The sequence below is a fragment of the Pseudorasbora parva genome, chromosome 13 (genome assembly GCF_024679245.1).
Source record: "Pseudorasbora parva isolate DD20220531a chromosome 13, ASM2467924v1, whole genome shotgun sequence".
In the NCBI taxonomy this organism is placed as follows: domain Eukaryota; kingdom Metazoa; phylum Chordata; class Actinopteri; order Cypriniformes; family Gobionidae; genus Pseudorasbora; species Pseudorasbora parva.
In genome coordinates, this window is record NC_090184.1 from 9,857,436 (window position 1) to 9,917,194 (window position 59,759).

A 59,759-nucleotide genomic window follows, 5' to 3' on the forward strand; every position below is an offset into this window, starting at 1 on the left:
TTTTATGTCTGATTGGTATACACTTTCTATTCTATTCCACATTATGTGGTTGATTAAAAGTTTACAATTAATTCAAAGTGTTGAGGATTCTCAAATGTTTTGTCGACTTCTGCAATGCCTTTTTAATTTAAAAGTAATGTTTCTAATATTTTGTTTATCTGGTCTAACAGTGTTGACAGATTTATGTAACAGTCGATGTCTGGCAAATATAATAATTGCTAAGAAATTGAAGAGTGCACCACAGCGTGGTGATAATTGTACTGTTACAGTAAACATCACTTCAAACCAGTACGAGACACTGTCTTTTGTAAGTATCAGGGTTTTTAACACTTTATTATTTCTGTCTTTTTTATGTTCGACACAAACTCCGTTGTTAACAATATCACTTTATTTCAATGGTCTACAGGTCCTTCTCAAAAAATTATATTTTAGATTCATTGCACACCAACTGAAATATTTCAGGTCTTTTATTGTTTTAATACTGATGATTTTGGCATACAGCTCATAAAAACCCCAAATTCCTATCTAAAAAAAATTAACATATTTCATCAAATTTTTTTGTTGTGCTGTGGATGTTATTGAGCTTGTAGAAGTTTAGCTCTTGTATTCTTCTGAACATCTCACGCTGCCATTGCCCGATGTCATTTCTGATATAACTCCATAATCTGTCCATGTTTTAAATGCCTTTTCCCCCGAATGAATGGCTACAATGACTGGCTGTTTTAAAATATAACTAGGCTAATATCATAAAATAACCCAGGCAGTCTCATCTACGAGATGTAGCCTAGGCCTCCAGCTGGGCTCATAGCTTGCCAAATATTGTTACCAGGCGCTATAACAATATTTAACTATGTATATATATTTTTCATGTGATTGGTTCAACCGCCACCCGCCCGAATTTAATTAAAAAATAATATTCCGTCACGTCATCGGCCTGATCCACGGCTCTCTATGAGGCGGTTCAGCCGTGGCATGCATACAAGCCTGCAGTTATCCGGCCGGCCTGCTTGAGTCGGCCTGCTTTTCATGAGCTGTATGCCAAAATCATCAGTATTAAAACAATAAAAGACCTGAAATATTTCAGTTGGAGTGCAATGAATCTAAAATATATGAAAGTTTAATTTTTATCATTACATTATGGAAAAGAATGAACTTTATCACAATATGCTAATTTTTTGAGAAGGACCTGTATTGTCACTTTCATAGTTATATAACTTTATTTTTATACTTTCATTTGAAAGCCACATTTCTAGCATCTGTAAAACGGCATTCTTCCATCTTAAAAATATAACTAAATTATGGCACATGCTTTCAATGCAAAATGTTAAGTAGTTAGTACATGTGTTCATGAGCTCAAGGATAGATTATTGTAATGCTCTGCTGGGTGGTTGCCCTGCTCGCTTAATAAACAAACTCCAAATGGTCCAAAACGCAGCAGCTCGAGTTCTTACTAGAACCAGGAAGTATGATCATATTAGTCCAGTTCTGGACTATGTTTTATATAGTTTTAGAAACCATATAGTCATATAATAAGGAGCAAGGTTTTTACAGTCTATGTTTTTTACCCTGTGACTACCATGATCTTGCATTTAAATGAAACTGGCCTACAGTTAAACTATAGTCTATAAAACAGCTTTAAAGTCTGGATCCCATGAATTAAAGACAAAGCTTTTTTTTCTCTTTTAAATAGATTTAATGAAATTTAATAGCCTCATGAAAGATAGGTATCAGTGTCTTACTTAAATGTGTTAACTCTTGAAAATATGATTGTTCAACCCAAAAATGTGACATTTACTCACCCTAAGGTCATTCCAAACAATGAATTTATTTCTGTGTAGCATAAAATAAAATAATTTGAGTTGTTTTTTTTAATTCATACAATATTCAAAGGGTAGCCTAACCAAAATGGCTTGGTTGCCAACATTCTTCAAAACCTCTTATTTTGTGTTTCACAGAAGTCATACAGGTTTGGAAGGACACGAGAGTGAGTAAATGATGACAGCATTTAAAAGTAGTAAATTTACTTTACCGCATCTTAGCTCAAAATCATCAGTGCTTTACTGCCAAGGGCATTTCTGTGTGACAAAAAAGCAATATTAAGTTTATCTGCATCTATTATTATTTGTCCTTGTCCTAGTTTTATTTATATACTCCAATTTAAGGCCCCAACCCCAGCAAAAACATTTTCGGGGAACTCATGGGCCGGATGTGCTGGGTATGCCAGAGCCGAATTTTAGCCCCAGTCCAGCCCTGTCTGTGCCCAAGTCGAAACACACTAAGTACCACTCCAAAGTCCGTAGTTCCTGGTCGTCCTCGTCTATCATGATCATTCGCTTCACCGGCCTCGTTCAGCTCCCACCGCACTCGGCCCTGCTCTGCTTCATACTAAAGTAACATTAATAAGCTCATCCATGAACATGATTTCTGCCTGAGTCCTGTCACAATTCTTTTCCAGTGGCTGTGAGGTGAAGACGACAGCTCCCAAGATTCCGTGTTCAATCTCGGCATCATCAAGTTACGTCTTTGTTTTGAATAGGTGACCTCTGGCAGCAAAAAAAAAAAAATGACAGTGTGCCTTTAACCCAAAATAATGGAAGTGAAATGTGATGGGGCATGTTTTAACATGTGAGGGGCACATTGCAACATGACCATGTTATCTGATGCAATCAAACATATATCCAAGACAAGCAAAAATATTTTGGCAATAAAATACAATGATCAACTTTTTCATATAAAATAATGGCATTTTTATAGAAGAAGAAAAAAAAGATATTAAACACTGCAAAGCACAGCTATACAGCAGTTAGTGCAGTCTGCTGTGGTCTGCACTGGATAGTTTCCATCTGTGAACACTCTGCTTGTAAACAGACAGAACTGGTTAGGGCTCAAATGATCCATGGGCTCGCTGCCACCACATATGTAACACCTGCCAATTAAAACACAACAGAAAAAAAAAAAAAAATCATTATTATCAATCTGCACACAGATGTTGGTATGGGTTAATCTTAGGGAATGGTGTAATTTGTGTGCAATGTGTTCCCTTCACTGATATACTTAACAGAATACTGAACTTCATCACATTATTATGTACAGTCATCCTTACCTGTTAGTTTTTTTATCACCCAATTTGCAGGCCTCCATTCATCTGATTATATTTTAATGGCTTAAATAGCTTAAATACATTTCATTTTACATACATAAGTTGCTGTAGTTAAAATATCATACTTTTACTATGTATATTTAGCATGTTTTTATCCAGAGAAAGTACTTTAAAAGACACACACACATGTTGGTCTATGTGGTTTACAGGGACTCTCCATAGGCGTAATGGTTTTTATACTGTACAAACCGTATTTTCTATCCCCTTACACTGCCCCTGCCCCTAAACCTACCCATCACAGGAAACATTCTGCATTTTTACTTTCTCAAAAAAACATCATTTAGTATGTTTTTAAGGCCATTTGAATTATGAGGACATTTGATATGTCCTCATAAACTACATTTATAGTGTAATACCAGTGTAATACCCATGTAGTTATACAAATTTGTGTCCTCATAAACCACATAAACAGGCTCACACACACACACACACACACACACACACACACACACACACACACACACACACACACACACACACACACACACACACACACACACACACAGTCTCGCTGTAACTTGTCACTTATCAATGCTATAGTACTTTAATATATCTTATTTAAGAATCTTATATCACGTTTTAACAATGTGTTACAATGTAACAATATTTTAGATTTTAGATGGAGATTTTAACTATATTTACAATTCAGCACACTTTTTCACAAGGGAGTCTTACATGATAAGCTAAAATATTGCTCCACATTGAACAGTGATAAGACAGTGTGAACGATAAGGATGAAAGTCAATATTTATGAGTTTATTCATAAGCACACTGGGTTGATTCAGCACAGACCACATTATAGTGACCTAATAGCTATTAGAGATACTAAGTGCATGGTGACCCTGTTTATCTTGTGCAAATATGGTGAGATTTTTGTCAGAGTTGTGGACTGTGTCTGCTTTACCCATGTCAAAAGCATGCTGTTAAAGTTGGATGAGTAATCAGCAGATATTCTGTTCCTGATGTGTCTTTTTCTCCAGGTAAGCCAGGTTCTTTGCAGCACAGAACGCTCATACTGTACCAGAAAGATAAGGATAAGGTTTAAGAATTCTGTCATTGTAATGTTCTCAAATTATATTAAAAACAAAGAGATTCTTGTTGATAGTGGCTTGTGTTATTACTAGTCTTGTGGACCCTAGGCAAGAAAATGGGCCCGAACAATACTGACAGTATTAGAACTACAGAATATACAATATACAAAATATACAGAATATACAAACATGAAAATTACAATGAAAAATACATTTCTAAAACTAAGCACACCACACATTGTTTGTTGACAAATAGCATTTGTTTAACATTAAGTTCAACTTTAAAATGCAGCAGGGAGGACATTTTTTAGGCCAAATCCTTGCAAATGAGTTAGCAGTTTAGCCCTTCCGAATTCTGACAGTTTAGCATTTTTTTATGGTTAAATGTTTTTTTTTTAATGGTTTTTGGTTAAATGCCTAAAATACTGTAAGGTCTTTGGTTAACAGAAGCTCATTATATATTCACATTTATTCAGGTTTTACTTCGTTTGAAAAGGGTGCTTGCTAAAAAATGTCTAAATGGGAATACAGAGGTTGTCAGGGAGTACGGCTGTAACCATGTCTTAAACATTGGGGGGTAACCAAAGTTTAATAATTAAACTCTTAGTAAATAATATTTTATTAAAAAATATACACACATTAACTCTTGATTTTATGTCTAATATGTCAAAAATGAAAATATACAGTATATATGTCAGGGTTCTGCCCTGGCAGCTCTGTCTGTTTTGTCTTTGTTTAATGTCTCTATGTTTGTGTTGTGTCTTAGTACTTGGATCTGTCTCTCTCTGTGTTTGTCATGTGTTCCTCTTGTCCTGCCTCCTTGTTTGCTGTTAGCACGCCCCCTTGTTTAGTCTGGTCTAGTCCTCGTTTCACTAATTGTGCTCACCTGTTCCTCATGTGCTCTGGTCCCTTTATATTGTGCTACCTTCCCTCATGTCTTTGCTGGTTCGTTGTGTATGTTTGTGAGCGTTTGCTTGTGCGTACATGTCTCTAGCGCCTTGTCTAGCCTAATCTAGCCTTTTCTAGTTTTAGTGTCTCCTGTTTTTCTAGCTTTGAATTTATTTTCAGTTTTTTCTTTGTTCCTGAGTTTTTGAGTCTAGTGAAGTTTCTGTCTTTATTTTGCTTGCTTTCTCCAGGTTTTATTTTGGTATTTTTCTTCTAGCCTTATTGTTTAGTTATCTGGGTTTTGATAGCTTACCTCTTTTATTTTTCCTGTTTTTCACTTATTTTTTAGTTCAGTCTTTTTATAGAGATTGATTTGTTTTATTTATTTTTTCATGTTTTCTAGCTCCAGTTATTATTTTAAGTTTTTGTTTAATTTAGTCATAGTTCTTAGTTTGTCTGTTTCTTGTTGTCTTGTCTAGAGTCTTGTCGTGTGTGTGTGTGTGTGTGTGTGTGTGTGTGTGTGTGTGTCCTTTGTTGTTTTCTGTCCAGTGTTTTTCCCTGGCTGCTGTCTCCACTGCCTGTCAGCCAAGACTCCTGCTTCTGTGAGAACATCAAGCCTCAGGTTCCTGCCTGGATTGGTCCACCATCGCCCAGCCTGGTGTTGCCTCACAAGCTGTCGTCTAGTTCATTGGCTCCCTGGACTGGTCTCAGTGGTCATCCTCCCCTACCTGTCGTCGTGGTGTCTGTCCCCTGCCCTGGTGTTTGGACTGTCACTCATCCACTACCCTCTTGTGTCTTGTTGTTCTGTCTTTTTAATAAACTGTCCTTGTTGATTCACTCTGCATCTGGGTCCTCCACTTCCTGATCCTTGACTATATATATATATATATATATATATATATATATATATATAAAGCATTTTCTTGCTTTATCACATTCAGTTATGAATTACAATTTAAATTACAGCATATTTTCAATTTAAAAAAGTTGCATCACTATGTTACTGTGGTTAAATACATCCATCATAAACAGTTGTTGAACTTCAATTGTTTAGATACTTATATTTTAGCCACGCATGCACTCTTTCACTGTAAAAAATAAAAGAATTGTGTAATGATCTTCAGGGACCATTAAGCACCACCTTCTTGGATCTGACTGGCCATCAGTTTGACACTGATGAGCACTGTTAGACCGCTGAGGCAGACCAGACTAAAAGTGTAACTTTTAAACTGCCTGTCATCCTAACAACAAACAGAGCGATGCGTAATGGAGAGCAGCATGAAGAAATATCATATATTGGGGTGGACAAGTGGGCTATTTCCAATTATTGGGGGGGTCCCTATTTTTTTTTTTTTTTATTTAAAAACAATAATGTTAAAATTATGTAAAATGTTAAAATATGATACATCAGACTTTTTAGGAATGTTTGTTTCTATATCTTTCAATCATCATTACATTTCATTGCATTGTATGATTTGTCCCCTACAATTAAAACTACAGAGCTTTAATTATAAAACTAAACATTTAATTATATTATATCTTACTAATGTAGCTGTAAGCTGTAGCTTAAAGGGTTAGTTCACCCAAAAATGATGTCATTAATTACTCACTCATCATGTTGTTCGACACCCGTAAGACCTCCGTTCATCTTCGGAACACACATGAAGATATTTTAGTTAAAATCCGATGGCTCAGAAAGGCCTTTATTGACACCAATGACATTTCCTCTCTCAAGACCCATAAAAGGCACTAAAGACATCATTAAAAGTCCATGTCACTACATTGGTTCTACAATAATTTTATGAAGCGACAAGAAAAGTTTTTGTGTGCAAAAAAATAAAAAAATAAAAATAAAGACATATAAAGTGATGGCCGATTTCTAGACAAAGCTTCGAACCATTATGTATCAGTGTATTGATTCATGTTTCAGATCTTCAAAGTCACATGTGATTTCAGCAGTTTGGCGTTTTGACACGCGATCCAAAACATGAATCGATACACTGATTCATAACGGTTCGAAGCTTTGCTTAAGCCAAAGTCGGAAATAAGTCATTATTTAGTTGTTGTTTTTTAGTTGTTTTTTTGCACGTTTGTTTTCAAACCTCAAATAAAGATTCAAACGGTCATGAGTCAGCGGATTGATTCATGATTTGGATTGTGTGTCAAACTGCCAAATTGCTGAAATCACGTGACATTGGCGATCCGAATCATGAATCAATAAGCTGATTCATAACCATTTAAATTTTTATTTTTATAAACGCGGAAGAGAAGACAATGCTGAATAAAGTCGTAGTTTTTGATATTTTTGGACCAAAATGTATTTTCGATGCTTCTAGCTTCTAACTGATCTAACTAACTGATGTCACATATGGACTACTTTGATGATGCTTTTATTCCCTTTCTGGACATGGACAGTATAGTGTGCATACACTTAGATACGTTCTCTGACTAAATATAAAATATCTTAAACTGTGTTCCGAAGATGAACGGAGGTCTTGCGGGTGTGGAACAACATTAGGGTGAGCCATTAATGACAAATTTAAATTTTTGGGTGAACTAACTCTATAATCCAAAGACGATACATGACAGAAGGAATGGGTAAGACGTGGGAGGAGCCAGAGCGGAGTTGCCTGGGAAAGACTACGGCAGAACTAATGGAGGGAGAAGACAGGCTGAAGTCAGGAGCCCAGTGAGGTGGAGACGTGACCAGAGGAGACCCAGCCGTAGCAGAGACATCTGTGATGTGGAAGGCCATGGACGAGCTGCAGGTGGGCATGATCAAGGTGGGGCGTGGGCTTGGCAGACCAGGGTGGAGATGGTTGGAGTGAGGACAATTATGGAACCGGAGGGAAGGAGGAACATGCAGGAGCCAGGAGGGTGCAGGGGCAAAGCACAGCAGATGAGTTGGAAGTCAGAGGCAAAGCTAGAGCAACGATGGACCAAGAGGGAGCTAGAGGGACAAGGCATGCCTTGAACTGCTCATTGAGGCAAGTATGGACAAATACGATGAGCAAGCTGCCTGAGAAGTGGGTAAGACATGCCAGATATAGAAAGTCCCTCATGTTGTCCACTAGGGAGCGATCTCCTTGCTCCAGCACGAGTAGATAGACAGAAAATAACACAACTACCATACTTTAACAAGAATCAATGAACAGAAGGCTTAAATACAGAAGGAAATGGAACAGGGAACAGGTGTAAACTAATTAGGAACCATGACAACTAATGAAAGAATGAATTTCTTTCTTCTGCAGAACACAAAAGAAGATATTTTGAAGAATATGGGTAACCAAAGAATTGACGTCAACACCCCATTGACTTAAATATGGGGGAGGGGGATACTATTAAAGTCAGTGGGGGCAATCAACAATGTTTGGTTACCAGCAATCTTCAAAATGTCTTCTTTTGTCTTCAGCAGGAGAAAGAAACTCATACAGGTTTGGAACAACTTGAGGGGTGATTAAGTGATGACAGACTTTCCATTTTTAGGTTAACTATCCCTTTAAGATCGATTTACATTACAAGCTGTACAACTGATTTACATTTAGAATTTCATCTCACTTTTTGGCATATAAATAACATCAATGGCATCAAATTCTCTTGTTTGAGCAGTATATTGTTTATAGCATACGATATGAGTCATAAAAGTAAAAAAATAAATATATATTTATATTTTGTCTAAAGGTTTAGTAAATGTTGAGGTAAGCTGGGCGAGGCAGAGAGTCGTGGGAACGGAGCGAGAGTGGCGTGAGTGTGAATGAGCGTCACCTGTCAATCCTTTTTGTGACCTATTATCTATATATGCGACCACTTGAGCACTTTTGACAAAGGTTTGGAAACTGTGGATAATAATACAGTATCCGATATACCAGACATCCTACGCAACATGAATAAATGATGCAGATTACCTCTATATTTTGTTTTGTTTATTTATACTGTATTGAAAGTCACTTTACACTGTACACTTTACAGTCACATTAGAGCTATTTGTCAGTTATTTGTCATTTGGTGATTAAAAGTTGTGGCCCCCGGTGGCCACCTGTGTCGCCTGCAGGACGGGCTGGCCCTGGTTGCTCGGCCATTGATAGACAGATTTTGTAAAGCCTTCATAATAATAAATGTTCATTGATGTGGATTACTTACTTGTTGTGTATACAGCAATGATGCTTCAGTTTGGTTTTTCCAGCAGGTCCAGTACAGATGTGTCAGTCTTTGCACTCTTCTCTCCACAGCTCTGATACGGCTCATGGAAATATCACTAATTATTAATCAATATTAGCCAGCTAATATTGTCAACAGCTCATTTCTCAAAACTACAAACATAAAACACTTTGTGTTGAACATTTTTCAAAATCTGGCTCTAAATGTATTATAACTGTGGCAATATTCTTGAGTTTTAAAGCTACACTGTGTGATATTTTCCCCCATCTAGCAGTGTAAAGGTATATGACCATCCAGTGAATATTAGTTTCTGTTCCTCTCAATTCTGATTTAGTTTTAACTCCTACGGTGGCTGATTTAGTCCAAGATTAACATGGCAATCCCCCTCTTCACATTCGGCACGGTGCCATTGATTGTTAAAACGTGAAAGGCGAAGCTTTAATTTAAGGGTATGTCCCTCTTTGGCTAATGTACTTTCAAGATGGAGGGGCAACATGGCGACCGGCATTCGAACCCCTCAGCCGTATGTATTTCAATGGCATATTATAAACTTACGAGAATACTTTATTACTTGAAAGAAGTAAATATACATTAATGAGCACATATATTTTTGAAAGAACTAAGTGTTTTTAGCTAAGAATAAACTAAAAAAAGTTACACAGTGTAGCTTTAAGGATTTTGTGTAGCCTATGTAAACTTGTTATTGTTGTGTGCTGGTATATTTTACTTAAAACCAATATAATTTTACCTGTGTGAAAGCTGTGTCTGCCTGTGTTGGGAAGATTTCTGGCCTTTTTGGTACACTCTGACCCAATGATGGAAAGTTCTAGATACTCCTCTGCCCTCCAGCCAGAGACTCACAGCCTCCCCCATCTGCCTCAGGGCTTTATGTTCTAGTGGAGAATAAAAGCATTTGGACACTGAAACCACACTTAAAATGTGTACATTTTATTGAATTAAATACACAATATCAAACAAGAGCTGCAGGACATTTTTTACAATAACTTCACTGTTGCTTTGGTGATTTTACTGGCTATATGAAGTCATTTTCCCTGGAGTTCACACAAGTGTCCTAACAGAGAAACCACAGGTGAAGTTCATCACATCAACTACACTGTAAAAAGAAATACAAAAAAGGCTCCAATTGAAATTTTTCTAGTGACTGATCACATCTAAATTTTTCAGTTTGCCAAATTGGAATTCTAAAAATTGATGCAATTTAATTCACAGAAATTCAATTTGGCCAACTGAAAAATGTAGATGTTATCAGTCACTTGAAAATGTTCAATTGGAGACCTGAATTTTTTTAATAGTGTATAAACAATATTTTTGATCAGTTCATCTTTTGTTTAATTATTTCAAATACAACAAATGTCTTTTTTGTGAATGCTTGCAAAGTGTGTTTTCTTCTTGTAAACAAATGTCACTTGGCTTGATATTGTGGTCTAATGCAATGACATTTGGACATATTTAATGTCACTTAAATGTCCAAAAACAAGTCAATTGTAGTTCATAATGTATTTGCATGAGGTGACGACCCAAACAGCTGATTCAATCACCTGTATCACTTCATCATTTCTATATTATTTAACCGCTTACACTCTGTGGACCCTATACAGGGTTGGAAATGACATCGTCATGTATATATTTTCAATTTTAAATGTCATATGTGGAGCTATGGATGTCGATGTCGTATGTGGTACCATTTGAAAGCTTTGAGTCTCTACTTTCTGGAGATATGCATCACTTTGGCATTTGTTTTACAAAAAGTAATGTATTTACACTAAATTACTCTGGTACCATTTCCGCCTGGATTTGGCCTACCCAAATTGAAAAGCTTCTCATACACACATACAGTGGTCTAGGTTCAAAATGTTGGTGTCACTTTACAGGAAACCCTTTAAAGTTACATAAAACACTGCAAAAAGTGATAAACATGTAAGTATATGTTGTCTAAGCTGTAATAACCCCCCCCCAAAAAAAGAGTAGGCGCTTTTTTTTTTTTTTTAATATAAATTCATTTTTGAAAGTGTGTAACTCAGGCCCTGTGTTCTCTATGACCCTGTAGACAGTTTGGCTGTTTCCAGCATATATAATTCATTTAATGACACTGGGATATTGCATTTATATATCAAAAAGGGGGGTCATCCCTTCAGACCCATTTGAATAAATATCTGGCATACAACATGACACAGACAAACTTCTTTTTTTCCACTATTTTCTAGAATTTAGTGGAAACAGCCAAAATCTGTCTGCGGGGTCCTAGAGCACACAGGGCCAGAGTTACACACTTTCAAAAATGAATGTATAAAAATTAAAATATAAAAGCGCCTACTTTTTTTGGAGGTTATTACAGCTTAGACAACATATACTTACATGTTTATGACTTTTAGAAGTGTTTTATGTAACTTCAAAGTGTTTCCTGTAAAATGACACCAACATTTTGAACTTAGACCACTGTATGTGTGTATGGGAGGCTTTTCAATTGGGGTAGGCCAAATCCAGGCGGAAATCCGAAGAAATGGTCTTGGAGTTTAAGTAGAATTCGCAAGGCAAAGGCGTAGAAATTCCAGAGTTTACCTTTGGCCCACAGTGACCACGTCCTTAGAGCTAACCGGGCTTCGCTTCTTTCCTTCTTAACACAAAACAGATCTGCTACTTTCAACAAATCCTTGCTGTGTGTCCAACGCTTGAACAACTGTAAAGAGAAGTAAATACTCATAGGTAAATCAGATTACATTAGAAATTAGATTAAATGAAAGCACATATATTTCAGCAATATCATTCAGTTCAGGACAACAACTGTGACCTCACAGTTTTCTGCAGAGATTCTTTATAGCTGAATTGAACTCATTCCATAATTTATTAACTTTACACAGATATTAAGCCAAACCGAATCAACACTGGACTGATTTTAACAGAAAAAAGTATGCTATTTTCATTTGTAGAGCTGCTCCACAGCATAACTGAACTGTTTATTTCACTGTTCTAATGAACGTGTTATCAGTGTAAAGCTGCTGAAACAATCTGTATTGTATAAAGCACTATATACACCGATTAGGCATAATATTCTTAATTGTGTCGGCCCCCCTTTTTTGTTGGACCTGTCGAGTCATGGACTCCACTAGACCCCTGAAGGTGTGCTGTGGTATGTGGCACCAAGATGTTAGCTGCAGTTCCTTTAAGTCCTGTAAGTTGTGAGGTGGGGCCTCCATGGTTTGGACTTGTTTGTTCAGCACATCCCACAGATGCTCGATTGGATTGAGATCTGTGGAATTTGAAGGCCAAGTCAACACCTCAAACCATTCCCGAAGCATATGCTTTGTGGCAGGGCACATTATCCTGCTAAAAGAGGCCACAGCCACCAGGGAATACTGCTTCCATGAAAGGGTGTACATGGTCTGCAACAATGCTTAGGTAGGTGGTGTCAAAGTAACATCCACATGGATGACAGGACCCAAGGTTTCCCAGCAGGACATTGCTCAAAGCATCACACTGCCTCTGTCCGCCTTGCCTTCTGTCCATAGTGCATCCTGGTGCCATGTGTTCCCCAGGTAAACATCACATCCTTGCGTTGGCCCATTTTTCCTGCTTCTAACACATCAATTATGAGGACAAAATGTTCACTTGTTGCCTAATATATCCCACCCACTAACAGGTGCCGTGATGAAGAGATAATCAGTGTTATTCACTTCACCTGTCACTGGTCATAATGTTATGCCTTATCGGTGTAAATAAAGGTGTCTAGACTTGACTTTTATTTAAACAATAATAATACATTAATTGTAACTTCATTTAATTATTTTAATAAATATGTATAATATAATTTATAATAAACTTTTTAATCAGACACCCTCTTTTATGTATTAAAAAATAATTGACCAGTGTTAATTGATATACTATTATATAGTTTTAATTATTTTTTATTTTTGTTAAAGTTTTTAGTTATACTTATTTTAGTACTTTAACTTAAACTAAATGAAAATAAGAAATGTTTCCTTGGTAACTAGCTAAAATATATATATATTTAATATATTCAAAACATTTTCAGTTAATATTAGCTTTATTTTTAAATTTCTTTTAAATAGGTCAGTTCACTGCAATCTATATCTAGACCTCATTTTTATATTACATGATATCAACATATAGAAAATGAATTAAAGAACTGAATCAAACCTTGTGAAGTAGCCTGTTGTTAAATGTTTTATTCGCTCTAGATTCTGTGGCAGCAGTTCTCCAGAGATGAAAAGCTCGACCACTAACTCTGCTCTGATAGATGATGAGCTGGCTCTCCATTGCACACTTCCTCTGCTGACCCTGGATCAGAGCTCTTCTCCACTGCATGAATACAGCAGCCAGCAGTCTCATCTCACTGCTGTACTGGAACCAGGCCTCTCTGTACCTCCGTCTTTGCGCTGATACTGTTTGTCTGTACCATGCCAGCAGAACCCTACATGGAGAATAAGTTATATTAAAGCCAAAAGCTTGGCAGGCAAATGCAATGCAAATGACAGCACAAAATACTATTAATTATTATAGTTATTATTACTATTATATATTAATATTCATTATTTTTATTATTATTATTTTAGAGACTTTAGAGATTATTATTTTTTTGCCTGTTTGTTGTGATTGAGGTCAGTATTACATGCAGTGTTAGCTAGCAGGCAAAAGCCATTTAATTAAATACATTTTATGTAACAGGGGTATGTCAATATTCAAAAAGGACGAAAATGCATCACAAAACAACCATAAAAATGCCAAAGGTCATTATCTCTTGTGTGTCTCATAAATGAATGATTCATTTTGGACAATTCATAACACAAATCGATCATATGGATCTAGAAGTTTGGAATATAGTACACAAGTCATATTGATTGCATAGTTTTTACTATCAGTAAACCAGCAGCTTTGTCATTTTGCTAAATATGTCTTTTTGTGTAAATAAGAGTAAATTATGGCAGAATATATATAAGGGATGCAACAATACAGTTAGTCCACAGTTCAGTACATACCACAAAAAAACCTTACTAAAACTTGTACACATTCCTGTTGCATTGTATAATATTATATATAATAAATATATATATATATATATATATATATATATATATAAATATATTTTTTATATATATATATATTTACAGATTTACAGTGGCAGCTCAGAGATGTACAGTAGCATTTAAGTATGAAATTGAATAAATTTAGGCTTAAATTAAAACTACACAGTATTCAATATACAATATACATTTATTGAAAGCTACTGTATATACATTATTCAAGAGCATCAAGTGATTTTTAGGGGCCAAGCCCCAAAGGGGCTGTAGCCCCTCTTGAAATTGTTGGTTTACTTTATTATTATTATTATTATTATTATTTTTCCCGAATGGGAGTCAATGGCAGCCCTATGAACCGTATATAGGAAAATGATGAAATTTGGCACACTTGTAGATATCTTCATCAATAATGCATATACCAAATTTGGAGTCTCTAAGACCAACTCCATAGCGCCACCACCAGTCCAAAAATTCAACATTTAAACTATTATAACTTTTGAACCATTTGGAATAGAGAAATAAAACTTAGTACATCTGATTCCTCTCCTCACCCTCATCATTTTCAATATCTTACATTAATGCTCCGCCCCTTACAGTAACAGCCATTTTGAAAAGTACAGTATTCAGTTTTTTTGCTACTCCTCCTTCAAATTTTGTCCAATTTTGTCGAAACTTGGCAGAGAGAATCTTTGGACTAAGCCGCATAGAAATGACTGAACAGAATTTTGATACTCATCTCTGTTCAAAAGTTATGATGTCATGAACTTAACAAGCTCGACCCAAAATTGGTTCTGAGGCTGTATCTCGGCCAAACTTTGATCAATCGAAACGAAAATTGGTACGCTTCTTCAGACCCATGATCTGAGGGTCCATGCCAAAGTTGGGAACAGCGCCACCTAGGGGTCATGAGATATGAAAAAAGGCTATTTTTGCTAATAACTTCTGAACGCTTTGTCAGAAAATCATAATTTTGGTGTCTATGGATTCCCCGCGTCATGCCGAATCTGTGGATACCGGATATGTTAGGATCGAATGAACCACGTGACCGCCATTTTGAATTTTGTCATAAATTGCTATATCTTTTGAAATATTTGATATATCTGCACAAAATTTGGTATGCCTGACCGTCAGCATGTCCCGAACGTACCTGAGAAGTTTCAGAATAGCGCCACCTAGTGTTCCCGAGATATGGGAATTTTTGCTAAAACATTTATAACTTTTGAACGCTTTGTCTAAATTTGATATAATTTATTTCATTTTGTTCCCTGGCTTATGCAGAATCCGACGATATATCATTTGTCATATTCCAAACATGTTACTGTCCGCCATATTGAAACAAGTGAAAAACAGTTTTTTCGCTACTCCTCCTACAAATTTTGTCCAATTTTGTCCAAATTTGTCTCAGATGATCTTCGGACTGAGCCGCACAGAAATGACTGAACAGATTTTTGATATTCGCTACCATTCCTGAGATATTTGTCACTGAAGTTGACCCTTCCTGTGTTTGTGTTTTTATGCTAGTTAGCTTAGCATGCCAATTGGTTATTTGCAAAATGTGCTTCTGTTCCAGACGTTGAGTCATTCTGAGATTGATCTAAACAGAACTTTTTAAACATTAAATGCTGTGCATTTATTTGAAAAAAATCTTCTTTTTGATTCGACTCTCATTAGAACTATGGAACTTCAGCAGGTGTTTGAACACAAGCCCGGCCGGTGGCGCAGCGAGATGAGCGATGGACCCAGCGCCCGGAGGTTATGGGTTCGAGTCCCGTGGGGGGCGGCCTTTTAAAGGTCGCTCTGCGTTCGGCGAAAGCCCCTTCTGGGGCTTGGCCCCGTACAACTGCTTGCAGTTCTTGTTCTCTTTGTTTTTAGTTGTTTTATTAAACATAATTTAATGAACTGATGAACTGTTCCTTTAAGGACAAGTGTTCCCAATCACTTGGCTGCGCTGCTAAGATCTGTTCGCATAGAAATCTAATCTCCACTTAAGTAGAACTTACACCAACCTTTAACTTTACTCTTTCACAAGACTGGTGTTCCAGCATATGGCATAGGACGCTGGAGTTAGAATATAGTTCTCGGGAGAGCCAAGTTTTGTTTTGCTCTATCCTCTTCGCTTCTGCGTTTCTCACTTACGCTACACCACGGCATTCGCTGGAATGCCCGTATCTCGTGAACGCACGTGCGACAGTTAGCAGAAGTTTGTAAAGTTTTAAATATGGATATTTTTCTTGTAAAAACTAATTGCTTCGCTTCAGAAGGCCATTATTAACCCCAGAGATGTGTGGAGTACTTTTATGATGAATAGATGCACTTGTATGGACTTCAAAACAGAAATAGCCATTAACTGCCTTTATAAAGCTTAGAAGACCAGTACATTTTTTTATATAACTCTGATTGCCTTTTCCTGAAAGATAAATATCATAGGATGATATTAGGTGTCATGGTGCATATGACCTAGGATGGGTCAGGGTTATTGTTAGGGTTAGTAAATCATAGGCTAATTTTCATTTTTGGGTGAACTATCCCTTTAAGTCCCAATCTCACCTTCTCTGCTGTCTCTGTGTACAGTGATCTCTACTCCTGGCCCTCTGTCTGAAAGCTGTTTTCCAGCACAGGAACATGTTTTTCATTGTCCGCACGATGTTTCTCTGCTTTCTGGCCCGTGAGATGAGCTGTCTCCACTGATGCATCACCAGTCGGGCCCTCTTCCTCTCAACAAGTCTCTCCCTCCACTCACACAAATAAAGACGAAGATGCCCTGGGTCTTCCCAGCGGTGGATGAGACTCGTGATGTGAAGTATTTGAGAATGTGTATGGCTGAGTTTGAGCTGCCAGAGACAGAACGCTCTCTGCTGTAGTCTCTGCGTCCGGACCTCCTCCAGCTCTCTGCTTATACACAGCAGCTCTGCATGATGCCTGAACTCATGAAGCCACAGAGAGAAATACCTGTAGGTAGAATAGAGCAGAACATAATATTTAATTACCTCACCATAGAATGTTTTTTATCAAAGTTAAAACAAGGTATTTAGCATCCTTTAATTATGTTTGCGCTATAGTTCAATTCTAGCCTGGATGCCAGCCGAACTTAGCCCCGCTCACAACATTTTTAGGTCGGGCAGTATGGTCTGGCCTTGCTCCATAGAGGAGTAATAATCCCCGAACAGAAACTGTTCGGACCAATGAAATCATCAGGGCGGGCTTTAGACGATGACGGACAGATGATCAACAGTAACGTAATCATACACGTCATCAAAGGCGCTTGGATTATATTTACTCAAATCCTAAACGGAGAGCTTGTTTGTATATGCATTCACCTTCACAATTTCTCTCAAAAATGATGATCATGTTGGGTAAGTACTCTGTGTATCAATAAATTATTGTATTTTTTTACAACACCGGCAAAGATAGTTTATTCTTTTAAGTATAAACGTTTTTATGACGGATGACATTTGGGGGGTAAAATGTGTGTTATTTTGGCAAGGTTGCCTGCTAATATTCAAACTCATGGGTCTATATATCACATAATAGTCGCTTCAACCCACGGACATAGATAACAGCCCGCAGAAAAAAAACGTGGCCTTGGCAACACAGTGCAGTTGAGCTCTGTTGACGTCGATTCGTTGTTCTGATTGGTTGTAGGTCTACCCAACTGAGGTCTTTCCTGGTTTGGTTGAAACACGCCCCATAATCACAGCCCAATGGAGTATATCTTATTGACTGGGAGGGGTACGGCCCCGAGGAGCACTCCTGGGTCAGGTCTCAGGATAACCTGGGTCCCACATTGACTGCTGCTTTTTACCGAGACCACCAAAGATAATATAAGTTGATAAAGACAATATAATTAAACGATTTATAATTATGAACAATTGTGGCTAGGAAATGCACTAAATTCATAACAATAAGGAAGAAAAAAAGCAAATTCAAGATTGGTGATTGGTTGATACTTGCAATGATGGGTTTTGTGTACTTATCGAAGAATCTTCTTTTCTCGTCTTGGAATTAATATTGTTGATTGTATATTCTTTGAAATAGGACTATATAAGTATGTGGTGACTGTCTTATTGATTAAATGTATTTACTGCTCAAATATGTTCAAAAGGGGGTTGGCATTAATAAGCTTAAGCTTCTGCCTACTCCTTTTGAGCATCATATCTACGTTTCCCCCCCCCCCCCCCCTTTATTTTAATTTTCTTAATCATTTTCTTCTGTTGAAACTTGTTACTATGTTGAATTTTGTAGAATTCAGATGCTCAAATAAATAAAGATGATGATGATGATGATGATGATGATGATGATGATGATGATGATGATGATGATGATGATGATGATGAATTTTCAGATCGTTACTCCAGAGTGGTGTGGCAAGCAGCGGGGCGAGGGACCGCGAGAGCGGGCCGGTGATTGATGTTAACGAGTGCCAGCTGCGTGGCACACCGGTCTCGTCTCGCGGTCATGTGACGGGAGCATAAAAGGAGGAACATGGCAGCGGAAGACGAGAGAGGACCAGGCCTGGACTTTATGTTATGTTTTATTTTACGTGTGTTTGTGTTTGTGGGCAGTCGTCCGTGAGGGGCTGCCCACGTTTAATTTTGTGTGTTCGCGGGCAGTCGTCCGTGAGGGGCTGCCCGCGGTTTTACTTTCATTTTGTTTATTTATTTTGAATAAATGGTTTTGAACGTTCGCCGGTTCCCGCCTCCTTCCTTCCCATCTACGAACTTCATTACATCCAGTCTTCAGTGTCACATGTGACATCCAGTCTATCTCATGATCCTTCAGAAATCATTCTAATATTCTGATTTATTATGAGAGTTGGAAACAGTTCTGCTGCCTAATATATTTGATGAATAAAAGGTTCAAAAGTACTACATTTTTTTCAAAATAAAAACATTTTCAAATAATATAAATCTCCTTTATCATTTTTTTTTATCAATTTAACACATCCTTGCTGAATAAAATTATTGCTTTATTTAAAAAAAAAGAAAGAAAATAAATGACTGACCAGTAGTTTATATTGTTGTTACAAAAGATTTCTATTTTTAAAACAGTATCTTCTTTTTTTTAATTTAATTTAATTTAATTTAATTTAATTTAATTTAATTTAATTTAATTTAATTTAATTTTTTATCAAAGTATAAAAAAAAAGAAAAAGAACTGGTTCTAACTTTGAAAATGATTCATCATATTAGAATGATTTCTGAAGGATCATGTGACACTGAAGACTGGAAGAATGATACTGAAAATTCAGCTTTGTATCACATAAATAAATGATCATTTAAAGTATAATAAATTGAAAAACAATTATTTTAAATTGTTATAATATATCACAATATTTTTTTTATTTTTTTAATCAAATAAATACAGGCTTGATGAGCAGAAGAAACTTCTTTCAAAAACATTACAAATTGTAATGTGTCCAAACTTTTGGCCTGTATATATACATATATATTTAATGACCTCTCAGACCCCCCCCCCCCCCCCCCCCCCCACACACACACACACACACCCCCCACCCCCGGGGCACAATGTTTTGGATAACAGTCTCCACTAAATGACATCTGACTTCGAATACACCGTTATTTTTCTCATTTTCACACACACACCTGTATTTTAAGGTTCTTTGATGATAAAGCTGAGATCTTCTGAAATATTCCACTGCCTGGCTCCACATGAGAAAGGTTCTTCTCTTCATGACAATCTTCCCCCTCTCTTCATACTCATACAGAAGAGCCTGTCGATGGGCCCAATCTGAATCACAAGAACATCACATGCTTTTACTATGTGTACTTACAGTGTACCTACCTAAGCAAGTACTGAGTAATATAAGGCAACTACATGGGGTAAGGTTCTACCGTAATTTGCTGTTATGATGCATACACTCAATATACTGCAATATTACTTTGCAATGTGTATTATAAGGCAATATGAATTATTTGCATTATATATGCATATTAGTTATATACAGGCATGATATTTTAAAGGGAAATGATTAAACTACAGTGTAACAGGAAAAACAAGAAAAAAATAATACAAATTTGGCATAATTCAGTAATGATTTTGACTCACAGTGTACATGTTTTCTCCACTGCTGTAAGATGACTTTGACTCTCAGGTAGACTCTGTTTTGTACTTTGCTGTTCGCGAGCTGCTGCTGAGCACGGATGATTCTCCACTGACAGAAACTGACACGCAAGAGTCTGTAGCGTGAAAAGAACAGAGCAGATGCCTGCCTCTGCTTACAGACCTGGACACACCTCAACCATGCCGAAAACACTCTTAAACATACAGACACAGACACACACAGACACCAACACACAATATCAATAACATTCACTGAGTTTTACATCACGTTACATGTTGCAGATAGATAGAAACATATCTTCTAAGATTAAAACTAGTGGTTGACTGTTATAATGACCAATGCTGAAAACAGGTTGGTCAATGGCCGATATATACACACACGCAATATAATTACAATTTAATGACAGCTGATGAGATAATAATTACATATAAAATACAATGAACACTTCTTTAGTTTCAGTAACATATTAATATATTTTTTGTTTATATTTTAAATTAGATTTTTTAAAATTTAGTTTTCATTTTAATATCAGTTCATATTTTAGTAATTTAGTTTTTTGTCATGTTTATTAGATTTAGTTTTTTTTTATGTCAATATTAAAAATTCGGGTGGCAAGCGCCGTGTGAGCCCATTGAAGTGGAATGCAGAGGATTTGCTAGCCAGTCTCTCGGCAGGGCCTACAGAATCCTGGGCATTATAGGGGCCATTAAGCGAAATGCCATCAAGGAGGTCACAGATGCAGCAGAAGTTGCCTCAAGGTGGCTGTGGATAAGGAGAATAGAACCGTGGGCAGGGTAGGGCTACCTGGACACAAGCTGGGGCCTGATTAACCCCAGCTGGGTTGCCTGGGTGAGAGTGTACGATGCCTGAAAGGCTTAAAACATTCCGTGAGCCCAGGTAACATCACTGATGATGTGTCCAGGTTGCATTGAGTCTATGTATGTTACAAGTATAATCTTTTGGTGTGAGATCTTGAAACGCTAGCAACACTATACCAACATCGAATTCCCGCATTTGCTTATTCCTGAAGGCATCCCAAATGCTGTCCCAATCCCTCGTATTACAACAAAAAAAGTTGCCAAAGCTATTGATAGCATGAAGAACTCCAAAGAGCCGGGCTTTGACAATCTGGATTTTTGGAAGTTGAAGGAGCTGCATGTCACCATGATTGAATGGCTAGAAACATTCTTCAATGCCATTGTTGACTTTGTCAGCTAGCGGCGCACAGACAGACGATAAAAAAGAATAAAGTTCGAACACAAGTCTTTAATAGTCATACACAGCATAACACAGAACAAAAGGAAGTTGCATACACTCTAACACAATTGAGGAGGTGGAGGAGGTGGTGAAGAGAAGTTGACAGGAAACAACGAAGGGATGGCGACAGGAGGAACCTGGCGGCGATGATGGAAGATGCCTGATGTTGCAGAGCCAGAGCATAGCATTGACAACAGACTGTGACAGAGTAGAGGGAGGACCCAAGGTGTTGACAGGGCCAATGACATCCATACGACGACCAATGGAGGAGGAGCCGATGGATTCCAGGGCACAGATAGAGAGCCGATGGACTTGCTTGACTCTGGAGACTAAGGCGGAGACGAGACAGCGAGTGTCTGAGGTGGAGCCAAAGGATCCTCTCGCTCAGGCAAGATTGGGGATTGCCCACCCTGAGGCTTTACGTCACTGCAAGGTAAAGGGCTGCAGGCATCCAGCTGAGTTGGGACTGGAGGACTGGGTGCGCTTTAGTATGAGGGTGTCAGAGGTAAGCTTGACAGGATCAGAGACATGAATTCCAATTCCCAACAGGTCAATGATACCGTTTCACTGCTGTCTTGGAAGTGTGATGTTGAAAAACAAGCTGATAATATAGGATGGGAGGCAGGACCTTCGTCTCCAAATCGATCAGCCAGTCCTCAATGTCGAATTCCACCAGGATTCCCTCTGCTACAGATGTTGCTGGCTCACACCCCTGGTCAGACTCACTCTGGGGCTCTGGCTCCTAGGTTATGGTTGGCGCTCGCTGTCCCTTCCTCATCAGGCTCTGGCTCACTCATTGCGGCAGGCAGTCGCTCTCTGTCAGCGGAGGGCTGGCACCAACCGGGAACAACTGGAATACCAAGTCCAAGCATGGAAAGACTGCCTCAGCCAATATGACCTTCGTCTCAACATCAAGAAACTGAAATATTTGGAAACCAATCCTTCTGATGGCAACATTCTGGTCAGGGTTAAAGCTCTGAGCAAGGCACCTAACCCCCAATCCCTCCCCGTGTGCCACACAAATGGCTGGCCTTCACAACACTTTCACTTTATGGGAAGATCAGCTGAGAATAATGAGGGCTGGGATTGGACTTGAATCTGCCTCTGGGACCAGCTGCTTGATTTTTTAAAATTAGACAACATGAATAAGGTTTTTGGAGCCTGGAAAATGTCTAGCAGTTGTAGTAAATTGATCGCAGGTTGAAATTCAAATGAACCATCTTAAGATTGGCATTAACACGGGAAGTGAGAGTGGCCTTTGTTAATGAGGTGTAGTAGAGTTGTCTAGCTGTTTTCTACGATGATCATGTATTTCTCCCCCTCGATATCCAGATGTTGACTAACGAAGCCCCCTTCATTAGCTTTGGGGGATTTTACCCCAACCCCCCTCCTCTGCTCAGTTTGAGCTTTATCCTATTGCCATCTCAGCATTCCTTTGCATCCTGGCAGGCCTTGCTCACTTGAGCAGATGAGATGAAGTCTGCAGTACATTTAGGAGAAGGGTTGGTAGACTGGAGATATACATACAGGTTATATAACTGCTCAAAAAATTGGATGTCCGAGATTATCAGGGCTTGTGTCAAAAATGATTGTTTTATGGCAGGGATGGCTGGATGGACTGGAATGGAAGTAGACACTGAGGAAGAAGGTGAGTGTCTCACCGGTTGGAGCCAGAGTAGGCCATCTTGACATGCATGAAGAGGATTATGTGATCTAACACCCCCGAAATGAGAACAGGGGCTTGATGGGGTTGTGGGTGGAGAGGGATCACTCCTGGGGCCGGCAGATTGCGGTGGAGTTTCAGCGGAGTTAAAGCATCGTTAGTCAGGACATGAATTCAGACATGACAACACTTGGATTGGTGCAGCTAGTGGTACATAAATAAACATGATAGCTATAAAACACGAAAGTGAAATTTGATATCTATCGTAAAACAGCCAAAAATACTGCCCACTGCTATTCAGGATGTCACAGATATAACATGTACCTGTTTTGTAGTGTGCGAACATAAACGGCTCTGGCAGTCTGCTGCTGGCTGACACATGTCACCCACGTGGAGAAGCTCAAGTTCAGTCTGTGTCTCCCTGCTTTGCTCTCAATCCGTTCAACAGCACACTTCTGCTGCTCGCAGTGCGGCCCCACAGCCTATAACATGCATAAAAACCAGGGGCTCACAGATATAAGCTAAATGTGTCGACAGTCTAAGCCATAAAAAAATGAATAAATATGATTTATCAACATTAAGCAACATTCAAAACATCCCTTTAATGCTGCCATCACATGCTATCGAAATTATCCTAAACACATCACACCTTCTCCATTCAACTGTTCATCATCCATAACCCCATCCAGTTGTGATTGATGATCAGTTTAACTTCACAGACCACATTGTTAGAACTGCCTTGTCCAGGTGATTTGACCTATACAACATTTGGAAGATCACGTCCTTCCTATCGGAGACCCCTACACAACTACTTGTCCGAGCTCTTGTTCAATCCAGACTGGACTATTGTAATGCTCTCTTGGCAGGCTTTTTAGAATGCTCTATCAAACCTCAGCAACTGATCCAGAATGCGGCAGCAACTGTTTGTTTGTTCATTAGCCAGTGGAAACTGAGCCTGGTTTCTTCCAAGGTTTTTTTTCTCCATTCTGTCACCTAATGGAGTTTTGGTTTCTTGCCACTGTTGCCTCCGTTGCCTTTGGCTTTTGGCTAGCTTAGTTTGGGACACTAAATCTTCAACTACATTGTAAAAAGCGCTATATAAATAAAGGTGTCTTGACTTGACTGTGGCAAGAGTGGGATCGTTAACGATCCGAAAAGAGCACACGTCACACCTCTCTTCATAAAATTGCACTGGTTTCCAGTTGCCACACGCATTCAATTCAAGGTACAGATGTTTGCCTCCAGAATAACCACTGGCTCTGCACACCTATACCTAAACTCATTACTTCAGACCTAGATCCATAAGCTTGATTCTGAAAGTAAATGGCGCCTTGTGGTGCCATCCCAAAGAGGCCGAAATCATTTTTACTGACCTTTACCCTGACTATTTCAAGCTGACGGAAAGACCTGCCCATCTCCTCCCAAGCTGCTTTATCTTAGCCATTTAAAAAAAAAAAAAAAAGTGGTATATTTACCACTGGGAAGCTTGGGGAATAATTTTGATTCCCAAGTTCCTATGACTGATAAAGGTCATGGAACTGAAAAGTTATGGCAAAAAAAGCAATTTTGATACTTTTGCAAGTAATTGATAGTGTGCTGGGACTTTCTTTTGTTCCCAATAAATAGGCAAGAATAAACCTAGTGTCCTCCATGATTCCTGTTCTTTCCAACAACAAAGCAGATGAATGCGACAAGCTCATAATCACAACTGTGGGAAGTGGGAAGAAGGACATTTCCGACTGCATGTGAAGACAACATAAAGAAGTAAAAAGGGTCCATTATGAAGTCGTGGACTTTCAATCAGTGGTTCTCAATCATGGGGTCGGGGCTCATTAGGAGTCCTTAGCAAACTTCCAATAAGGTAAAACAATGACAAATTTATATATTTCTTTTTATACATATTTTATTTGAATACACACAGTTGAAAAACTGTTTTTTAACTCTGTTTTTACCATTCTGGTCCATAGACAGAAGCAGCGTCTGAGTAGAGTGGTGTCATGGTTAAGCGTTGCATGCTGTTCCAACATGCGTGTCCAGCATCTCTGCCAAACCATTTGTTTCCACTGAATGACAGAGTTTAAACACATCCTCCGCTCCTGTATAAAAATAAAATAAAAAAAGCATTGGCCCAAAATCTCTCAAACTACCAAACATAGTTTATTAATAGTTTACCCAGTAGTTTCTTTATTTGTGCAAAAGTTGTTTGTATGATACAGTAAAAGAGGATGGAAACTGGGGCTGTTAAGCTCAAAATATAATAAAACACATACTATTAAATTATCATAAATGTAGGCTACATGACTCATAAGTTAAATTCCAATTCATCTTATATCATACAATATAGCTTTGTGTCAGGAAGCAGCCAAAAAGTTGTTGTTAAAATATTTTCCTCCACTATAGATCTCACATATATTGTTTTGTTCACATAATCAAAGATAGCTCATGATTATGTGTCGCACAAAGCTATTGTGTGGCTTCTGATGTCAAATATACTGTATGTATGAACAACTTTATATTATCTGTTTTGGTTCTTGACACCTGCAAAAAAACTATATAAGACTATATATTGCATAATATTTACTTTGGTTTCCACAGAAGAAAGTCAGATCATTGGAACCTTATGGGGGTTACTAAATATTTACGGAATACACATTTTTGGGTATTATTTTTGGGAAACTATTTTAGATACATTAACTATGGATTTGGCTTAAAGAAGAGGTCTCAGGTTACATATGTAATATGAAGGGGAACGAGACATGGCGTCATGGAGTTGATGCTATGGGAAACATCCTCAGCGTCACTTATGTCTGAACACATGTACCATTTTAATGTCTTTGTTTCTTCAGTAGAACACAAATTAAGTTTTTTTTTTAAACTCCAACCGTTGCTGTGTGCCAGTCATATAATCATGTGACTGGGTAACAATTCTATGAGAGCAAAAAAAAAAAAAAAAACATGCTTTGACAACATTCACAAAGAGCCATGTGGCTCATGACGACACATTGATATCTTAAGACACAAAATGATCAGTTTGTGTGAGAATTCGAGCCGTATTTATGTAATTTTTTACCTCAAATAAAATGCTATATCCAACAGCCTAGAACACGCTCCACTTCCGGTAAGGTCAATATCCATGCTCTGGCTCATATATCCTTGCGATCCAGGCTGTTCGATATAGTTGTATTTGAGGTAAAAAAAAGTATATAAATACAGCTCGATTTCTCAAACAAACTGATCGTTTTGTGTCTTAAAATATCAATGTGTCGTCATGAGCCACAGGGCTCTTTGTGCATGTTGTCTAAGCATGTTTTTTTTTGCTCTCATAGAATTATAACCTATTCACACAATATTTGTCTTGTACACAGCAACGGTTGGAGTTAAAAATCTTCATTTGTGTTCTACTGAAGAAAAAAAGACACCTACATGTTGGATGCACTGGGGGTAAGCAGATAAACATCACATTCTCATTTTTTGCTGAACTATCCCTTTAACGTATCATCCGAAGGACAGTGCTTGTTACAGTAATGTCCCCATTACTATACTGGGACGTTAGGACAAACACAGACCACAGATTGAGCACCCCCTGCTGGCCTCACTAACACTCTCTTCCAGTAGCAACCTACTTTCAGGGCCGGCGTTTGCTATAGGCGAGCTAGGCGGTCGCCTAGGGCGACAATTGTGTTAGGGGCGCGAGCGCGCTCTAGTGCCGCCCATTACTTCACATTAAGCATATAATCGGAACAAGCGAAATACAACATAATGTTCATGAAACATGATCATCATAGGGCGCCCCCTCAGCCACACGTTTAATTACTTATCAACCTGATTATTGGATTGAATTGATGGTGATTATTGATTATTAGTTCAGGCGTTAGGTCAGGCAAGTGCTCATCTTGCGCGTTCATCAAAAATGAGGCGTCTAAACCCCGCGGGTGCACAGGGACGGAAAAAGAGAAAGGAAGAAAATCGAAAGAAAGCCCAGTATAGAGGTTCGTCTTCTTATCTCAGCCAATAAGATGTCAAACAAAATAAAATTACTTAGTATCAATCTTATCAACTAATATTTATTTTATAAATATTATTAATATTGTCACCAAGCTATCCAAGCTATCACTTGCTAGTTTTCTACATAATTACTATACGTATTGCAAACATAACTTCACTGACAATAATCTACAATAACCTACATGGATGTCATTTAAATATCAAAAGCCCAGTTCGTTATGAATATGGATAACGTATGCACGTTAGTTATAAAAAGTACAAACGCTCTCTACGTGAGCGTCGGAAGGAAATAAATACGGCCTCTCGTTTTTTTTTTTTTTTTACTGAAGCAGCCTAACGATAGATACCATATTATTTACATTAAACACAAATATGCTGTATTCACTATATTCTCTTCAGCGGCTGTAGTGTAGTGGTAAGACACATGGCATAAAGATTTGATGCAGATCGATCAGAGGTTCGAGCTTACCTTTTACCACACTCGCTCTATTCCCTTTTCCCATCACATATCAGATCGGAAAGGCATTTATTTTTTTAATAAAAAGTGAGAAAATGTTTGAAAAGTGGAAATAAAGCGTCGAACGTGTTTAATAATAAGTGCTTCTCGGTTAGGGGTAGGCCTAGGAAAACGGACGTGCTGAATTAGAATAGAGACGATAAAAGTGAGTGGAGTGGGGTGGGGGGCGCAAAACTCCATCTCGCCTAGGGCAACCAAAGAGCTAGAGCCGGCCCTGCCTACTTTTCCCATCCAGGTACTGACCAGGCTCAGCCCTCCTTAGCTTTAGTGGGAAACCAGTCTTGGGCGATATGGCTGCTGGCAGCCACTCATAGTGGAGCCACACCCTAACCTCAATTTCTCTAATAGCAAGAGAAAGTATATTCTATGCTCTACTGCTAGGGCAGTCACAGCCATTACAAACTTCCTCCCTTCCTTGCTAGGCAGGTGAAAAGCAATATGTAAGTGCCCCAAGGGCAAACAAATGCTTTAATGACTACTAGTCATGTCAATGCTTAAAGACGCTAGGGAATAGCTTACCAATGAAAATATTCAAATACTACCTTCAGTCTATCACTGATTCCAAGTGGGATAGTATTACTCTCTCTTAATCAGAAAGAATTAAACATAAAGGACAAGGATATTGCCCTCTCAACTCAACCCCTAAGGAAACTGCAGGAGAGCTTAAGCTCTACTTAATCACTTCATGGGGAAGAGCGATTAACCCTACTAGAGCAAGGTCAACCAGAGACTTTGCACAATACCATCTATAGGGGAGCATAAGTCCCTACTTCAGCACCCAACCATAGTTATGGAAAAATAAATGGAGGAAATAAATGAAACTGAGGAATCCATTAACAAGGAATCAGAGGAATCGCAATTCCATCCTGTCTGCTTTAACTTAAAGACATCAGGAGAGCAGTTGAAGAAAGGTAAGAGGGCAAGTGCTCAAAACCCTATGTGTTAGTCTTACTGACTATTTACTACAACTGCCCCTCCAGGGAGAGTCCACTCCTTACCCCTACACAGGAAGGAGGGAAATAAAGCAAGACATAAAGCAGTGTGACCAGTAATCCTCATTACCCCGACTCCAGACCCAAAGGAATTTGCAGGGGAGCTAGGCTCTACTTAACGACAACAATGCAACTAGGGGAGAGCAGCTCATACCATGCCTTGAGACACTCCACCTAAGGTCAGCTACAGCTTTTGGCAAGTCTCTTTGGCACCAGATCATGTGTGTGATCGATAACAAGGAGGGAAATCCATAAGAGAACTTCCAGTCAGAGCACTGAGCATAGTAGAGCATCCTCCCAAAGAGGGGACATAACCCTACCTTGTCGGTCAAACACAGATTGGAGATGGAGGTAAACAAAACAGAGGGAATCTTGAGAACTGCCCATCGAAGGTCACTCCACCATGCTCTACCCTAAGGTTTATCTTAAGAGCAGATTAAGAAAGGGAGCCTGCCAAGTGATAAAAACTTAGCCATAAGCCTTTCAGGTTACAACTTTCAATTTAACTGCCCTTCCAAGGGGCACCCTAGTCCTTGCGCCTACTTAGGAAAGGAGGGAGAATGGAGAATGAGTGCAGGGCATAATGCAGTGTGCCCACTAATATCACCCAGACTCTAATCAGCAGGAAACCACAGGGGAGATACTTTAAAAAAAAAATAGAAATCCAATCTACAATCTATTTATCTAACCCCAATATAATTGGGGGAAGAACAGCTGAATCCTGCCTTAAATAAAGGTGCACAACATGTATGACATGACAGGAAAACATTTCTACTCTTTTGTACTGTTGCCATGGTCGAGCACCCATCCAAAGGGGAGCAATATCCCTGCTTCAGAATCCAACAATAGTTGGGGAGGGAGGTAAATGAAGCATGGTTCTATTTGGTACTTATGCAGCCACCCAGGCTCTAACCTTAAGGGAGCCACACCAGACAAACCTTCTTATGGGAAAGAGGTATACAAGAACGGGGACATGCATTCAGCTGTCCAACACATTAATTACCTCGGTTCAAAGCTTTTGGAACCATAGGAACCTTGCACACCCTTGCAAATGGGGCTAACATCTCTATATTTATGACCCAGCCAATGTTGGGGAGGGAGTAAATGATGCAGAGAATTATAAAAACCATAGTAGTGGGGTCTAATCAACCCAGGCTTATAAGTACTTATATTAACAATGTGGCATCCAGTCAATAGAGGAACAAACATTCCCTTATTTTCCCTGTCTTTATAAATTGAACAGGACAGCTGGCCCTACTGGCCACAGGAGGATTCACTCCATCCCTGTCACCACCACCTCTACCAAAAGGGAGCTGGATGTCTTCAGACACAACAAGGTATTAAGTTAATAAAAATCTTTTCATCCTCTAATGATATTAGATAGTAGAGCGAATGACATAGAATGGTCAGCTGTCTTCTGCTCCATTCTTATTAGTACAGATGCTAATATCCACTGCTAAGTGTACTGGAGATTGCTAAAGAGTCTCCTAATATTTGGGAATTGAAAAGAGGGTTTTAAGGATTACCAAGACCACCCACTTACTACTGAACCTGTACATAATGATCTTACTAAGCAGTTACCCTCAGTAACGGGGTGGCCCTTAAAGCCAGATCCGTGATAAGGCACAGTTCCTTGGCCATTTCAGGAGACAAACAGTGTCCCTGATCCAGGTCCTTCAAACAGGTTGTCATTGTATGCTTGTAACACTGCTATAGTGTTTAAAGCACAGCTAGCCTACTGTCACATGCTTTGCCCAGATGCCATGAGGAGGTCTGGTATGGATTTGGAGGTAAAGCTGGAGCCAACATGCTTTATGCTGGAGGATCAATCCAGCAGGAATCCGCAGAGGGCGCCTCTGGATCCAGCAGATCACTTAAACCATCTTGAGGAGACTGGGAAGTAGTTACTGCTTTTCCGAACTCCTCACCCAGTCTAACCTGCGTATCAAAAGCAGTGTAGACGCCGAGCCATGAGGTGCAGGTGATTGTCCCTCTCTTCTCAAAAAGACTGACAAATGTGAACAGAGCTTTCTTACCATGAACCTGTCACAGTGGATATCAAGCTTCCTTGAGAGATGCATGCTCTTGACCAAGGCAGATAACTCAGAGCTTGTGTGAGTCCTCGGGTATAAGTAATTGCCCAAAAAAGCTATGTTTAAATCAGTCTATGATGTATTTTTTCAAGACGTCATAGACTGCCATCAGCCAATAAAATGGTGTGTTGGTGAGTACAATTGTTCAGACACGATTGACGCGAGGGCATTCCCCATAGTTCCGTGACGCTGCGTCGATATTCAATTTCAAAAGGGAATAATGTGTGAAAGCATAAACACAAATTTTGAAGGCATTTTTTGAAGCCAATTTACCCAGTGCCAGACAGCCCTGCAGTGCATTTGTGTATGAACTCTCCACACCCTGAACACCACAGTCAGTTGTTTACGTCTCCTGCTTTTTCTACAGAGATCCCCCTGTAGTTCCATCTCTCTGTTAGTGTGCACTAGATGCCTCCACTGGGAAAAAGCCAGACTCAGTTCAGGATGCATCATTCTGCCAAGGGCTCTTAGTAGCACAACCTAAAGAAGAGTAAAAAAGATCTAACAGCAGAAGCAAAACTGACTTTGGACCAGAACCGTTACACTACGAAGTCTTAAATAATTTATCACCAGAATGATGCAAAAACTGGATTAATATTATGGGATGCTGTTAAATGATTAACAATTCGGTGGAATCAATACTCAAGTTATAACAGAATAAAAAGCCACAGAAATCTAGCCTAGAAATCTAGACGCACCCTAGCAGCCGCAAACATAATCTGCCCACGAGTGTCGTCTAGCAACTCTCAATACACTTCTGAGCTGTAATCGCCTAACTCTGGTCGGGCCAATCACATCGTGTATAGAGTCGGTGGGCGGGGCCATAATGACGACGGCAGTTGCGTTTGCGTGCTTCAAGTAAACAGAAACTGGCGAACTGCGGTCTTTCGAATCAGCTTTGACCGCGACTCTGGAAGACTTGGAGTTAAGCTTTTCTCTGAGAAAAGAACAAAGAACGGCACTGAAGTCATTCTTAAAAAGGGAAGATGTGTTCGGAGTTTTGCTGACCGGATACGGCGAATGTTTAATCTATCAACAAGCTCTGTTTCACCTTCGTTGCTCTGGTTGGTTGTAGCGCTATCCTATCGCGTGCAGAGGGAGTTTGAAAGACAACCGTTTATCCCGCCCCTCGGATTGAGCCCTGTCTATGGTGAGTTTACAGACCAAACATCTTGATGTGGGTCTGGCTTGTCAGGCTAACAGACATCTAAAATACAGGTATCAAAACTATATTTTGTTTCTCAAGTAGGTTAAATTTAGCTTGTTTTAAGGATGAATGAGGCATTTATATAGCGCTTTCACGGAACACCCAAAGTGCTTTACACTCATGTGAGGGGTCTCTTCTTAACCACCACCACACTGCTGCTGCACACTGCAGCATCCACGAGGATTCAATACAAAGTAGCCTACATATTAAATATCAGGGAAATATTATTTAAAAAAAGAGGCTTTTTAATATAAATAGCAATTTATTGATTCCACCAAATTACCAATACCATTTTGATCTGCAAATCCTGCAGAGATAATTGGAGCCCCAGAAACAACTATGAGGCCTTTCTCTCAACTCCTGAGCCTTCATATTCCTCAGAAATTTTACTGATGAAAAAACTTTGCATTAAAATTACTGTAAAACTAAAACAAAATGTTATCTTACGTAGCTAACCTAATAACTGACAGCAGAGATCTGTGTTCCTCTGATTCGGTCTGTGACATGTGGCTGTGCTGTGATTCTATGGCCTGTAGAGGGCAGTGTTGTTCTCTGTGTGTCAAGTCCTCTTCTTTTCAAACTATTGTCTGCGGTGCCATTTTCACATTCTACCAGAGAATCCTGATTGAATGATTGAGCATTCATAATGCCAAAAAATATATATATATTCTCAATATGCTTATTGAGGATACAAAACTAAACTATTCCAACTTATTTATTACACGCTGTTCCTTAGGAATCACTTAGCTAAAGAGCACAACATTTTACAACAAATCAATCATTTTTTGTAAACAATATTACAATATTAGCAGTATTCTGATGTTTTTGAGACCTCCTGTCTGATTTTAAAAAGTCTTGGTCTAGGCCTTAGCTTTCTGCTATGGTATGGGTCTGCTAGCAGAAAACATGCTCATTTAAACAATACAAACAAATTGCAAGCAATGGGCAGCTACCTGAGATGCAGCAGTGGACTTGGAGGATGGAGGAAGATGAGCCAGTCTGGCTGTGAAGAGCAGAACTCCATCAGAGAAAACAGCCTGAGTGTGTCTGTACCACTCCAGAAGAACAGCCCGCTGAACAGCTCTGTCTTGAGCTGTTCTGTGAGATCTCAATGACAAATGTAAGAAGTGAGCAGGGAAAGGGAGCGATGTATACTTACAGAGAATGAGAAAAAGAGGAGTTCAGCATACTGTGCCAACTGTTGTTTCACTAAAATCTCTGTCCACTTATGAAGAGTGTTGTGGAGCAATAGCATGGCGGATAGTTCTTGTGCTGAAATGCGTGTTCTCCATTTGAACACTTCCACCGTACAGCCTAAAATCCAAATCGATTTTTAACATTGATAATAAGAACTGTTTCTTGAGCACCAAATCAACATATTAAGATGATCACTGAAGTGTAACACTGAAGACTAGAATAATGGCTGCTGAATATTCAGTTTTTAAAATATATTCAAACAGAGTAATTTTAAGTTGTAATAATAGATCACAATATTGCTGTTTGTACTATATTTTAATAAATAAATGTAGCCTTGGTGAGCATAAAATACTTTATTTAAGACCTTAAACTTTGGAATGATAGTGTATATCACAGCTTACATCTTAAGCGCATAACCATCCTCATGAAATTATATAACCTGTATTTTTCTGTCTTGTGTGAAACTGGTGGATGAGGAAATCCTTCTGAAGACGATTTAGCTGTAGAGATCTGCTCCACTGCTGTAAGCATGTCTTGAGTGTCAGAGCCTTTCTGTGATAAAAGTAATGCAGATGCAATGCACTGCGCTGAACCAGTGTTCTCCACGCTGAGAAACACCTGCCATAAGCACACAGAGAATCAGAGCCACAACATCAATGAACAGTTTACCAACCACATAGCAACACCCTATACAACAGTGTTCAAAAGATTGGGTTAGGTAAATATCTTTTTTAGCCTTTTGACTAAATAAGTTCCAGGGAAGGAACACACGGTCTGCACTGTGCAAGAAACGAGATACCATGGAAATCTCCATCAACATGTGGCAATGTCGAAATAGCAGCCACGTAAACTTTAAGGGTGCGTTCACACTTGTAGTCCTGTTCACTTGGTTTGTTTGGTCCAGATCAAAAAACAAAACATATAGCTCTGCTTCGTGAGCGTTCACACTGAAATTTTTAACAGCGAACCTAAAATTACCAAACCAAAGGCATAGGCATACGAGATCATTTTTATGACGTATATTTTGCAACGGAGCTTGGTTACCGAACATTCAAAACAATGCTGTGTGCTCACGAAGAGCTCATTATAAAATTGTTAAAAATCTTAAAAACAGCACCAGGATTTCCTCCATTGTATGCGGAAAAACAAAGATCTGCTGCAAAAGAGACGGCAGTTCCATCGCCTGTACCGACTAATGGGCAACACCGGTCCTTTGAGGAGAAGAACCTTGTGAGCATCTTGTGACATTACATCCTGTTTTTGGTTCGTTTACATGCCCTTTTTGCGTTCATATATCAATCGAACCGCACCATTGTTCGTTTGGAAGCTGACCGAGACCCATCTTTTCAGCGGTCTCAGTCCCCTTGTTTGGTTGGCATCAGGGTTCGGATGGCAGCATTCACATATGAATGAATGAATGAATGAATGAATGAATGAATGAATGAATGAATGAATGAATGAATGAATGAATGAATGAATGAATGAATGAATGAGACATTTATATAGCGTTTTAATATGTACTACTGTACACCAAAGCGCAAAAGCGCTTTACACTAATGACAGGGTCTCTCCTCAACCACCACCAGTGTGCAGCATCCCTTTGGATGATGCGATGGCAGCCACAGTACAACGGCGCCAGTGCGCTCACCACACACCAGCGATAGGTGGAGAGGAGAGAGGGTGATAGAGCAAATTCAGTGGATAGGGACTATTCGGAGGCCATGATTGGTAAGGGCCAATCGAGGGAATATGGCCAGGACACCAGGGTTACACCCCTACTCTTAAACGAGAAGTGCTATGGGAATTTTTTAATGACCACAGAGATTCAGGACCTCGGTTTACGTCTCTTCCGAATGACGGATCTCATTGACAGTACAGTGTCCCCATCCCTGTACTGGGGCGTTAGGACCCACACAGACCACAGGGTGAGCACCCCCTGCTGGCCTCACTAACACCTCTACCAGCAGCTACCTGGTTTTCCCAGTTGGTCTTCCATCCAGGTACTGACCAGGCTCAGCCCTGCTTAGCTTCAGTGGGAAACCAGTCTTGGGCTACAGGTTGATATGGCTGCTGACATATGTTCAAATGATCCGCACTAACCGAGCAATCGCACCAGAGTTCGTTTTAATCGAACCAAACATGACATGTGTGAATGCACCCTTAGTGTAGCAAGGGTCAACCCTGATGAAAGATGCTCCAGCAGGAACTCCAGCACTGAACCAACCAGGCAGTGGACAGGGTCCAAGTGTCGCTGATCACAGCACAATGTGAAAAGATGCCACTTAAGATGTTGAGGGTGCACTAGTATTTAAAATGGCCTCAACAACCGTGGTTGAGAGACCAGATTCTAGGAGCTGATACCCCTTAGGGGGCCAAAAGATTCCAAATCTCAGGTCGGGGTGAATACGAAAAGTCGTTCCTGGGTGGAATCTCCCAAGGAGAGTCTTCCAGGAGAAACACTAGGTCAGAGAACTAAACTTTAGCTGGCCAAAATGGAACAGAGTAAAAGGTACACTCAGTTATTGGAGTACCTTGGCTGGAACAGAGCTATCTGGGCAAATGCTTCTAGCACTAACAGAGCTGGAGGTGTGAGGGCGAACCAGAGAGGACAGTGGATTGACTCAGCTGAGACAAACAAGTCCACTTCCACTTTGTTGCACCTCTGCCAAATCAATTCCTCCACATCCGGGTGGAGTCTCCCAGGCCTCAGCCCCTGTCCCCGTTTATGGGTCTCAGCCGATAAACTGCCCTCAGCAAGAATTATTAACATTTTCTGAAAATAAACTCTTTCACAAACACTTTTCACAAACACAACTGACAACATTTAAAAAAAAGTGTTTATTATTTGTTTAAAGTGCAAGCTTTTTAACATCTCATTTGAGTGTAATAGCCACAATGCAAATGAAGCAAAGGAAAACAAGCTGACTTACCTTGAGAGTTGAGCTCTTTGTAAATTCTCCCGTACTCGCCTTAACTCTTTCCTTGCCCAAGCTCTTTGACGCCATATTGTAAATCTAGTCTGCATTCTTCCTTTATCCTGCAGGTGGCGCTCTCTCTCCAGACATCCCCTTGTTTCCTGGGTCCATCTTGTGACCTCTCTCCACTTCCTGAAGTTTACTGCACAGATTTCAACAGAAGCCATCACTCCCAGGCTGTGTTTAAGTCAAGTTTTTATGCCCTCCCCTCATTAACTTCCCTCCGTCTTGTTCACTCCGATGTATGTCATGTTTACATGAAACATCCTAAGTCTTTGATCACATGGAATCCAATATGGAGCTGATTTATTATTTATAGGTTTTTTTCTTTCTTTTCTTATAAATTTGTTTATGCACCATTCTATAGTCCTGCATGTATGCTTGGGCTGTTAAAAAATGTAATATAAACACATTGAATATGAATATATTTATATGAAATATTAAAAATAAAAGGAATAAAAAGGAATACAAATTATAACAATACAATAAACAGTACCTGTGTAAAAAATACAGTCTACTTAAAGTAGCTACAATAAATGCAGTGTGTCAAAATATCATACACTAGAGTTGTGTGGGGTGAGGGTAAATGAATTTTCTGCTCTAATGTCACAATCTTGTTGCATTGTGGTCAATGGATCTGCCTGAAGTGTACATATTGTGTAGACTCACTCCCTCAGTCAAAATCGAGGGGTCGAGGGTCTGTCCAAATAAACTTCCCTTGTCCACTTGACAAAGTTTAATGCATTTCAACATAGGGGTGGGGATTCCCCTGAGGGGAAGTGCTTGGGGAAGTTTGTGAGTGTATGTCTAAAAGTGGAGCAACTCCGGTCTCTCACCTCAGCATACTCCGCTCATCTATGTTATGAAAAGGCCTCAGGCAAAGGGCTGTCAGTGTCAGGGGCTGTTACTGAATGCTGTCAGTCATTCCTGTCTGGAGGAGGTTGTTTTATAATTTTTAAAAAATTGTCTTTTTTTGGCTCCACCTACCTGCTAACATCCGTCTGGAAAGCACCCATGGGACTCTGGTGCTCAAACGTGTTAGTTTTTTCTTCTGAACGTAGCAATGCCAGGAGTGCAGAATGCGTCTGTGTGAGAAACAAATGATGTGCTAGCACATTTATACTGTAGTCTACTGGTAAACTTCAATTTGTATTGACACCTTCACCTAAAAACAAGATTTTTGAACCACCTGACCATTCAAAAAACGCCTCATCTGGGTGGTTGCTATAGCCTAGATGCAGTTACTTGGCTCTCCGGAATACTTAATTCTAATTGATCAAGCGCAACATTCCAAGGTCAGTCAGCACCAATAATGTCAATAGCTACACTCTATAATGACTAGATATTTGGGGCCGACGCTTCTTTCATATCTCTTGTACCACACCACTGACACACTCATAATGACCATTCACACTCAGAAAATGGTACATTTAGGGGTTCAACAGCTTGTCACTGAGGCAATACCCTAAAAGGAAATATTTGTACTCTCCCTTATTGTTACACCCCGTCACAGCTTCAACTGTTTGGGCTTTCCACAAGGTTTAGAAGTGTGTTTATGGGAATTGTTGACCATTCTTAAGTGCATTTGTGATGTCAGGCACTGATGTTTGAAGAGAAGGCCTGGCTCGCAGTCTCCGCTTTAATTCATCCCAAAGGTGTTCTATTGGGTTGTGCAGGCCAGACAAGTTCCTCCACACCAAACTCACTCATCCATGTATTTATGGACGTTGCTTTATGCACTGGTGCACATTCATGTTGGAACAGGAATGGGCAATCACCAAACTGTTTCCATCACCAAACTCCCACAAAGTTGGGAGCATGAAATTGTCCAAAATGTCTTGGCATGATGAAGAATTAAGAGTTAATTTTACTGGATCTAAGGGGCCAAGCCCAACCCTTGAAAAACAACCCATACACCATAGCCTTCCCCCACCCCCACCCCCACCAAACTTTACACTTGGCACAATGCAGTCAGGCAAGTACCATTCTCCTGGCAACTGCCAAACCCAGACTCGTCCATCGAATTGCCAGACAGAGAAGCGTGATTTGTCACTAGAGAACACGTCTGCTCTTCTCTAAAATCCAGTAGCGTAGCGATATGCTTTACACCACTGCATCCAACGCTTTGCATTGCACTTGGTAATGTAAGGCTTGGATGCAGCTGCTCGGCCATGGAAACCCATTCCATGAAGCTTTCTACACACTGTTCTTGAGCAGCTGTGATTTTACGTGGCCTACCACTTCATGGTTGAGTTCCTATTAGTCCCAGTTGCTTCAACTTTGTTATAATACCACTAACATTTGACTGTGAAATATATTTAGCAGTGAGAAAGGTTCACGAATGGACTTATCCTATCACGGTTCCACACTTGAAATCACTGAGCTCCTGAGAGCGACCCATTCTTTCACAATTGTTTGTAGAAGCAGTCTGCATGCCTAGGTGCTTGATTTTATACACCATTGGCCATGGAAGTGGTAAAACCTGAAATCAATTTTTTGGAGCGGTCTCTCAATACTTTTAGCATTATAGTGTATGTTCTCACAACACTATAAATACAATATAGGGTGATCTATAGAACTAAATCCATAGGATCAATTGTGCCATTATATATGATTTTAACGTCCAGCTCTAATTTGAATGCAAACCACTTTGCTTTGTGTGTGATGTAGGGATTCCTGCCATTGTTTTGACTCAATGCTTGAGTTTATTTGCTTTGACTTTATAAGCTCTTCACGAGTTCTCAGCTGGTCAAAATGGCATCATATGTAGGCTATGCACATACAGTGAGTGCACTTAGCCCAAAACACAGTATTGTTTTGGATGTGAACGCTAAAGCAGACCAGGACAATTATTATTATATTTTTTAAGTTACCAAATAAACTAAGTGAACCAAACTACTGGTGTGAAGACGCCCAAGGTGTACTCACAGTGACAAGCTCCTGTACCCCTAAAAGCACATCTGCTTTTTGGACAATGGTGCTTTTTGTGTTCCATGGCAGAAAATTAGTCATGGCATGAATGACATAAGGGTGAGATGTGAGAGGCAGACTGACTCTTACCGGCTCAAAACAAAAAAGTTTTCTCTCTCTCTTTGACAGGATTCTGCTCTTTTCAGCCATTGACGGAAGGAGTGAAGAAGGATGCTTATCTGAGTGGAGTGCATCAACTTCTCCAGCTTCTTCTGACTGTTTTTGATTTTCCAATTCATCCACGCTGAAGCTAACAAATGCATCCTAAAAAAAAAAACAGAGATCTCATTAATATCTTGGGGGAACAGTTGAGATATTTATATAAGATATAGACAACTCTGAGAATACAATCAACATTTGGGAGACTGAAAAAACATACACTGCACAAGCATGTGCATGACTCAGACATAGATATAACATTGATACAATGTACTGTTGGTACCTGTACTGATTTTTGGCCAGCTGTTTTCTCTTCCAGGTTAATACCCACAGGGTCCAGACTCTGCTCTGGAGTTGTCTGTCCCACCACACACATGCCCGCCACTCCTGCTGTCTCATAGCGAACCGACTGAAACACACCCTCTTCCACTGCAGCCAGTGCTTATACAGTACAGATAGACTGCAGGGTGTAAAGCACATACATACACACTTACATACACAACTAGATTTGTATGTTCTTAAGAAAAGGAGAGTGTTAAAACCAACCAGGACATTATGCACAACTTAGATAAAACTCTTGATAGCAAAGGAAAATCCAAATTCCTGTCCAAGATGGTGACTCAGGCATCCCCATTAACTCTTATTCATTGTGAGGTAACTGTAAATCTGACCCAGATTACAGCATGATTCTTACTGGTAATGAATCACAGCTGTTCTGAGCACATGTAGGTTCCTCCAGGTGGAACATGTGGTCATCAGAACCAAAGTTGTGCTTGGTTGAATGAGACGTTTTCTCAAAGCATCTGTGTTGCGCTCATTGTGGAATGAGTTATCCAGGTGTCTGCTCTCATAGTGATTCTTCCACTGTAACAGAATGTCAGGTGCTATTACTGTTAAGATTTGAAGTTGAAATAGTTTGTTTAAAGTACTGTCTAACACCTTGTGGAATAATGGCTCTTGACTATCCAAAAACTGCCCCCCATCAATCTATATCACAATTCCCCAGTTATTTATCACCAACCCTAAATAAATCCATAAAGCGTAGCATTATTGAAACCCAGGCACAGTAAGTTACTTATTATTTTAAGTAGTTGAACATTTTTTTCTTCAAAGTTAATGTGTTAGAAACAGGAAAAATGGGCAAGCATAAGGATTTGAGAAATATTGACAAGGGCCAAATTGTGATGGCTTGACGAAATCTGCAGTTCTTGTGGGGTGTTTTCGGTCTGCAGTGGTCAGAATCTATCACAAGTGGTCCAAGAAAGGATCAGTGGTGAACCGACGTCAGTGTCATGGGTGGCCAAAGCTTATTAATGCACATGGGGAGCGAAGGCTGGCCTGTGTGGTCCGATTAAACAGACGAGCTACTGTACCTCAAATTGCTCAAGAAGTTAATGCTGGTTCTGATAGAACAGTGTCAGAACACACAGTGCATCACAGTTTGGGTCACGAGTATGGGGCTGCATAGCCGCAGACCAGTCAGGGTGACTATGCTAACCCCTGTCCACCACCGAAAGGGCCAACAGTGGGCACGTGAACATCAGAACTGGACTACAGAGCAATGGAAGTAGGTGGCCTGGTCTGATGAATCGCGTTTTCTTTTACATCACGTGGATAGCCGTGTGCATACCTGAGGAACACATGGCACCAGGATGCACTATTAAGAAGGAAAGCCCACAGAGACATGCTTTGGGCAATGTTCTTCTGGCAAACTTTGGGTCCTTCCATCCATGTGGATGTAACTTTGACACATGCCACCTACCATTGTGTCAGACCATATACACCCTTTCATGGAAATTGTATTCTCTAGTGTCTTTTTAGACTCTTTCAACAGGATAATGTGCCCTGCTACAAAGCAAAAATGGTTGAGGAATGGTTTGAGGAGTACGAGTTTGAGTTGTTAACTTAACCTCTAAATTCCACAGATCTCAATTCAATCGAGCCTCTGTGGGATTTGCTGAACAAACAAGTCCAATCCATGTAGGCCCCATTTCGCAAATTACAAGACTAAAAGGATCTGCTGCCAACATCTTGGTGCCAGATATCACAACACACCTTCAGGGGTCTAGTGGAGTCCATGCCTCGATGGGTCAGGGCTGTTTTGGCAGCAATAGGGGGACCAAAACAATACTAGAATGAATATGTTATGCCTGATTGGTGTATTAGGTTAATATCTTCTTCTTTCGGCTGTTCCCTTCAGGGGTCCCCAGAGCGAATAATCTGTCTCATCAGCTTAATACTATTTTCCACAACTCTGCGCGTCTCCCTTGTTCTTAAAAATAGCCATCAAAACACTTCTCCTTCATTCCTCAGGCATCCTCTCACTCTCTGAAACCTCATTGAACAACCTAGTTAAAAACTCTACTGCCATCTCTCCTAGACACTTCCACACCTCCAGCGGTATGTCATCAGGACCAACTGCCTTTCCTCTCTTCATCCTCTTCAAAGCTCTCCTAACTTCAACCTTGCTAATACATTCTACTTCCTGGTCAACAGTACAGGTCCTTCTAAAATTAGCATATTGTGATAAAGTTCATTATTTTCCATAATGTAATAAAAATTAAACTTTCATATATTTTAGAATTATTGCACACCAACTGAAATATTTCAGGTCTTTTATTGTTTTAATACAGATGATTTTGGCATACAGCTCATGAAAACCCAAAATTCCTGTCTCAAAAAATTAGCATATCATGAAAAGGTTCTCTAAACGAGCTATTAACCTAATCATCTGAGTCAACTAATTAACTCTAAACACCTGCAAAAGATTCCTGAGGCTTTTAAAAACTCCCAGCCGGGTTCATTACTCAAAACCACAATCATGGGTAAGACTGCCGACCCGACCCTGTCCGGAAGGCCATCATTGACACCCTCAAGCGAGATGGTAAGACACAGAAGGAAATTTCTGAAGGAATAGGCTGTTCCCAGAGTGCTGTATAAAGGCACCTCAGTGGGAAGTCTGAAGGAAAACGTGTGGCAAAAAACACTGCACAACGAAAAGAGGTGACCGGACCCTGTGGAAGATTGTGGAGAAGGACCGATTCCAGAGCTTGGGGGACCTGCGGAAGCAGTGGACTGAGTCTGGAGTAGAAACATACAGAGCCACCGAGCACAGGCTTGTGCAGGAAATGGGCTACAGGTACCGCATTCCCCATGTCAAGCCACTTTTGAACCAGAAACAGCGGCAGAACCGCCTGACCTGGGCTACAGAGAAGCAGCACTGGACTGTTGCTCAAAATTTGCATGTCATTCGGAAATCAGAGTCTGGAGGAAGACTGGGGAGAAGGAAATGCCAAAATGCCTGAAGTCCAGTGTCAAGTACCCACAGTCAGTGATGGTCTGGGGTGCCATGTCAGCTGCTGGTGTTGGTCCACTGTTTTATCAAGGGCAGGGTCAATGCAGCTAGCTATCAGGGGATTTTGGAGCACTTCATGCTTCCATCTGCTGAAAAGCTTTATGGAGAAGAAGATTTCGTTTTTCAGCACGACCTGGCAACTGCTCACAGTGCCAAAACCACTGGTAAATGGTTTACTGACCATGGCATTACTGTGCGCAATTGGCCTGCTAACTCTCCTGACCTGAACCCCATAGAGAATCTGGGGGATATTGTGAAGAGAAAGTTGAGAGACGCAAGACCCAACACTCTGGATGAGCTTAAGGCCGCTATCGAAGCATCCTGGGCCTCCATAACACCTCAGCAGTGCCACAGGCTGATTGCCTCCATGCCACGCCGCATTGAAGCAGTCAGTTCTGCAAAAGGATTCCCGACCAAATATTGAGTGATTAACTGAACATAATTATTTGAAGGTTGACTTTTTTTTAAATTAAAAACACTTTTATTGGTCGGATGAAATATGCTAATGTTTTGAGATTTTGGATTTTCATGAGCTGTATGCCAAAATCATCAGTATTAAAACAATAAAAGACCTGAAATATTTCAGTTGGTGTGCAATGAATCTAAAATATATGAAAGTTAAATTTTTATCATTACATTATGGAAAATAATGAACTTTATCACAATATGCTAATTTTTTTGAGAAGGACCTGTATTTGCCTCTACAACTCTTCTCTCCCAGTCATTTTCCTCATTCATCAGTTCCTCAAAGTACTCCTTCCATCTTTCCATCACCCTCCTGTCACCTGTCAAAACATTTCCATCTCTATCTTTAATCACTCTAACCTGTTGCACATCCTTTCCATCTCTATCCCTCTGCCTCGCCAACCGATACACATCCCTCTCACCTTCCTTACTATCTAACATTGCATACTTGTCCTCATACACTTTCTGTTTTGCCTTTGCCACCTCTATCTTAACCTCACGCTGCAACACCCTGTCCTGTCTACTTTCCTCTGTCCTCTCACTGTCCCACTTCTTCTTATAGCTAACGTCTTCCTCTGGATACTCTCCTGGACTTCCTCATTCCACCACCAAGTCTCCTTGTCTTCTTTCCTCCTTCCAGATATCACATCTAGCACCTTCCTACCTGTCTCCCTGATCACTTTGGCTGTAGTAGTCCAGTCATCTGGAAGCCCCTCCTGACCACCTAAAGCTTGTCGCAACTCCTCCCTGAAAACCACACAGCACTCTTCCTTTTCCAACTTCCACCACTTTGTCTTCTGTTCTGCCTTTACTCTCTTCATCTTCCTCACCACCAGAGTCATCTTACACACCACCATCCTATGCTGTCTAGTTCCACTCTCACCTACCACTACTTTACAATCACTAATTTCCATCAGATTACAGCGTCTAGATAAGATATAGTCCACTTGTGTGCTCCAGCCACCACTCTTATATGTCACCCTGTGTTCCTGCCTCTTCTGAAAAATATGTGTTCACCACAGCCATCTCCATACTTTTAGCAAGGCATACCAACCTCTGTCCTTCTGGGTTCCTTTCCTGAAGACCAAACTGGCCCATCACTTCCTTGTCCCCACTATTCCCTTCCCCAACATGTCCATTCAAATCTGGTTAATATATTCTTGTTAATTATATAAATAGTAAGTAACAGGGACACAAATGTCACCTTTGTCTGAGAAGTTGTCAGATGTGATTCTCTATTGTCTTACTAGGCTGATGTGCAAATTTCTCACCTTGTAAAAACTCTGATAGAGCAGGATATTACTTCTCCTCCTCTCCAAAGCATCAGTTTGAGCGCAATGGATCTTGGCAGACCATCTCAAAACATACAGAGCTTTGTTTAAAACCCGTCTTCTGTCATTGTAGCAGGCTTGATAGAGTAACCCGAGTCTTTTGGACCACATTCTCAGACAGCGTAAACGCAGACGGAACCTATACAGATTCTCACATCTGTTTAGTTCACACAATGACAAATTGAACAAAAATTAACAGTGACAACAACAGCAGACCCATACATATTCAAGACTCAACCTCCAGATGAGTCTCTCAATCTAAACAGTACATGAGCTCTAAAAAGCATTTTGTTCTATCCAGTCGGCTGAGCCCAGCATTACAGGTACAAGTCGCAACAAGAGATTTGCTGTTATATCAGCTTTATCAGAAGGCTTATTACACCTTCACAGCCACAGGCAGTTGATACAGATACATATTTTCTTTTCTTTACCTTTCTTCCATTTTCTTTTCATCAAAGTCATCATAAGCCTCTGGTGTCACATCAAGCTTTTCAAACAAAAAGAAATAGGTTAAAGGGATAGTTAACCCAAAAGTGAAAATTACCACATGATTTACTCACCCTCAAGCCATCCTAAGTATATAGGACATTCTTCTTTCAGATGAATACAATCAGAGTTACATTAAAACATGTCCTGGCTAATCCAAACATTATAATGGCAGTAAATGGAAGCCCAAAATTTGAAGCCGACAAAAATGCATCAATACATTATAAACGTAATCCACACAACTCCGGGAGTTAATAAAGGCCCACTGAAGTGAATCAGAATGTGTTTGTCTAACTTTATAAAGTAAAATATATAGCTTCCGCCAGACTGCCTTCCATACTCAATTTATGCAGAAAATGTAACACCTCTAACAGTTCAAAATGCTTAACGTCTGACATCATTCATCGCACCAGTTACGCTTTTTGAGTAAGTTGAATACGGAAGGTGGTCTGGTGGAAATTAGATATTTTACTTTATACTGTGTTAAATATGGATATTTTTCTTACATTAACACAATGCTTTGCTTCAGAAGGCTGCCAAATGGATTACTTTTATAATGGATGGATACACTTTTTTGGGATTCAAATTTTGGACTGTCATTCACTGCCATTACACTGCTTGGAAGAGCCAGGACATTTTTTTTTTATATAACTCTGATTGTCTTCGTCTAAAAGAAGAATAGGTATATTTCCAGCAGGTAACTAATGTCATAAGACCTTTCTATTTGGTTGAATGGTCCTCATGTCACGTGACGTGATGTGAAAAAAACCTCAATGTCAGGCTGAAAGGTGTGTTCGACTGGAAGTGGCTCTGCACAGACCTATCTGTGCATGACATCAAAGAATCACAAGAGCGATTAGAGAGCAGAGGGCTCTGTATGCTTTTGAATTGATCTTGCGGTATATTGATGTCATACCCCGATCGGTTGGACATACCTAATGGGTGCATCCGAAAGCTTAGGTACATAACTTGTTGCCTCTCTGCCTTATCAGGTACTGACTTTGCATGCAGCGTTTGCAACAAAATAACAAGTATCTACAACAAAATAGCTTTGAGCTTTGGTGATAATTTAATATTAAGGGGATAATTAATTACTATAATATAATATTTTTTTAGCTGGAAATAATAACAAAAGTGGAAAAAGATAGTCAAAACTGACCACCAACAGCAACTTTCTTATGCCATTATTTATATATAACTGTCATGGAATGGAATGCATGGGATTGTGGGATATCACAGGCAGCGAAGGATCCATCTATGCTGCTTTCATAAATTGATCCGAAGAAGGTAAAGTAAAACTATCATTGGATTCAAACAAGCCTTGATATTTTCCTATTTTGGAATGCATCCATCGAAGGCAGCATTTTCCAGCTTTCGGATGCAGCCAATTTCTAATCCAAAATGTCAGTTTGACATAAAATGCTGATGACAGCTGATAACGAAATTCCGTTGGTTTTAAGTTATGGTATTAAGTAACCAAATTTCTTTCAAATGTCTTATCCCATCATATTGACGTCAAACACTAACACCGTGTCTACACTGGACGTGCCAAAGTGAACGTTGCAAATTAATTTGTTCTTTGTGTCAGTGGTAGCAGAAGGCCGTGGAGTATCAGAAATAGAACGGGGCATCAGTTAGTCTGGAATTTGCTGTGTCCAGTGTAGACAGCATCAGTGATTATAACGAGTTCTGTTTGCTTTTATTGAGTCGCGCGGCTCGCATCTGGTGTAGGGATGGTGTAAAATTGTGAGGAAGCAAGGTATACATACCCAAAATCTACTAAACACCTCAATGCTAACGTCCACACAAAGTTAAATTGCATATTACACATTTATATTTTGTTGACGTTGGTAGATGTGGTATTAAGTAACCATAATGTTGTCTGTCCAGTGGTAAGGGTTTACATCAAGCCATGGGCTTCAACTTTTTATATTAAGTCTATAATTTTCAAAAAAGTCCAACCATTTTCTGACATTACATTGACATCCAGTGCCCACTGGGTTCTAAGTAATATTACATAATAGCCATGTCTTAAAGGGTTAGTTCACCCAAAAATAAAAATTATTTAATTAATTACTCACCCTCATGTCGTTGGACACCTGTAAGACCTTCATTCATATTTGGAACACAAATGAAGATATTTTGGTTGAAAGCTGATGGCTGAGAAAGGCTTCAGAAAGGGCTCCATTGGCATTCAGTGTATTTCCACTGACCCACTCACAAGACCCATAAAAGGCACTAAAGACGTCGTTATAAAGTCCAACTCACTACAGTGGCTGTACAATAATTTTACCAAGCGACGAGAATAGTTTTTGTGTGCCAAAAAAATCTAAATAAGGACTTTATCCGCCAAGTTATTGTCTTCTGTGCAGGTCTCTGACGTGAACTCACCTGGAACTCACGCGATAGCGCCGCTCCTCCTCTTCCGGGTCATGTATTGAACAAGGGGGTAATCTAGCACTCGGAAAGCGTTCCACCCATAGGGGCGGCCATTGCTAACCAAGCCATCACCTGCTGTAAGCATCCCATTGACTCCCATTGATTTTTGAGTCACTTTGACAGTGAATAACTTTACATCAGAGGCGTTTAAAGACTCCATGTGTCCATTGTTTATTTCTAAAGAAACACGACAATGCATAAAAGGCTCTGTTACCTTGTATCTTACACTATCGCCCCGCAGAAGCTGTTTTTGTAAAAATAGGCTAACTATTGCGTCATAACCAACTCTGTCGCACAGTTGAGAAATTACTGTATAGACCTGAGGAGACGCTCGCAGGCAATCTTTTACTGTCTATGAGACAGTCGGGGGGACGTGGAGACATAAAGTCTGATGAAGTCAAGGGAGTAGAATGGGGAGAAGCCCATAGTGAGCCAAAAGGAAAGGGAGAAAATATTTAAACAACGGGATTCAGATTTCACTTTCCACAACTACTAGAAGACCTACAGCTGTCCGACAGGTTGCTCACGTCATCTACGTCGTCAAGCTCAGTCTGAGCCTGCGCAGTTCGCTCAGCCATCAGGAAATGAGTGCTCCTTTACTGACATCACTTAACGCCGTAGAAGTCAATGGGATAGCTCTGTCCATTTCTTTTACTGTCTATGGTATTGAATGGCGGATCTGTGTCATATTCTCGCGCATGCGTCAAGTTCATGTCAATAACTTGGTGCATAAAGTCGTTATTTTGATTTTTGTGCGCACAATAACTATTTTCGTCGCATTGTAACATTATTGTACAGCCACTGTAGTGAGAAGGACTTTGTAACGACGTCTTTAGTGCCTTTAATTGGTCTTGTGAGTGGGTCAGTGGAAATGTACTGAATGCCAATGGAGGCCTTTCTGAAGCCTTTCTCAGCCATCAGCTTTGAGAAGATGAACGAAGGTCTTACAGGTGTCCAACGACATGAGGGTGAGTAATTAATTAAATCATTTTCATTTTTGGGTGAACTAACCCTTTTATGTCATTCTTAATAAAAAAAAAAAAAAGGAATTTATTAATAATCTCCATTTATGAGTGTTACCAGGCCATAATAATCAAATAAAACATAACAATCCTGTACAATGATTCTAATTAGATTTTTGCTATCCAAATGGATATTTTGCCATCGATATAAGAACTCTGCTGGTATTATACTGGAATGCCTTACTGGAAAATAATAGGAAATCGCAGAAGGGGAATGTATATATTTTTTAAATCTTAATTATCATGTTTGTAAACTGTACTCAAAACAATCAGTGTTTATTATTTAAAAATCTTATGGAATTCTCCATTTGGATTGGTTCCAAATAATGAAATTCCAGTAGGCTTTATTTAGGATAAATAAATCCTTGATTTGGATTTCAACTTACCTGAGCAGAAATCTGAGCTTGTGTTGCAGACACGGCTTTACACTGTGCAAAAGGTAAGTGTTGATGAGATGTAAAGCACTGCCCATCAAAAGACACTAGTTCGTTCCTCCTTCCTGCCAGTTTTGATGCTCCTCTATAAACTCTTTGCATGGTTTGCGTATTGTTCTTTATATCCTCTCTTTGAATCACCAGTGGGTGCATTTGTCTTAAATTCTCCTGCATTTCAAGCCTTTTAAGGGGGTTCAACTCTGTAGAGCTATCAAAAGCCAATTTGTTGTCATCAGGCCTTTTTTCTCGAGATTCTCCAGATTTGTTTGGTTGTTTGCGATGTACGGATACTCTAGGGACATGACTAGAGCTGAATCGTGTATTACAGCACTGAAACTGCTCATTTCTTGGTTGTCTTTTGATACCTCTTGGAATGTAGCTACTGTGCCATTCACGTTCAGTGACGGCAGGTATTGCGAGAGAAGAAACCGCTGAGGTGGATACAGATAAGTTGGGCGTTTGATGTTCCACAAAAGAGACTGCTTGTTCATCTGTGCTGAAGTGTAGCATCGAGCAATGCAAATTTGCAGACATCCACGAGGACTCAAGAAGCTCATGAAACGTAGAGGACGAAAGCCTTTCATCTTGCCTTTGAAAAGCAAGCGCTTCCTTTTGGGGTTTACAAGCAATGTCGGCAGAATTAAAGCAGGTCGGCTGGCTGACTTTCTTTGAAAATGCGGATAATGAGAAATCCTCAGTAAAATACCTCTCTGGGGTCTTCCATTGCTTACACTTAAGCTTGGCTGCTGTATTACAACATATGAGGGCTGTAGCATCACTTGGTTTTGTATCTCTTCTGGCATATTTTAAGCCACTTGAACTCTCTGAAGCCAAATAAATGTTCTTGTGGTGAGGAAGATCAAAAGGGCAGTCTGTTTCCCTCTTGAAGAGGGTTTGTTGAATGAAGGGCTCAGAACCAAATGTTAGTATAGAGGGACGTCTACTCAGCGGGGTGTTCTTGTATGAAGTTGTATCGTCTTCCAGAGCATATGGAGGCTCATCTGCGTTTTCCTCAGGTAACGACATGTTGTTTGTTATTCATATGTTGCCGTTTCAATACAGATCAGCTCAGGTCATTCCAAAACAAGGTCTCATTCCATCAGCTCAATAAAATATTCAGGCATAACCATGAGGGCAGCATTAAAAATGCTGAATGTCCAAACAATTCAATTAAAGATCTAACAATTTAAATGTCAACTGATAAAACTGATTTATAGTCTTACATTTGGATAATGCAGTGGCAATTATGATAATCATTAGGCTACAGCTGTAAAGTATTTAGAGAAAAATCACTCACCCTAAGGGGCAGTATGTTATATTTGCTAATGCCTCCATTTTGTGTCATCTTTAGTTAATGATCTGTATAAAATGTGGGCGAAACGTTCAAACTGCACAGCGCACGTTGTGTGAGCTAAGAAGATTAGAAACAGATTACTGTACAACCAACCCGCTGGGAGGAGCCGGTAAATGAACTCAGTCTAGTTCTCATAAGCTGAGAGACGAACTTTAAAAACTATATTTTGCACTTTTGAAGAAAATATGAGTGTTTGCCCATGTAAAACACTGCAACACAATACTAACGCTATGGCCGTTTGCCAAGCAGTTGATACACTGTAAAAAATTATTTTAAAAATAAGTTAAATGGTTAACTTAAAATTTTGAGTTAATTGAAATAAAACATTTAAGTTAATACAATGAGCATTTTTTAAGAATCAACAACCTTTATTGAAATATTATTAACAGATTTTGTAAGCATATTGGGTAATTGTGTGTTTTATTTGTGAGGATGTAGCGAAACAAGTTATCAAATGATTTATCAAATGTTTTATATCGGTCAGATACAATAATATTTGGAGTTTTTATTTATTAAACCAATTTCCTTCATTGTATTAACTCAAATTTTTAATTTCAATAAACTCAAAATTTTAAGGCAACCAGGTAACTTACTTTTTTAAGTTAAACCAACAATATGTTTTACAGTGCAGTTCCTAAGCTGTTCTGAGTGGTTAGTACATTGGCTGATCTGGGTTGCTGCTACCTGGTCCTAATCAAAAGAGCCAATTCACAGGTCTCTATGGCGTTCAGACTGTAGGTAAATTCGATGTTCTGCTCACACACTGTGACACAGATCTGTCTATCATGACAGTGTGAGCAGCACTTCACGTGCTATCAGAAATGTCCTGCTTCCCACTTCAGAAGTCGTGATTACGAGCTTGTTGGATTCAAGTGCTTTGTTGTCGGAATGAACAGGAATCATGGAGGACACCATGCTTATTCTCTCATATTTATTGGGAACATTTAATTAAACCCAAAATTAATGTAGTGTCACATAGCCTACACTCTGACAATAAACATTTATGATGTCAGATTTTGTCATCTCTGTCAAATTTTTGCTGTGTAGCTATACAACGTAGGCTGCAAAAGTCTACGCTTCAAATGATAAGTGTATGTAAATATAGGCCTACACTAGCTACAATAAACGACAAGACAAGAATAGACAATCTAGCTAAAAACTGCATTGACTAGCTTGTTCAGTTGTTTGATTAGGGTTGGGGCAAAACTCTGCAGGACTGTGGGTCTCCAGGACCGCATTGCAAAACATCTGAATTGTATTAGACAATATTTAGTACAATATTTAGTATTGTATTTAGTACCACAAATGGAAGTGGCCCAAATCGGAATTTGTGATGTTCACACTGTCATGACAAAGACAGGTTTGCCACCACTGCTCTAGAGCAACATCAGTCACAATTCTGCACTCATGGGGGTCACTTCAAAGATTTTACATACCCCAAGTTATCAAGACAGTTTCGAAAGAAAGTGATATGTCAGAACTTAAATGTATTACAGTGCCATGACAGCTCTATAGGCTATACAAGCAAAACATGAGAGGCTCATTTCATTGGTGTTTAAAATCTCTTTTTGAATCCTCATCTTAGTTTTTTTTATATATTGCCTGTCATGTTTGTCTGTATGGTTGTCAACACTGTTATTCTATTTATTTGTTGTGCTATGTCAAATTGGATTTAGATAGATTTTTCTGAAGCCACACACACACACACACACACACACACACACACACACACACACACACACACACACACACACACACACACACACACACACACACACACACACACACACACACACACACACAAATTCTGTAAAAATATCTTATTTTATTTAAGAAATGCTACCATTACAGTTAAATAATCTGCATAAATCAACAAATTAACACATTTCAGGAAGAAATTCACATTCATTGACTATTTTTTATATAAAATGCAATTTTATTTAAACACTAATTAATGTATAATAATATTTAAACACTAATTAATGCATATTAATATTTAAACACTAATTAATGTATAATAATATTTAAACACTAATTAATGTAAGTTTTCCAAAGAGTGATGGAAAGTAATACATAAGGGGTGTTAAATTCCCATAGTCTTGATCAATCAAACGTCTACTTGTAGCTTCTCAGATAAACCAATCTGTGAGGCTGGAATTTCTCTCGACAAAGTGGGCATTCGTTCTACAAGAAAAGCAACAAAGAAAATGAATGATCAGACATCATTAACGTTGAACTTTACATGCAAACACACCACAGTATTATGAAATATAAAAGTCTTGCCTTGGTATTGCACCACTCAGTAATGCACTCCCAGCAGAAGAGATGACCACAGGGAGTGCTAGTGGTGTTTCTGCGCTCCTCCAAACACAAGATACAGCGTGAAGTACGAGACGATGACTCACTGACCTGACGACTGAAAGGAAAAACAGAGAATGTGTAAAGAGAGAATAACACAACATAATCTTAGAGTATTATGAAAGCTCCCCTCAAGTTCCATAATATATTTTTTTTTTACAAAAAACCCTCCCAAAACAAAGTTTCCAACGGTTATGAATCAGCGTATTGATTCATGATTTGGATCGCATGTCAAACTGCTAAACTGCTGAAATCACGTGACATTGGCGATCTGAATCATGAATTAATAAACTGATTCATAACATTCAAAACTTTGTTTTGAATATGGCCCATCGCTAAGTCATTATTTCGGGGGAATTCGCGCACAAAAACTATTCTCGATGCTTCATAAAATGAATGTACAGCCACTGTAGTGAGATGGGCTTTGTAACGACATCTTTAGTGCCTTTATGGGTCTTGAGAGAGGAAATGATATTGGTGTCAATGAAGGCCTTTCTGACCCATCGGATTTCAACAAAAATATCTTCATTTGTGTTCCGAAGATGAACACATTAGTGTCGAACGACATTAGGGTAAGTAATTTTTACCCTAGTAATTTTGATAGTTCAGTGTGAGTTATTTTACTCTTTTTGACCCATTTTACCAGTAATAGAAAACCTTATTAATAATTACACACCTGAATAATAAGGCATTTTTCACTTCCAGCCTTCTTTAAAGGGAACCTTAAACATCAGCGATTTAGCATTAAGCTTTGTATTTAAACTGGGTCATTAATGTAGTAGAAATCTGAAATTATTTCTGAATTTGGTGCCTTCTAGACTGAGAAAAGACAGAAAATGTTTTTTTGTCTCATGGGGATGAAAGACAACAATTCCCAGAATGCACTTGTTTTACTGCCTTACAAGCCCACTCCCAAAGGCACCACTGGATTAATGGATCACTTTCCCATTGCATTCATTTTCATAAAATCAGTTCAGTTAGAGAACAAACACTACAAATAAAAACTGAATGTGTCTAATATAATGTGAGTGAGCCGTCACGGCACAAACACAGCAGGATTACATTCACCATGATGAATGAGCTCTCGTGGTGCGAGGTAAGCGTGGGTGCGGCATACATTCACAGCGCATGTTCAGTCTGGCACGTTTTCAGTTCATGCCTTTGGAAGCTTATCTTTCATAGGAATTCATTTGAAAAGTTGAAACGCTCACTTTGCTCCGCCGCTCCGTTTACATGAATGCCTACAGATAAGGCTGGGACGGTATGGATTTTTTTTTACCGCGGTTGAAAAGCAAGAAATTCCCGCGGCTCAGCGGTAAACCGCTTTTAAACCTGTGATATAAAAAAGAAAAGAAAAAAAAAGACTTGCAACAGGCGTGGCGCCGCGCCCCCTCTTGCGCGTCTTGATGTGAATGCCACACACATTAATCTTTTTATATATTTTGCTCTGTAAATTAGATTGAGAGTACAACTAATGCATATATGCTATTTTAAATACGGTACTGTATTCCAGCCTATATTTTACAATAATAAACGCTCAAACATCCATTTCATTAGCATGCGTGTTTATTTTCCGTCAGTGAAAACACATAGCCTAAAGCCTGTAATACATTTAAATGATTATAAGTAAACAAAGGTAATCTTAAGAATATAAGAAAATGTAATATTTGTTTAAAAAATATTTTTTTTATAGCCTATTGCCCCGAAAAGATGCGTCATGACGCTCTGCGCTTTGAGATGAATGTGGGAGACGAGCTGGATAGACAGTCTCGAATATCTTCGTCTTTCTTCTGATGTTGCAAAGCAAAAACGTCTGAAGAGTGAATTTTATCTTCCACAGGGTCAAGACATTTAGGCTGTTTGATTATGCACTGCTAGAGAAAACAAAAGTAAAACCGCTGGGTGCACGTGAACTGCGCTATTCAAATAAACTTGACGTGACTCTAATAACAAGCACAAACTGTTAAATAATACTTCGTCCTACAGTGTTTTTCTACTTTACTACAGTAAAAGATGTGAATGGGTGTAATAGACTAAATCAAATGAAAGGAAGAAATATTTATAATTCCCTGCAAAAACAAGTGCGCCGCAAATGAAGATTTGGGGAAAGAAACGAGATGTCCAGTGGGATAAAATGGACTAACATTAGACCTATTGTTAAAATTCACGGAAATCGAAATATCGGATGACCAGATTGCAAAATCTTGAATTGGGCTCAGCCTCCCTCTCTCATTCGGCATGAATCCATAGCCTGTTTTCATGGCTGCGATGTAACATCTGCAAATTTATTTCCCTTGTAAAAGCTTTGTGCTTCACCGTTCACCCATGTGGTAAAAATCACGTAAAACCACGTTCACATAAAAAAACACTGGGTCAATTTTATAGTTCGAAAATTATAGTTTTAAATAAGTAGAAAATAGTATGAAAGGAGATATTGAAATAAAGTCCACAACTCCTAAGTGGAAGCAAACAAATTTTTCCCCTCACGTGCAAACTAGCGCGGATGAGTCCTTATTCGGGTTAGTAAAATAACAAAATAAATATAAATAATATAAAACATATTTATGTAAAGAGATAAAATACAGAGTAGCCTATAGTAAATTATATATTTTTATACAAATAATAAAAAAAAAATCCTGATAAAGTGAACATGCTAGTTTTCTAGCAAAAAATATGAAGGCTAGAGCATAAACCTTTTTTTTTTTTTTTTTGCGGTGATGGCGGTGACGATCTCAGACCCGCGATAGGCATCACGTGACTGCGGTATTGCGGTAAAACGGTAACCGTCCCAATCCTACCTACAGCTGCGAGCTGAGCTGTGAGTGGAATCCCACTCCCCCATGTGCGGGTTGAATAAAGTCATCGTTTTTGTTATTTTTGGACCATAATGTATTTTCGATGCTTCGAGAGATTTTAATGAACCAACTGATGACACAAATGGACTACTTTGATGATGTTTTTATTAGCTTTCTTGACATGGAGAGTATAGTGTGCATACACTTTCATTGAAGGAACAAAAAAGCTCTCGGACTTAATTAAAATATCTTAAACTGTCTTTCCAAAATGAACGGAGGTCTTACGTGTGTGGAACGACATTAGGGTGAGTTCTTAATTACATAAATCTCATTTTTGGGTGAACTAACCCTTTAAAAAAAAAAAAAAAATGTTTAAATGTTTGATTATGTTTCCAAACTATTAAAACCTATTGTCCTGCAAAAGAACATGGGGTATTAGGAGTGGAAGGGACATGCCTTAGAGCAGTACAGCTTTACCTGGGGAGAAGGTTTCTGTGCTGTTTCCACTCCTGTCGTGCTCTCTGTCGTTGCTTGAGGTTGTTAAACTGCAGCGTGAGAGTGACAACAAGCTGTAGAAGGGACAGCGCCCCCAGCAGACGGTAACTGTTCCTGATCCTTGGGTCATCACCAGAAACATTTCCCACTCTTAGCTAAAGAAAACACAGTCAAATTTACAGAGACTTCTTTCAAAAACATAAAAAACTTAATGACTTTTGAATGGTAGTACATAGAGTAAAACATGATATTCACAAAAGTTGATTTTGGTGATAAGAAAGGTAGGATAAGATACGATAGTAAACAAAAGGCTCAAAACCAAACGCTACATTAATATGGTGAAAAGTTAGTGGCCGTTTCTTAAAGCAATAACTTTAAATTACCAATGTATTAACATGTTTTGGATATGGTACCATGGTAATACAACATTATTCTGTGAAGGAACTGTGAAAAAAAGTGAAGTACCAAGTTAACACCATGACATATGATTATGATTATTAATTAGTACCATAGTATGTATTGAAGTACGGGAATTATGATATTTTTGTAAGGGGTATAACACAAATCCTCTGCTGTTATTCCTGTGCTTCATTAAAGGGTCTGATCACGTAAAAAAAATATTTCTGTCATGAATTACTCATGGTACCTCATGTCGTTCCAAACCTGATCATCATCGGAACACAAATGATTATCTTTTTGATGAAATCTTGAGAGCTTTCTGTCCCTCCATTGACAGCTACACAACTAACAATTCGATGTTTCAAAAACTTCTTAAAGATATCGTAAAAATAATCCATACGAAGTGAGCGGTTTAGTCCAAATCTTCTGAAGAGACAGGTTTTTATTCACATATAAACATTGATCAGCGAACATAAACAGAAGCTCAACCGTACCTGCTTGAAGCGCAAGAACAAACCTCATTGGTTCTTGCTGAAGCTCAAATATGCTGAGTAACACGAGAATGAACCTCATTGGTTCTTGTGGAAGCTCAAGCGTGCTGAGTAACACGAGAATGAACCTCATTGGTTCTTGAAGAAGCTCAAATGTGCTGCATAATACGATAATAAATCTCAATGGTTCTTGTGGAAGACTTTAAATGTGCTGTGTAACACGAGAATGAACCTCATTGGTTCTTGATGAAGCTCAAACGTGCTGCATAACACGAGAATGAACCTCATTGGTTCTTGAAGAAGCTCAAACGTGCTGCGTAACACGAGAAAAAACCTTATTGGTTCTCGCAGGTCAAGTGAACATGCTTGAGCTTCCGTTTACGACAACTGATGTGTGTTGATTAATGTTTATATGTGAATAATAGCATAAATTCAATCTGTTCATCATATGAAGCGATCAAGTCTCATACATTTTTTTTGGAATAAACCATTCAATTCATATGGATTCGTTTTATTCGTTTATTTTGATGAACTTTTTAAAGCTTCAAAGTGGTCGTTGTGTAGCTGTCAATGGAGGGAAAGAAATCACTCTGAATATTTCATTAAAGCTACACTGTGTGATATTTTCCCCCATCTAGCGGTGAAAAGGTATATGACCATCCACTGAATATTAGTTTCTGTTCCTCTCAATTCTGATTTAGTTTTAACCCCTACGGTGGGTGATTTAGTCCAAGATTAACATGGCAATTCCCCTCTTCACATTCGACACGGTGCCATCGAGTGTTAAAACGTGAAAGGCGAAGCTTAAATTTACGGGTATGTCCCTCTTTGGCTAATGTACTTTCAAGATGGAAGGGCAACATGGCGACCGGCATTCGAACCCCTCAGCCGTATGTATTTCAATGGCATATTATAAACTTACGAGAATACTTTATTACTTGAAATAAGTAAATATATATTAATGAGCACGTATATTTTTGAAAGAACTAAGTGTTTTAGCTAAGAATAAACTAAAAAAGTTACACAGTGTAGCTTTAAAAAGATCTAAATTTGTATTCCGAAGATGAAAAAAAGTCTTAAAGGTTTGGAATGACATGACGGTGAGCAATTAATGACAAGAGTTTTCATTTTTGGGTGAACTAAACTAATATAGCATAAGGGAATTTATTTCCACAGTACAGATTTTAAAATAGTAAAAGAACATAAACTTACATAACTAACACCTGCAGCTCTTTTACCAATGTGGTAAAAGGCTCCACTGATGTAAAAGACAGCCACATGTAGCCTGTACAGAAGAGTGATTCCCTGCTGCAGGGCAAATACAAGCGGAATCAAAGCCTTCCTCTGAGACTCAGTCAGCATCCCCACAGCTCTCTGAATCCAGAACCGCACATGTGATAACAGGTTCCAGGATCTGCATGTCTGGCGCTGTGCGTTTTGAGGTGCTTCTGCTTCCAACTCATTCTCAACACAGATCAAGACCTTGTCCATAAGATAAGGCACGAACGAGTGGAATAAGATAAGTGCCGTCCGTCGCATTCGCGAGGGGATTCTTCTCTTGCTGGGGTCTACCTGGATGATGCTGACATACTCCTCGCCAAGGGTCTGATAGCCTAGATGAAATGGACAGCAAAAACAAGGCTCTGAAATACAACACATGCTCATATTACAAAGACATCAACAGTGGCAACACAAGCAAATAACTTACCAGATAATGTTGTTAGGACATAGTAGGTCAGATCAGACAGTAATTCAATTTCCTTTCTCCACTGAAGCCAACGTCTAGAACCTCAAGAAAAAAAAAGAAAAAATAAATAATTCTGTGAACAAACAGCTGTATTAAAAAGGATGGCTCATATATGAATTCTACACATATACATATGGTCAGAATTATTGACACCCTTAGTAAATATGTTAAAAGAAGGCTGTGATATCTGATATTTTCCCATTCATAATAGTTAAATTTTAGCACACTAGAGTGAAATAATCTAGCCATGGTTTCTGTTTCACAGGACTAATGATATGAGGGACCAAAAACTCAAATTCCCTTAAAGGAACTGCATGTAAGAAATGCATTTCAATTAATCATAAAATGGTCCCGATGTGTCACTAGACATTAAGAAATCATGTTAATTTCAAATACTTATATCACTGACAACAGTAGTCCGGCCAGGATATTGTCATTTAAAATTTGTTGTTGCAGCCCTCAACTGATGTTGATGTTGACATGTGTTTTGGCCTGAAGCTCCACCCTCCACCTATCTACCAATCTACCAATCACGAAGTCAGTCCCATTGTTTCTGCATCCAGGTTGCCAGATCTGCTCTAGCTGCAGCTACTAACGTTCCTGCTGGATCCTGCAGCATATCTGGCAACCTCATGTCAGGGGTAGGGGGAGAGGGGATACACTGCTCTACAGTCATTTGAAGTGATTGCAGTACCAGATTTGGCCACAATCTTACATACACTTCCTATAATCATCCATCACAATGAAGAAAACCAAAAGAATATAGAAAGTGTATATAGAAAGTGTATGTAAGATTGTGGCCAAAACTGGTACTGCAATCACCATCCACTCTCCCCCTCCCCCCTGACTCAAAAGTGAGTGATTCAACATTTCAAATAATTCCTATGAGCTTCCAAAGGCATGAACTGAAAACACTCCAGATTGAACACGCGCTGTGATCCAGTAAACAAGTAGCCGTGGCTTGGGAGTGGCCTTGTAGGGCAGCGAATCAAGTGCATTCTGGGAATTGTTGTCTTTCATCCATGAGCCAAAAATACATTTTCTGTTTTTTCTCAGTCTAGAAGGCACGAAATGAAAACATAATTTCACATTTCCACTACATAAATTACCCAGTTAAATGAACATTCATCTTCCCAGTGCTGAAGTACCCCTTTAATCTCAGTCCGGGAAACTATCTCAG

The 59,759-nt window shown here is 39.2% G+C and overlaps 2 protein-coding genes across 7 annotated transcripts in view; both read right to left on the reverse strand.

The window, feature by feature from the left end:
- Nucleotides 1-2,722: 2,722 nt before the first annotated feature.
- On the reverse strand, nt 2,723-50,326 carry LOC137038514 (protein SFI1 homolog). Of its 6 annotated transcripts, none has more exons than XM_067413134.1 (23): nt 48,893-50,326; nt 44,991-45,046; nt 44,500-44,716; nt 40,103-40,272; nt 39,692-39,868; nt 39,340-39,513; nt 37,267-37,364; nt 36,235-36,421; nt 33,744-33,856; nt 33,298-33,421; nt 33,061-33,214; nt 31,174-31,380; nt 25,246-25,389; nt 23,618-23,775; nt 20,358-20,566; nt 19,895-20,039; nt 16,839-17,240; nt 13,411-13,684; nt 11,815-11,932; nt 9,983-10,127; nt 9,217-9,331; nt 4,065-4,175; nt 2,723-2,926 (listed from the first exon to the last, which is right to left on the reverse strand). In XM_067413134.1, the coding sequence occupies exons 1-23, from the start codon at nt 49,964-49,966 to the stop codon at nt 2,879-2,881; spliced, it is 4,620 nt and encodes a 1,539-aa protein (XP_067269235.1). In that variant the 5' UTR covers nt 49,967-50,326; the 3' UTR covers nt 2,723-2,878. The 6 variants fall into 6 exon arrangements, with proteins under 6 accessions (XP_067269235.1, XP_067269234.1, XP_067269233.1 ...); XM_067413133.1 differs by having other exon boundaries at nt 9,217-9,307; nt 33,744-33,922; XM_067413132.1 differs by having other exon boundaries at nt 9,217-9,316; nt 33,744-33,922.
- A 1,773-nt stretch (nt 50,327-52,099) lies between these two features.
- Nucleotides 52,100-59,759, reverse strand: part of pex10 (peroxisomal biogenesis factor 10) — an 8,781-nt gene continuing 1,121 nt past the window's right edge. The window contains exons 2-7 of the mRNA XM_067412502.1: nt 58,541-58,621; nt 58,045-58,445; nt 55,925-56,097; nt 52,578-52,710; nt 52,288-52,478; nt 52,100-52,231 (exon numbers count right to left, since the gene is read on the reverse strand). Of these exons, the coding sequence (XP_067268603.1) occupies nt 52,410-52,478; nt 52,578-52,710; nt 55,925-56,097; nt 58,045-58,445; nt 58,541-58,621 (857 nt within the window). The 3' untranslated portion in view covers nt 52,100-52,231; nt 52,288-52,409. The remainder of the gene's footprint in view (nt 52,232-52,287; nt 52,479-52,577; nt 52,711-55,924; nt 56,098-58,044; nt 58,446-58,540; nt 58,622-59,759) is intronic.

Bases quoted from the DNA above. Each gene is read 5' to 3' on its own strand.
- LOC137038514 (XM_067413130.1), bottom strand. From the start codon at position 49,966: ATGTCGTTACCTGAGGAAAACGCAGATGAGCCTCCATATGCTCTGGAA. The intron at 40,273-44,499 runs GTGAGAAATTTG...ATTCTGTTACAG, and splicing joins TCTATCAGAGTTTTTACAAG to TGGAAGAATCACTATGAGAG. The intron at 2,927-4,064 runs GTAAAGCAGACA...TTTAATTGGCAG, and splicing joins ACAGCATGCTTTTGACATGG to GTGTTACATATGTGGTGGCA.